Source organism: Balaenoptera physalus (assembly GCF_965194825.1).
Source record: "Balaenoptera physalus genome assembly, chromosome: X".
Taxonomy (NCBI): Eukaryota; Metazoa; Chordata; class Mammalia; order Artiodactyla; family Balaenopteridae; genus Balaenoptera; species Balaenoptera physalus.
In genome coordinates, this window is record NC_138903.1 from 87,642,435 (window position 1) to 87,714,523 (window position 72,089).

The following is a 72,089-nucleotide window of genomic DNA, read 5'->3' on the forward strand; positions in this document are numbered from 1 at the left end:
CAAATGAATTGATGGACATTTTAAGGCTGGTTTCAAGAATGGAGAATGGAAATAGGATGCTCATAAAATTCTTATCTAAGTATATTATAGGAATTGTTAGAAAAGTACTTTCTAAATGAAAGTAATAAAACAATTATTTATAAAGCTAGGCATTTGGGCTATAGCAGAGACAAGCAAGCAAAGAACATTCAACAAATTCTGGTTATGGAAGCAAATGTATCAAGATCTATAATGTACATTTTATATAACTTATAAAACTGGTGTTTGCTCAGAGATGCCCTACCTGAGCAAATACTAAACAAACATCAAAACTTTTGACCAGGAAATTCTATTACTAGGTATCCATTCTACAGAAATATTTACACATGCACTCAAAAGATGCATGTGTAAAGATGTTCATTGCCACATTGACTGTCATAGCAAAAATATAGAAACCACCTGAATGTTTGTTAACAAAGAAATATTTAAATATAGCTGCTATGGTCCGAATGTTTGTGTCCCCTCAAAATTCATATGTTGAAATTCTAACCCCCAAGGTGATGATATTAGAAGGTGGGACTTTGGGAGATGATAAGATCATGAGGATAAGCCCTCATGAGTGGGATTACTGCCCTTATAAAATAGACCTCAGAGAGTTAGCTTGCCCCCCTTCCACCATGTGAGGATACAGTGAAAAGACAGCCATCTATGAACCAGAAGCAAGTCCTCACAAGATTCATTTTCATGAATCTGCCAGGCATCCTTATCTTGGACTCCACAGCCTCCAGAACTGTGAGAAATAAATTTCTGTTATTTATAAACTACTCAGTTTATGGTATTTTGTTATAGCAGCTCAAATGGACTAAGACAATGGTATACCTCATAGCTGTTTACAAAAATAAAGTACCGGCATGGAAAGATTGTTAACATATTATGTAATTATGAAATCAAGTGACAGTACAATATATTTAGTTTGGTGCCATTTATATAAAACACCACTAAGTTATATATTTGTATATGTATGTAATATCAGGTAACATCTATGGAGCACTTTTGAGGGGAAGATTAGCATATAGTACAGTAGTTAAGAATGTGAACTTTATAGAATAGTGGTTACCAGGGATGGGTAGATGGGGGAAATTGGGACACATTGGTCAAAGGGTGCGAAGTTGCACTTATGGAGGATGAGTAAGTCTAAGGGATCCAACATACTGCATGACTGTGGTTAATAATATGGTATTCAATACTGGAAATTTCCTAAGAGAGTACATTTCAAGTGTTCTTATCACAAAACAAAAGAATAGTATCTATGTGAGATGTTAATTTGCTTGACTGTAATAATCATTTCACTACGTATATAAAATTATTATGTTGTACTCCTTAAATATACAGATTTTTTTTTTATTTAAAAAGAATGTGAACTCTGGAGCCAGACTTCCTGGGCTTCACAAAATAGTCCTTCCATTTACTAGCACTATCACCTTGGGCAAGTTATTTAACCTCTTTGTGCCTTAGTTTCTTCACCTAAAAAAGGGAGACAATAACTGTGATGGTTAAATAGATTAATGCTTGAAAAGTGCTTGGCACATAGTAAGTGCTAAATAAATGTTAGTTATTGTTTTATGGACTATACATGTTAAGTGACTTCTATGCATTTATCTTCATAGCATAGCTACTCCGTGAAGTTAATATTAGTATTATCCTCATTTTGCAGAGGAGGACATTGAAAGAGAAAGGTGAACCAGCTTTTCTAAGGTCACATAGTTGGTAAACCTTGGAGGTCATATTTGAACCCAATATCTGATTCCAATAGTTGTGCTTTTAACCATTACTCTATACTTCTTCTCCACACACACACACACATGCACACATAAATCTAGAAAAATATCTAATAGTTGTTAAATTTGGATGAGCAGTGGAGTAATAATACTGAAAGGGGACCACTATTTTCTACTCAATATACTTCTATAGCCTTGTGAGAGATATTCAAATTTTACATGTGTAACTTAAATAATAATTAATAATAAAGAATCAAAGCATTATAGTAAATAAATGTAAATGTATTTAACATAGTTGACTTGGGATACAAATTTAACAACTTCTGTTTATTAAAAGACACCATCAAAAGAGTGAAACGGCAAGGCACAGAATGGTAGAAGATATTTGCAATACATAAAGCTAACAAAGACTAGTAGCCAGAAAATACAAAGAAATCCTACAAAGCAGTAAGAATGAGATAGAAAAATAGGAAAATCAACAAAATATTTGAAGTGAAACTTTAGAAAGAAAAAATACAAATGGCTAATAAACATAAGGAAATGCTTTTGAACTCATTAATATTCATGGTATGCGAATTAAAACCACAATGAGATATACATTGAGAACATCAGTGACTAAAGTTTTATGTTTTGTTTTCTAGAATGTCTTTATTAGCTAATACAAGAATTACAGCCTTTAAAACTTGTTTTTTGGAAAGCAAAGTGGCAGTGCTTTAAAATTGAGGATGCTTGCAGCTGCTCTGTACTCTTATTGAGTCATTACCTATTTGATGAGTGCACACCAGCGGTCTAGGGTATTCAAACCTACTTAACTGAAGAAGGGATCACTGAGCAGGTCAGTGAGCTGTCCCCCAATTAAGGCAATGGATATTTATTTATTTAATAAGTTTTTTCCTTTGCCGCAAATTCAGTTAAAAGCTTTCACTCCTCTGCCATAAGTTTTGATTGAGGATCCTAAAAATGCACTGAATGACATATTTTATGTGAGCACCAGTGCATAATAATTCAGGTAAATGTACACAGAATTGTTCATCATTTCCTGGATAAAAAGTAGATCATCATTACTCCACAGTAATAATTTATACTCTGGTTGAAGGACACTAAGATCCAGATAGTTTTGGTCAGCTTATGACTTCTGTCTGACCATTAAATTGCACTTCAAAGTCTCCTCATTCCCATTGACAGAATGTGTGAGAAGAGTCTACCTTCACGCTTGCATAACCTTTGCCATCAAAGCACTTTACCAGCTTTTATTCTATCAGTTCATCTATTTCTGACACTTGCCATGTCTTTCTCTGTAGTGAGAGCGTAGCTTATAACTAATGTCCCTGAAATCCCCTGAGTACAGAATGCCTGATAATAAAAAGGAAATTCTGATATTTCATAGCTCCCTGACACAATAACTACCAGAAAGCTCAAGCTAGAAGAAATGCTGAGTGCTAAGACCCTTTCAGGCTGAAGATTTTATTGCTAAGAGCCACAGGTGAATATCAAGAGCCATAAGTTCTGTGCCTAGCTCCCACTCCTACTAGATTTCACATCATGGACAGGTCACCAAAACTCTGATATTCCATTTCTTAACTGGTAAAATCAAAGTAATATTAAGAGGTTTGATGCTAGCCTGGATTTGCCAATATGAAAATCACAGATTGGACTGGATTAGACTAGAAATTATAGGAAAGACTAGATGTGTTTAAAATTATTTTAAAATTTATTGTTAGTTTAAGTTTGTTGAAAGAAATATTTTGCCTAGCTGGAAAGGGACTATTACATTGCAAAAAGTTCTATAGAAGAAAAAGGGAAGATTTCAGAGCTTTATAAGGAGAAACACACATTCCACTTTATACAATAAGATACTAAGTTAGATTCTCTAGAATCTCAGTTCTGCCTCTGCAACTAGGAAGTTTTTGGCCTCTGGCAAGTTATTCAGCTTCTAACTGAAAAGATCATTTTAGATGATTATTAACCTCCTTTTCATTGTTACTCAAAATCTCAAATATTTTAATTTAAAAGTATTATAATATTGCCTCCAATCGGCACATAGTCTCTTTGATTAACTCATGTAGTTTTTTTTTTAAGAGGATGGTGTCTGGTAATAGTCACATTTTGAAGATCTGTGCTGAATCTCACATATCTATTAGGACTCACAGAAGCAAACAGCTGATCTCGATTGGAATCACTATTATTTTAGGAATCATTATTCAGATAAAACAGCTTTAAAAATGCAAACACTTTTACCATGCTAAGAAGAGATTCAGAAGATGAGTAGAAAGAAGGTTTATTTGGATACTTTATTTGAGATCTGTAACCCCGTAAGTAAAATAAAAGGCTAAGGGATTGAGAATAGAAGAAGCTATGTTTTGGCCATGGGCTACCAGCTTGAATGTAGCCAAGATGAATAGTGACACAGAGCTATTACCATCTGTTAGGTGTTTTGTGGCCTATGAACAATGAGTTAGCAGTCTCATTTCGAACCCAGATGGTTTGAAAGCCCACCTTGCAAACAATGTTAATGTGGTTGGCACAAAATGACACCCTTTGTGGCAGAAGCAATCTCAAGGATCAAGTGTATGCATATGCAACTTTTTGGTTTCCTTCTGTAAGACTTTCCTACAGACTCAGGCAAAATGCCACAAAGAGACCTGATCCAGTACTTCTCATGTTTAGGGCACACAATTAAGGACTTCGTTGAATTTCTAGAAGTGTTCATCAGCAATATTTTTTCTGACTAGAACAATATTTCTGAAGGAAACCAAAAGTGAATGGAGTAGAAGTCAAGAGAAATAGCAGTAACAAAAAGGATGTCCACAGTGGAAGGATTTAATTAGCTGATCAGATACAACTCACATCTTGGTAACTGCAATGAGGTTATGCCTTACTATAAGCAACACAAAAAAATCCCTTTAATATTGCAAAAGACTAATTTTTTACTAAATTATATTTTAAATGATGAGATAAGCTAATACCTTACACTAAATTTAGGTTGATTCCTTTTGTAAAGGTAGCAGCTTTGAAAGGTGAATAGTCACCCCCTGTTTTTTTCTTTTGTTATTCATATTTTTTATGCATAAAGCAAGGTACATAGGCAACAAATATTGTAATATAAAAAATGAATTTAATGTGTTCACATTTGCATTTGTTTGCATTTGAATTTGTTAGTAAATTCTTAATTATCATTACTGAGCCTGATTGTTGCCCAATCCCTTTAGATCTCCTATACCAACTTTCAGTGAGGTAATAAGAGGGTTAGAGGCCAGAGTCAAAAAAAAAAAAAAAAGTGGATTAGAAGATAATAGAGGAGTAATATTTTTTTGTTTAAAAATTTAAGGGGACTAAGGAGAAGATGGCAGAAGGGTAAGACGTGGAGATCACCTTCCTCCCCACAGATACATCAGAAATACATCTACACGTGGAACTGCTCCTATAGAACACCCACTGAACGCTGGCAGAAGACCTCAGACCTCCCAAAAGGCAAGAAACTCCCCATGTACCTAGGTAGGGCAAAATAAAAAAGAAATAACAGAGACAAAAGAATAGGGATGGAACCTGCACCAATGGGAGGGAGCCGTGAAGGAGGAAAGGTTTCCACATACTAGGAAACACCTTCGCGGGCAGAGACTGCGGGTGGCGGAGGGGGAAAACTTCGGAGCCATGGAGGAGAATGCAGCAACAGGGGTGCAGAGGGCAAAGCGGAGAGATTTCCGCACAGAGGATCAGTGCCGACCAGCACTCAGCAGCCCGAGAGGCTTGTCTGCTCACCCACCGGGACGGGCAGGGGCTGGGATCTGAGGCTTGGGCTTCGCAGGTCGGAACCCAGGGAGAGGACTGGGGTTGGCGGCATGAACACAGACTGAAGGGGGCTAGTGCGCCACGGCTAGCTGGGAGGGAGTCTGGGAAAAAGTCTGGACCTGCCGAAGAGGCAAGAGACTTTTCCTTCCCTCTTTGTTTCCCGGGGCATGAGGAGAGGGGATTAAGAGAGCCGCTTAAAGGAGCTCCAGAGATGGGCGCAAGCCATGGCGATCAGCACGGACCCCAGAGACTGGCATGAGATGCTAAGGCTGCTGCTGCAGCCACCAAGAAGCCTGTGTGCGAACACAGGTCACTATCCACACTGCCCCTACCGGGAGCTTGTGCAGCCTGCCACTGCCAGGGTCCCGTGATCCAGGGACAACTTCCCCAGGAGAATGCACGGCGCGCCTCAGGCTGGTGCAACGTCACACCAGCCTCTGCCACCGCAGGCTCGCCCCGCACTAAGTACCCCTCTCTACCCCCTATCCTGAGTGAGCCAGAGCCCCTGATTCAGCTCCTCCTTTAACCCCGTCCTGTCTAGGAGAAGAACAGACGCCCTCAGGTGACCTACACGCAGAGGCGGGTCCAAATCCAAAGCTGAACCCGGGGAGCTGTGCGAACAAAGAAGAGAAAGGGAAATTACTCCCAGCAGCATCAGGAGCAGGGGATTAAAGCTCCACAATCAATTTGATGTACCCTGCATCTGTGGAATACCTGAATAGACAACAAATCATCCCAAATTGAGGAGGTGGACTTTGGGAGCAAGATATATTATTTTTTTTCCCTTTTTCCTCTTTTGTGAGTGTGTATGTGTATGATTCTGTGTGAGATTTTCTTTGTATAGCTTTGCTCTCACCATTTGTCCTAGGGTTCTGTCCGTCCGTCTTTTTCTATTTTTTTTTTTTTTTTACTTTTTAAAATTTTTTTCTTAATAATTATTTTTTATTTTTTATTTTAATAACTTTATTTTATTTGATCTTACTTTATTTTATTTAATTTTATCCTCTTTCTTTTTTCTTTCTATTTTTTCTCCCTTTTATTCAGAGCCGTGTGGATGAAAGGCTCTTGGTGCTCCAGCCAGGCATCAGGGCTGTGCCTCTGAGGTGGGAGAGCCAACTTCAGGATACTGGTCCACAAGACACCTCCCAGCTAAACGTAATATCAAACGTTGACAATCTCCCAGAGATCTCCATCCCAACACCAAAACCCAGCTTCAGTCAACGATGAGCAAGCTACAGTGCTGGACAACCTATGCCAAACAACTAGCAAGACAAGAACCCAGCCCCATCCATTAGCAGAGAGGCTGCCTAAAATCATGATAAGGCCACAGACACCCCAAAACACACCACCAGTCGTGGACCTGCCCACCAGAAAGACAAAATCCAACCTCATCCACCAGAACACAGGCACTAGTCCCCTCCACCAGGAAGCCTACACAACCCACTGAACCAACCTTAGCCACTGGGGACAGATACCAAAAACAACGGGAACTATGAACCTGCAGCCTGTGAAAAGGAGACCCCAAACACAGTAAGATAAGCAAAATGAGGTGACAGAAAAACACACAGCAGATGAAGGAGCAGGGTCAAAACACACCAGACCTAACAAATGAAGAGGAAATAGGTAGTCTACCTGAAAAAGAATTCAGAATAATGATAGTAAGGATGATCCAAAATCTTGGAAGTAGAATAGACAAAATGCAAGAAACATTTAACAAGGACCTAGAAGAACTAAAGAGGAAACAAGCAATGATTAACAACACAATAAATGAAATTAAAACTACTCTAGAAGAAATCAATAGCAGAATAACTGAGGCAGAAGAACAGATAAGTGATCTGGAAAATAAAATAGTGGAAATAAGTACTGCAGAGCAGAATAAAGAAAAAAGAATGGAAAGAACTGAGGACAGTCTCAGAGACCTCTGGGACAACATTAAACACACCAACATTCGAATTATAGGGGTCCCAGAAGAAGAAGAGAAAAAGAAAGGGAATGGGAAAATATTTGAACAGATTATAGTTGAAAACTTCCCTAATATGGGAAAGGAAATAATCAAATCCAGGAAGCACAGAGAGTCCCATACAGGCTAAATCTAAAGAGAAACACGCCAAGACACATATTAATCAAACTATCAAAAAGTAAATACAAAGAAAACATATAAAAGCAGCAAGGGAAAAACAACAAATAACACACAAGGGAATCCCCGTAAGGTTAACAGCTGATCATTCAGCAGAAACTCTGCAAACCAGAAGGGAGTGGCAGGACATATTTAAAGTGATGAAGGAGAAAAACCTACAACCAAGATTACTCTACACAGCAAGGATCTCATTCAGATTTGATGGAGAAATTAAAACCTTTACAGACAAGCAAAAGCTGAGAGAGTTCAGCACCACCAAACCAGCTTTACAACAAATGCTAAAGGAACTTCTCTAGGCAAGAAACACAAGAGAAGGAAAAGACCTACAATAAGAAACCCAAAACAATTAAGAAAATGGGAATAGGAACATACATATCAACAATTACCTTAAATGTAAATGGATTAAATGTTCCCACCAAAAGGCACAGACTGGCTGAATGGATACAAAAACAAGACACATATATATGCTGCCTACAAGAGACCCACTTCAGACCTAGGGACACATACAGACTGAAAGTGAGGGGATGGAAAAAGATATTCCATGCAAATGGAAATCAAATGAAAGCTGGAATAGCAATTCTCACATCAGACAAAATAGACTTTAAAACAGATACTATTACAAGAGACAAAGAAAGACACTACATAATAATCAAGGGATTGATCCAAGAAGAAGATATAACAATTGTAAATATTTATGCACCCAAAATAGGAGCACCTCAATACATAAGGCAAATACTAACAGCCATGAAAGGGGAAATCGACAGTAACACAATCATAGTAGGGGACTTTAACACCCCACTTTCACCAATGGACAGATCATCCAAAATGAAAATAAATAAGGAAACACAAGCTTTAAATGATACATTAAACAAGATAGACTTAATTGATACTTATAGGACATTCTATCCAAAAACAACAGAATACATATTGTTGTCAAGTGCTCATGGAACATTCTCCAGGATAGAGCATATCTTGGGTCACAAATCAGGCCTTGGTAAATTTAAGAAGATTGAAATCGTATCAAATATCTTTTCTTCTGACCACAACACTATGAGACTTGATATCAATTACGGGAAAAGATCTGTAAAAAGTAAAAACACATGGAGGCTAAACAATACACTACTTAATAACCAAGTGATCACTGAAGAGGTGAAGGAGGAAATAAAAAAATACCTAGAAACAAATGACAAAAGAGACACAACGACCCAAAACCTATGGGATACAACAAAAGCAGTTCTAAGAGGGAAGATTATAGCGATACAATCCTACCTTGAGAAACAGGAAACAGCTCAAATAAACAACCTAACCTTGCACCTAAAGCAATTAGAGAAAGAAGAACAAAAAAACCCCAAAGTTAGCAGAAGGAAAGAAATCATAAAGATCAGATCAGAAATAAATGAAAAAGAAATGAAGGAAATGATTGCAAAGATCAATAAAAGTAAAAGCTGGTTTCTTGAAAAGATAAAGAAAATTGATAAACCATTAGGCAGACTCATCAAGACAAAAAGGGAGAAGACTCAAATCAGTAGAATTAGAAATGAAAAAGGAGAAGTAACAACTGACACTGCAGAAATACAAACGATCATGAGAGATTACTACAAGCAACTCTATGCCAATAAAATTGACAAACTGGAAGAAATGGACAAATTCTTAGAAATGCACAACCTGCTGAGACTGAACCAGGATGAAATAGAAAATATGAACAGACAAATCACAAGCACTGAAATTGAAACTGTGATTAAAAATCTTCCAACAAATAAAAGCCCAGGACCACATGTCTTCAGAGGTGAATTCTATCAAACATTTAGAGAAGAGCTAACACCAATCCTTCTCAAACTCTTCCAAAAAATTGCAGAAGAAACACCCCCAAATTCATTCTATGAGGCCACCTTCACCCTGATACCAAAACCAGACAAAGATGTCACAAAGAAAGAAAACTACAGGCCAATATCACTGATAAACATAGATGCAAAAATCCTCAACAAAATACTAGCAAACACAATCCAATGGCATATTAAAAGGATCATACACCATGATCAAGTGGGGTTTATTCCAGGAATGCAAGGATTCTTTAATATACGCAAATCAATCAATGTGATACACCATATTAACAAATTTAAGGAGAAAAACCATATGATCATCTCAATAGATGCAGAGAAAGCTTTCGACAAAATTCAACATGCAGTTATGATAAAAACCCTGCAGAAAGTAGGCATAGATGGAACTTTCCTCAACATAATAAAGGCCATATATGACAAACCCACAGCCAACATCGTCCTCAATGGTGAAAAACTGAAACAATTTCCACTAAGATCAGGAAGAAGACAAGGTTGCCCACTCTCACCACTATTATTCAACATAGTTTTGGAAGTTTTAGCCACAGCAATCAGAGAAGAAAAAGAAATAAAAGAAATCCAAATCGGAAAAGAAGTAGTATAGCAGTCACTGTTTCCAGATGACATGATACTATACATAGAGAATCCAAAAGATGCTACCAGAAAACTACTAGAGCTAATCAATGAATTTGGTAAAGTAGCAGGATACAAAATTAATGCACAGAAATCTCTGGCATTCCTATACTCTAATGATGAAAAACCTGAAAGTGAAATTAAGAAAACCCTCCCATTTACCACTGCAACAAAAAGAATAAAATATGTAGGAATAAACCTACCTAAGGAGACAAAAGACCTGTATGCAGAAAATTATAAGACACTGATGAAAGAAATTAAAGATGATACAAATAGATGGAGAGATATACCATGTTCTTGGATTGGAAGAATCAACATTGTGAAAATGGTTCTACTACCCAAAGCAATCTACAGATTTAATACAATCCCTATCAAACTACCAGTGGCATTTTTCACAGAACCAGAACAAAAAATTTCACAATTTATTTGGGAACACAAAAGACCCTGAATAGCCAAAGCAATCATGAGAATGAAAAATGGAGATGGAGGATTCATGCTCCCCAACTTCAGACTATAGTACAAATCTACAGTAATCAAGACAGTATGGTACTGGCACAAAAACAGAAATATAGATCAATGGAACAGGATAGAAAGCCCAGAGATAAACCCACACACATATGGTCACCTTATCTTTCATAAAGGAGGCAAGAATACATAGTGGAGAAAAGACAGCCTCTTCAATAAGTGGTGCTGTGAAAAATGGACAGGTACATGTAAAAGTTTGAAATTAGAACACTCTCTAACACCATACACAAAAATAAACTCAAACTGGATTAAAGACCTTAATGTAAGGCCAGACACTATCAAACTCTTAGAGGGAAACCTAGGCAGAACACTCTATGACATAAATCACAGCAAGATCCTTTTTGACCCACCTCCAGGAGAAATGGAAATAAAAACAAATATAAACAAATGGGACCTAATGAAACTTAAAAGGTTTTGTACAGCAAAGGAAACCATAAACAAGACGAAAAGACAACCCTCAGAATGGGAGAAAATATTTGCAAATGAATCAACTGACAAAGGATTAATCTCCAAAATTTACAAGCAGCTCCTGCAACTCAATAACAGAAAAAACAAACAACCCAATCCAAAATGGGCAGAAGACCTAAATAGACATTTCTCCAAAGAAGATGTACAGATTGCCAACAAACACATGAAAGAATCCTCAACATCATTAATCATTAGAGAAATGCAAATCAAAACTGCAATGAGATATCATCTCATACTGGTCAGAATGGCCATCATCAAAATTCTAGAAACAATAAATGCTGGAGAGGGTGTGGAGAAAAGGGAACACTCTTTCACTGTTGGTGGGAATGTAGATTGATAGAGCCACTATGGAGAACTGTATGGAAGTTCCTTAAAAACTAAAAATAGAACTACCATACGACCCAGCAATCCCACTACTGGGCATATACCCTGAGAAAACCATAATTCAAAAAGAGTCATGTACCAAAATGTTCATTGCAGCTCTATTTACAAAAGCCAGGACATGGAAGCAACCTAAGTGTCCATCAACAGATGAATCGATAAAGAAGACGTGCCACATATATACAATGGAATATTACTCAGCCATAAAAAGAAATGAAATTGAGTTATTTGTAGTGAGGTCGATGGACCTAGAGTCTGTCATACATAGTGAAGTAAGTCAGAAAGAGAAAAACAAATACTGTATGCTAACACATATATATGGAATCTAAAAAAAAAAAAAAAAAAAAGTTCATGAAGAACCTAGGGGTAAGACGGGAATAAAGACACAGACCTACTACAGAATGGACTTGAGGATATGGGGAGCGGGAAGTGTAAGCTGTGACAAGGTGAGAGAGTGGCATTGACATATATACACTACCAAACGTAAAATAGATAGCTAGTGGGAAGCAGCCGCATAGCACAGGGATATTAGCTTAGTGGTTTGTGACCACCTAGAGGGGTGGGATAGGGAGGTTGCGAGGGAGGGAGACACAAGAGGGAAGAGATATGGGAACATATGTATATGTATAACTGATTCACTTTGTTATAAAGCAGAAACTAACACATCATTGTAAAACAATTATACTCCAATAAAGATATTAAAAATAAATAAATAAATAATAAATAAATAAATAAATAAATAAAAATTTAAAAAGGCTTTCCATATCAACCAACAATTGCCCCCCCCCATTTTCCAGATTGATGGAAAGACAAACAAGGAAAAAGTAAGAAGATTGCCATTTGATTAACAGGATTCTCAACAAAGATCAGGGAAAGAAGAAAAAAGAAAAGCACCAAATTTCTTCCTTTCTCATGTCCATTTGAAACATCAAGATTTATTATATGATGAGGAAGATAATCCAAATGCCACATATATTTTAAACTACATTAATTTTCATATTGAAATTCTTACCTAATTCTGAACATTGGTTTATATTGAACCATGGGACAAAAATACAAAAGAAAAGTAAATAATATTTTGGTAGTTAATTTACAGAATATTCGTTTATAGACTACTTTTGTTTCTTATATTAAAGTTCACCATCATACCTTATTCTTGAGTTTTAGAGACAAGCATGGTAAATATTATCAAGTGATTACCTAAAATTTGTAGTATCTTTTTATAAGTTGTATTGTGTCATGTTTCATATAATTTGGTTTTCACTGAATGTCCTTTTATACTATAATTTCCTTTTAAAAAATAAGCATATCATTTTGAAAAAAGAAAAATAAAAGCTTTAAACTTCTAAATTGTATCAAAACCAAAATGTGAGGAACCTGCATGAAGGGAAGAAAAAACTCTACAAGAGAACATTAATAGAAGGTTAGAATATGTGTAGAGACACACCATTCTTTGATGAGAAGACAACAACATTTTGTTGTAAATTCTCCCAAGATTGATTTTAATATGTAAAACAATCTTAATGAGATTAAATCTTGTTTTCCAGTGCTTTACAAAGTTATTTTATTTAAATATTTATTTTAAGAATCTTATATGTTTATATAACCTTATATAAATGAGATAGAATTATAACATATGACATGTATGCTTCTTTAGAGTAGAAGTCTACCACTTCTTTTTTGCTTTTGTTGCTTGGCATTTAGCTTACCTCTCCTTGTTCTCTCCTCTTCTCACTCTGTCTAAATGATATCCTCCATAAATCATATTAAGAACCTATTATGCTATGCATAATTCCATATTTTTCATACTTATATACACAAATACAAATGTACACACATATGGAGTGGTTTGGACATGGTTTTACAAAAATATTATACCATACATACTTTCTGCATCTTTACTTTTTCATTAAACTATATGTCATGGCAATCTCTCCAAGTAAACAGTTATAGCTGTAATTTATTATTTTTAATGGCCACATAAGTTTCCATGGTGTTGACAGACTCTAAGTAATTATATTCAGTCATTTTTTTTTCTTGGTAGATGTTCAATTTGTTTTCGATTTCATTGCACTACAAATAATGCTCTAATAAAGGCTCCATGACATATATCCTTATTGCTGCTTCTGTTTCTAAGGGATAGAACTCTAAAGTGGAATTACTTTGTTAAAGTTAAGATGAATTTTAATTTTAATAGATGTCAACATATCACCTTTTCAAACATTTGTAAAAACTAATAATCTTCTTTTAAACTTTGAGAGTACCTTTATGCCCATATCCATGCTGGTAATGTGTTATTGCACTTTATTTTATTTTATTGTCTGATGGATGGGTAAAAAAATAAATCTCCTTGTGACTTTAACTTGCATTCTCCTGACTGCTAGTAAGTTTGAACAACTTTGTGTGATTATTGACCATTTGGATTTCATATTCTGTGAATTGCTTATTCCTATTTTTTGCCCATTTTCCTGATATTTTTATTTTTATTGTCAGTTTATAAAGTGTTTGAAGTGTAGCTCTTTATCTGCTTGTATTGCAAATGCAAGCTTTTCACTCTAATCTAATATTCCTTTATTAACTTCATATATGTGTTTTTGTACTAATATTTTCAGTTACATGTAGCTAAACATATCTAGATTTTATTTTGTAGATTTTGGGTTTCCTCTACCCCCAGATTATGTGAGTAGGCAAGTAGATTCAGCTCTAAGCTCTACTGTTTTACACTTAAGCCTTAAATAATTCTGGGATTTTTTTTTATATGATGTAAGATAGTCAACAAACATTTTTTTTCTTTTCAAAAGAAATTAAACAGTTGTGTCAGAATCATTTATTAATTGAGCTGTCTTTTTTCAATAAATTTGAAAGGCCACTTTTTCATATATTAAATTTTCTGGGTAGTGGGAATTATTTCTGTGTTCCACTGATGTTTTTGTGTATTTCTGTATCAATACTACATTTATTTTATTAAGGTAGCTTTATATAGCATTCTGATAATTGCTAAAGAAAGTCCTTTCTCACATTTCTTCATTTTCATGCTTTTTAAATAGCTATTCTTAAGTATGTATGCTTAAGTTTTAAGATAATTTATCTAGTTATAGAAAACTCTACTAGGACTTTAATCAGAATTACATTCAATTTATACATTAAAATTTTTGAGATGTAATATTTTGATAATATTAAATATTCCAATCCAAAATGATCATATTCTGGGAATTCCCTGGTAGTCCAGTGGTTAGGACTCTAGGCTTCCACTTCAGGGGTCATGGGTTCAATCTCTGGTTGGGGAACTAAGATCCTGCAAGCTGCATGGCCAAAAAAAAAAAGATTGTATTTCTTTCAAATTTTGTTTTTATGTTATTTAATACAATTTTATTGAAATAAAATTCATACCATATAAAACTCATTTTTACTATTTTAAAGCTCACAATTCAGTGTTTTTCAGTATATTTGCACTATTGTACAAACGTCACCTCTATCTAATTCCAGAACATGTTATCACTCCAAAATGGGATGCCATACCGCTCAATTCCCTCCTCCCTCCATCCCTGACAACCACTAAATTGTTTCCTGTCTCAATGGATTTACCTATTCTGGGCATTTCATATAAAATGGAATCATATATTATGTGACCTTTTGTGTCTGGCTTCTTTTAGTTAGGACAATGTTTTCAAGGTCCATGCACGTGTAACTTATGTCAGTAATTTATTCCTTTTTATGGCTGAATAATATTTTATTGTACGGATATAGTACATTTTGTTTATACATTTATTAGTTGATGGAGATTTGGGTTGTTTCCACACCTTAGCTATTTTGAATAATGTGTCTATGAAAATTTGTGTACAAGTTGTTTTGTGAGCCTGTGTTTTCAATTTTCTTGAGTGGAATTGCTGGGTTATGTGGTAACACTATGTTTAACTTTTTGAGGAACCACCCAAAGGTTTTCTACAGTGACTGCCCTATTTCACATACCCACTGACAATGTATGAGGGTTCCACTATCTCTACATACTTGCTAGCATTTGTTATTTTCCTTCTTTTTTCATTATTATAGCTATCCTAGTGGGTGTGAAATGGTATCTTGTGGTTTTGATTCACATTTCCCTAATGACTAATTATGTTAAGCATCTTTTAATGTGATTATTGATCACTTGTAAGTCTTTTTGGAGAAATGTCTGTTTAAATCCTTTGCCTATTTTAAAGTTGGATTATTGGTCTTTATATTGTTGAGTTGTGTTATTTATATATTCTGGGCACTAGACAATTATCAGATATGTAACTTGCAAATATTTTCTCCTATTCTGTGGGCTGTCTTCTCATTTGCTTGATAGTATCCTTTGGTGAATGAAAGTTTTTAATTTTAATGATGCACAGCTTACCTACTTTTGTTTCTTTCGTTGCTTTTTTTTTGGTATAGTACCTAAGGAATCACTGACTAATCCAAGGAAACAGATTTACTCCTAAATTTTCTTCAAAGAGTTTTATAATTTTAGCTCTTAGATTTAGGTCTTTGATCCATTCTGACTTAAGTTTTTGTATATGGTAAGAGACACAGGTCCACCTTCACGGTTTTGCATGTAGATGTCCAGTTGGTCTAACAACTTTTGTAGATATCCAGTTGGTCTAACAACTATTCTTTCCCCATTGAATGATTTTGACATCCTTGTTGAAAATTAATTGACCCCAGATGTATGGGTTTATTTCTGGACTCTGAATTCTATATGTCTGTCCTTATGCCAGTACCACACTGTTTTGATTATTGCAGCTTTGCAAAAAGTTTTGAAATTAGGAAGCCGAGTCCTCCAACTTTGTTTTCTTCTTCAAAATTGTTCTGGTTATTCTATGTCCCTTGTATTTCTAACATTATTCCATATTTAATCTAAAAAAAGGAATAAAAATAGATAATTCTGAGAGAAAAAGTAATCAATGAAAACTTGCTATGTAAGATATTGAAACTATTACATAACTACAGTAATTTAAGTAATGTCGTGCTGGTTCCAGAGCACATCAGAAAGTTCAAAAGCAAATTTATGCATAACCAAACTTAGTATATGATAATGGTAGCATTTCAAATTAATGGCCAAATGAATTATTATTTAATTATTGGGAAAATTGACAAGCCATTTAAAAACTTGAAGCTCAATATATACTTCATTCCTTAAATTAAAAAAAAAATCCTACATGAATTAGAAACTAAATGTAAACATTATACTCTATAAATACAAGAAGAAAATATAGGAAAATATGGTAAAATTTTGGAAGACTTTTCCAAGCAAGTGACAAAATATGGAATTAATAAAGACACAATTATTTGAATGCATTGTAATTTAAATCTTCAGTAAAAAAATGAGCAAATATAAAATAAAATCACAACTTTGAAAAATTAGTTGCAGCATATAGGATACAGGATTGGTGGCATGAATATGTAAACAACTTTTATAACCTAATAAGTAAAATAGAACACCTCAATAGAATAATATATTAATTATATATAAAGGCAATTCACAAAATCAGAATACAAATGTTTTTGTTTGTATTTAAAACATTTAAAAATATTTAGTCTTACTAATACTCAAACACATAATAATGCAAAAATATGATATTAGTTTTAGTTCTGACCATTTTGGTAAAGGCAAAAAATAATGAATTATAATAATATATTGTTAGCAGACCTTCAAGATGGCAGAGGGGTAAGACATGGAGATCACCTTCCTCCCCATAAATAAGTCAAAAATGCATCTACATTTGGAACAATTCCTACAGAACACCTACTGAATGCTGGCAGAAGACCTCAGAATTCCAAAAAGGCTAATAAATCCCCATATACCTGGGTAGGGCAAAAGAAAAAAGAAAAAAAGAGACAAAGGAATAGGGACAGGACCTGCACCTCTGGGAGGGAGCTGTGAAGGAGGAAAGGTTTCCACACACTAGGAAGCCCCTTCACTGGTGGGGACAAGGCATGGGGAGCTTCAGAGCCACAGAGGAGAGCACAGCAACAGGGGTTCAGAGGGCAAAGCAGAGAGATCCCTACACAGAAGATAGATGCCTACCAGCACTCACCAGCCTGAGATGCTTGTCTGCTCACCCGCCAGGGCAGGTGGGGGCTGGGAGCTGAGGCTCGGGCTTTGGAGTTCAGACCCCAGGGAGAGGACAGGGGTTGGCTGAATGAACACAGCCTGAAGGGGGCTAGTGCATCACAACCAGTGGGGAGGGAGTCCGGGAAAAAGTCTGGAACTGCCAGAAAGGCAGGAGACCATTGTTTCAGGGTGTGTGAGGAGAGGGGCTTCCTGATCCATGTGCCCACAGACAGCAGAGCACCACCTAAGCAAGCTCCAGAGATGGGCGTGAGCCACAGCTATCATCTCGTATCCCAGAGGCAAGCATGGACTGCTACCACTGCCACCATTGCTACCAAGGGTCCTGTGTGCAAATGCAGGTCACTACCCACACCCTCCTGGGAGCCTGTGTAGCATGCCACTGCCAGGGGCATGTGATCCAAGGCCAAATTCCCTGGGAGAGCACATGACATGCCTGAGGCTGTTGCAACCACATGCTGGCCTCTGCCACTGCAGGCACTCACCACAGACCAATTATGACTACTGTACTCCTCCCTATCCCTGGCCTGAGTGAACAAGAGAGCCCTAAACAGCCTCTGCTTTAACTCCCTCCTGTCTGGGTGGGGAACAGACGCCTGAGGGTGGCCTACCCACAGAGGTGGAGCCAAAACCACAGCTGAACCTCAGGAGCTGTGCGAAAAAAGAAGAGAAAGGGAAATCTCTCCGTGCAGCCTCAGGAGAAGCAGATTAAATGCCCACAATCAGCTTGGTAAACCCTGAATTTGTGGAATACATGAATACACAACAAGTGTTCCCAAAACTGAGGCGGTGGACTTTGGGGCAACTGTGGACTTTGGGTTTGCTTCCTACATTTGATTTCTTTTTGATTTTATGTTTATCTTAGTTTAGTTTTTAGTGTTTGTTTTCATATGTGGGTTTCTTTATTGGTATAGTTGCTCTCTTCCTTTTTTTTTTCTCTCTTTTTGTGAGTGTGTGTGTATGTTTCCTTGTATGATTTTGTCTGTTTAGTTTCACTTTTACCATTTGTCTTGGGGTTATGTCTGTTTGGTTTTTTTTCTTTTCTTTTTGTGAGTCTATGTGTGTATGTTTTTTGGGTGCTTTTGTCCTTTTAGTTTTGCTTTTACCACTTGTTTTGGGGTTCTGCCTGTTTGTTTGTGTTTGCTTGTTTGTTTTTTGTTTCTTTTTTTTTTCTTCCTTTTCTTCCATGCCATGCAGCAGGCAGGGTATTGCTGCTCTGGCCGGGTGTTGGGCCTGAGCCTCATGGTGGGAAAGCTTGGAGCTCCAGAGACAGGCACAAGCCACGGCTATCAGCATGGACACCAGAGACGGGCATGAAGCACTAAGGCTGCTGCTGCAGCCACCAAGAAACCAGTGTGCAAGGACAGGTCACTATCCACACCTCCCCTCCCGGGAGCCACTGCAGCCCACCACTGCCAGGGTCCTGTGATCCAGGGACAACTTCCCCAGGAGAACACAAGGCATGCCTCAGGCTTTTGCAACGTCATGCCAGCCTCTGCCACTGCAGACTCACCCTGCATTCCATACCCCATCCTACCCACTGGCCTGAGTGAGCCAGAGCCATCTAATCAGTGGCTCCTTTAAACCATCCTGTCTGGGCAAAGAACAGACAACAGAGGGTGACCTACACACAGAGGTAGGGCCAAACCCAAAGCTGAACCCCAGGAGCTGTGCAAACAAAGAAGAGAAAGGGAAATCTCTCCCAGCAGCCTCAGGAGCAGCGGATTAAATCTCCACAATCAACTTGATGTACCTGCATCTGTGGAATACCTGAATAGACAATAAGTAATCCCAAAATTGAGGTCATGGACTTTGGGAGCAAATGTAGACTTTGGGTTTGCTATATGCAACAGGCTAGTTTCTGATTTTTATGTTTATCTTAGTATAGGTTTTAGGGCTTGTTATCATTGGTGGATTTGTTTATTGGTTTGGCTGCTCTCTTCTTTTTTTTAATTACTTTTTATTTTAATAACTTTATTTTATTTTATTATTCATTTTTCTTTCTTTTTTTTTCACCATTTTCTTCTTAGCCATGTGCTGATAGGGTCTTGGTACTCTGGCCAGCTGTCAGGCTGGAGCCTCTGAGGTGGGAGAGCCAAATTCAGGACATTAGACCACAAGAGATCTCCTGGCCCCACATAATATCAATCTGCAAGAGCTCTTCCAGAGATCTCCATCTCAATGCTAAGACCCAGATCCACTCAACGACCAGCAAGTTCCTGTGCTGAACACCCCATGCCAAACAACTAGCAAGACAAGAACACAACCCCAACGATTAGCAGAGAGGCTGCCTAAAATCATAATAAGTTCACAAACACCCCAAAACACACCACCGGACATGGTCCTGCACACCAAAAAGACAGAATACAGCCTCATCCACCAGAACACAGGCGCCAGTCTCCTCCACAAGGAAGCTGACACAACTCACTGAACCAGACTTACCCACTGGGAGCAGACACCAAAAACAACGGGAACTACAAACTTGCAGCATACAAAATGGAGAGCCCCAACACAGTAAGTTTAGCAAAATGAGAAGACAGAGAAATATTCAGCAGATGAAGGGGCAGTGTAAAAACCCACTAGACCAAACAAAGGAAGAAGAAATATACAGTCTATCTGTAAAATAATTCAGAGTAATGATAGCAAAGATGATACAATATCTGGGAAATACAATGCATAAAATACAAATAACGTTTAACAAGGAACTAGAAGAACTAAAGAACAAACAAACAATGGTGAACAACACAATAAATGAAAGTAAAAATACTCTAGAAGGAATCAATAGAAGAATAACTGAGGCAGAAGAATGGATAAGTGACCTGGAATACAGAATAGTGGAAATAACTATCACAGAGCAGGATAAAGAAAAAAAGAATGAAAAGAACTGAGGACAGTCTCAGAAATATCTGGAACAACATTAAATGCAACGACCTTAAAATTATAGGGGTCCCAGAAGAAGGAAAGAAAGGGAAAGGGTCTGAGAAAATATTTTAAGAGATTAGAGTTGAAAAATTCCCTAATATGGGAAAGGAAATAGTCAATCAAGTCCAAGAAGAGCAGAGAGTCCACACAGGATAAACCCAAGAAGAAACACGCCGAGACACATATTAATCAAACTATTAAAAATTAAATACAAAGAAAAAATATTAAAAGCATCAAGGGAAAAGCAACAAATAATATACAAGGCAATACCCATAAGGTTAACAGCTGATCTTTCAGCAGAGACTCACAAGTCAGAAAGGAGTGGTAGTACATAATTAAAGTGATGAAAGGGAAAAAGCTACAACCAAGATTACTCTGCCCAGCAAGGATCTCATTAAGATTCGATGGAGAAATTAAAATCTTTACAGACAAGCAAAAGTTAAGAGAATTCAGAATCACCAAACTTGCTTTACAACAAATGCTAAGGAACTTATTTAGGCAGGAAACACAAGACAAGGAAAACACGTACAAAAACAAACCCCCCAAAATTAAGAAAATGATAATAGGAACATACATATTGATAACTACCTTAAATGTAAATGGATTAAACACTCCAACTGAAAAACATAGAATGACTGAATGGATACAAAAACAAGACCCATATATATGATGTCTACAATAGACCCACTTCAGACTGAAGGACACATACAGACTGAAAGTGAGGGGATGGAAAAAGATATTCCATGCAAATGGAAATCAGAAGAAAGCTGGAGTAGTGATACTCATATCAGACAAAATTAGACTTTAAAATAAAGACTATTACAAGAGACAAAGAAGGACACTACATAATGATCAAGGGATCAATCCAGGAAGAAGATATAACAATTGTAAATATTTATACACCCAACATAGGAGCACCTCAATACATAAGGCAAATGCTAACAGCCATAAAAGGGGAAATTGACAGTAACAAAATAATAGTAGGGGACTTTAACACCCCACTTACACCAATGGACAGATCATCCAAAATGAAAATAAATAAGGAAACACAACCTTTAAATGACACATTATATCACATGGACTTAATTGATATTTATAGGATATTCTATCCAAAAACAACAGGATGCACTTTCTTCTCAATTGCACATGGAATATTCTCCAGGATAGATCATATCTTGGGTCACAAATCATTCCTTGTTAAATTTTAGAAAATTGAAATTGTATCAAGTATCTTTTCCGATGATAACACTATGAGACTAGATGTCAATTACAGGAAAAAATCTGTAAAAAATAAAAGCACATGGAGGCTAAACAATACGCTACTAAGTAACCAAGAGATCACTGAAGAAATCAAAGAGGACATAAAAAAATACCTAGAAACAAATGACAATGAAAACACGATGACCCCAAACCTATGGGATGCAGCAAAAGCAGTTCTAAAAGGGAAATTTATAGCAATACAATCCTACGTCAAGAAAGAAGAAAAATCTCAAATAAACAATCTAAACTTACACCTAAAGCAATTAGAGAAAAAAGAACAACAACAACAACAAAAACCCCCAAAAACCCAAAGTTAGCAGAAGGAAAGAAACCATGAAGATCAAGTCAGAAAGAAATGATAGCAAAGATCATTAAAATTAAAAGCTGGCTCTTTGAGAAGACAAACATAATTGATAAACCATTAGCCAGACTCATCAGGAAAAAGAGAGAGAAGATTCAAATCAATAGATTTAGAAATGATGAAGGAGAAATAACAACTGACACTGCAGAAATACAAAGGATCATGAGAGACTCCTAAAGCAACTATATGCCAATAAAATGGACAACCTGGAAGAAATGGATGAATTCTTAGAAAAGTGCAACCTTACAAGGCTGAACCAGGAAGAAATAGAAAATATGAACAGACTAATCACAAGCACTGAAATTGAAAATGTGATTAAAAATCGTCCATCAGACAAAAGCCCAGGACTAGATGGCTTTACAGGTGAATTCTATGAAACATTTAGAGAAGAGCTAACACCTACCATTCACAAACTCTTCCAAAATGTAGCAGAGTGACGAATACTTCCAAACTCATTCTATGAGGCCACCATCACCCTGATACCAAAACTAGAAAAAATGTCACAAAAAAAGAAAACTACAGGCCAATATCACTGATGAATATAGATGCAAAAATCCTCAGCAAAATACTAGGAAACAGAATACAACAGCACATTAAAAAGATTGTACACCATAATCAAGTAGGGTTTATTCAAAGAATGCAAGGATTCTTCAGTATACGCAAATCAATCAATGTGATAAACCATATTAACAAATTGAAGGAGAAAAACCATATGACCATCTCAATAGATGCAGAAAACTTTTGAAAAAAATTCAACACCCATTTATGATAAAAACTCTCCAAAATGTGGGCATAGAGGGAATCTACCTCAATATAATAAAGCGCATATATGACAAACCCACAGCCAACATCATTCTCAATGGTGAAAAACTGAAAAAATTTCCTCTAATATCAGGAACAAGACAAAGTTGCCCACTCTCACCACTATTATTCCACATAGTTTTGGAAGTTTTAGCCATGGCAATCGGAGAAGAAAAATAAATAAAAAAGAATCCAAATCAAAACAGAAGAAATAAAACTGTCACTGTTTGCAGTTGGCATGATAGTAAACATAGACAATCCTAAAGATGCCACCAGAAAACTGCTAGAGCTGATCAAAGAATTTGTATAGTAGCAGGATACAAAATTAATGCAGGGAAGTTGCTTGCATTCCTATATACTAACAACGAAAAATCTGAAATGTAAATTAAGGAAACACTCCCATTTACCATTGTAACAAAAAGAATAAAATACCTAGCAATAAACCTACCTAAGGAGACAAAAGTCCTGTTTTCAGAAAATTATAAGACACTGATTAAAGTAAACAAAGATGATACAAACAGATAGAGAGGTATACCATGTTCTTGGATTGGAAGAATCAACATTGTGAAAATGACTCTACTACCCAAAGCAATCTACAGATTCAATGATCCCTATCAAATTACCAATGGTATTTTTCACAGAACTAGAAAAAAAACTTTACAGTTTGTATGGAAACACAAAAGTCCCCGAATAACCAGAGCAATCTTGAGAAAGAAAAATGGAGCTGGAGGATTCAGGCTCCCTGACTTCAGACTATCCTACAAAGCTACAGTAATCAAGACAGTAGGGTACTGGCACAAAAACAAAAATATAGATCAATGGAACAGGATAGAAAGCTCAGAGATAAACCCACACACATATGCTCACCTTATCTTTGATAAAGGAGGCAAGAATATACAGTGGAGAAAGGACAGCCTCTTCAATAAGTGGTGTTGGGAAAACTGGACAACTACATGTAAAAGAATGAATTTAGAACACTCCCTAATACCATACAGAAAATTAAACTCAAAATGGATTAAAGACCTAAATGTAAGGCCAGATTCTATAACAGTCTTAGAAGAAAACATAGGCAGAACACTCTATGACATACATCACAGCAAGGTGCTTTTTGATCCACCTCCTAGAGTAATGGAAATACAAACAAAAATAAACAAATTGGACCTAATTAAACTTAAAAGCTTTTGCACAGCAAAGGAAACCATAAACAAAACAAAAAGACAACCCTCAGTATGGGAGAAAATATTTGCAAACAAAGCAACTGACAAGGAGTAATCTCCAAAATATATAAGCAAGTGATGCAGCTCAATGTAAAAAAAACAATCAACTGAATCAAAAAAATGGGTGGAAGATCTATATAGACTTTTCTCCAAGAAGATAGACAGATTGCCAACAGACAGATGAAAGGTTGCTCCACGTCACTAATCATCAGAGAAATGTAAATCAAAACTACAATGAGGTATCATCTAACACCAGTCAGAATGACCATCATCAAAATATCTACAAACAATTAAATGATAGAGAAAGTGTGGATTAAATGGAACTCTCTTGCACTGTTGATGGAAATGTAAATTGATATAGCCACTATGGAGATCAGTATGGAGTTTCCTTAAAAAACTAAAAAGAGAACTACCATATGACCCAGCAATCCCACTACTGGGTATACACCCCGAGAAAAACATAATTCAAAAAGTGCCATGTACCACAATGTTCATTGCCGCACTATTTACAATAGCCAGGACATGGAAGGAACCTAAGTGTCCATCAACAGATTAATAGAAAAAGAAGATGTGGCACATATATACAATGGAATATTATTTAGCCCTATAAAGAAACGAAATTGAATCATTTGTAGGGAGGTGGATCAACCTAGTCTGTCATACAGAGTGAATTAAGTCTGAAAGAGAAAAATAAATACTATATGCTAACACATATATATGGAATCTAAAAACAAGTGGTTCTGATGAACCTAGTGGTAGGATTGGAATAAGGACGCAGACATGGAGAATGGACTTGAGGTCACAGGGGAGGGAGAAAGAGAAGCTGAGACAAAGTGAGAGAGTAGCATTGACATATATACACTATCATAACTTTTACACTACCAAATGTAGAATAGATAGCTAGTGGGAAGCAGCTGCATAGCACCGGGAAATCAGTTCGGTGTTTTGTGACCACTTAGAGGGCTGTGACAGGGAGGGTGGGAGTGAGGCTCAAGCGGGAGGGAATATGGGGATATGTGTATACATGTTGCTGATTCACTTTTTTATACAACAGAAACTAAGACAACACAGTAAAGCAATTATATTCCAATATAGATGTATAAATAAATAAATAAATAAAAATAGGAAGAAAACTTTTACTCTTTGGAAAAAAAAATAATATATTGTTAGATGAAACGTAAATTGAAGTTACCCAAGACAATTTTTCAATATGTATTAAAATAAAAAATATGTAATTCTAGTAAATTATCATCCTATTTTGTAACGAGCCTTTCATACAAATAAGCACTACCATAGTAGTAAGGAGATAAGTGGTTTTGAAATTTATTATTTTATGTAATGGTGGAGAAGCATCATAAGGGCAGAGTGAAAAGTTGGTTTTGGAATCCAGTCAGCTATAAACTAGAATACTGGTCCTGCTGGTTATGAGTACAGTGACCTTGTCAAATCTCTCTGAACTTTAATTACTTTAGTGTTAAGACAAAAATACCAATACATACCTTGCAAAATTAACAAAATTTGGTGAGGTAATGACTTTAGCATTCTCTGCTGGGTTGAATAGTGTTCTTCCAAAATTCAAAATTCATATCCACTTGGAATCTGTGAATGAATATGACCTTATTTGGAAATAGTACCTTTACAGATGTAATCAATTTAAGATGAGGTCATACTGGATTATGGTGGGCTCTATAGCCAATATGACAACACCCTATAAGAAGAGAGAAATTTGGACAGAGTCCCAGACACACAGGCTAGAAGGCCTTGTGAAGCCAGAGTTAGAGATTGGAGTGATGCATCTGCAAAGCAAGGAACGTCAAGGGTTTTCAGTAACAACTAGAAGGTAGAAGAAGGAAGGAATCTTCTCTACAACCTTCAAAGGGACCATGACCCTGCTGACACCTTGATTTCAGAATTCTGGCCTCTAGAATTCTGAGAAAATAAATTTCTCTTTTAAGCCACGAAGTTTGCAGTACTTTATTATGGCAGCCCTAGGAAACCCAGGCATGCATTTAGTAAAGTACTTTGCAAAGTAAGAGCTCATTAGAGGGAAATTTTATTTTTATTGGCTGGTGACAAGCTTCTTTCTTATACACTATTTTACTTTATGGTTTATGCTCCCTGTGATGTAGGTAGTTTTATTATTTCCAGTTTTCAAAAAAGCAGCTTAGAATCAAAGAGGTTAAGTATTTTGCCACAGATCACAAAATTAAGAAGTAACTGACATTTATTTCATATTTACTTGACTAAAAATACTCAATTTTTAAAGCATCACTTGACATTCTTGTTTTAAATTCCACCTCAAATGCTGACAGATAATTAGCCAAGCTTGTCTGTGCTAAGTTTTGAACTGCCAATTGGGAAATCCTAGAATTACCATGTGCTTTTAGGTCTCTGTGCAATACTTAAGAAAAATATAGGAAATTCTGGATACTTACAGCAATTTTCATTGACCAGGACTAAAGAGCCTGATAGAAAAGTCTGGTAAATGGTAATAGTTCAAGCAATTGCACCTAAGATCAAATCTATCAGTACATGGTATGGCTAATCACACTTGTACTGATGTGTTTTATGTGAGCAAATCTTTCCATTAGAAGAAAATAAGCTAGGCTAAGAGGGCAAATTCATATCACTACTTTACAGAGTAAAGAAAAAGGATGAAGCAATAGCTTTTAAAGTTGTTAGGTTATTGTTTCAATTCTCTAAGATACTACATCTTAAAAGGCCACAAAGGAAAAAATTTGAACCAAGCATTCAAAGTCCATAAAATGTTTCCTGAAAACGAACCTAGATTTTTTTCCAAGTTATGAATCATGTTATATAACCAGTAAACATATTGCTAATCTTCATGACTCATTCTGAAATAACCATACATTTCCACTAGTGATAAAATACCATTAAATTCCAAGTTCTCAGGAGCATTTATTTCTAAAGTTGCATTGGAGGCCATATTAAGTAAAGGAAGAAGGCAAACTCTAGAAGGCAACCCCAGACTCCTTTGCTATGTATGACTTCACTCTACTTGACCAACCTAGAAAGGGAAGCAGTATTTTCTATTCAGTCAAAGCCCAATTCAGAGTGTCCTTACCTCCATAACTTCTTTTCCAATGACTCTAGCCCATATTAATGCCCCTCTTCTCTTCTCAGACAACCAATAGAGCTTGTCCTTTGGTTAATGCACTTTTTTCCCTAACATCATTGTGCACTTACTATGTGCCAGAAATTGTGAAAGACACATAGCTCACATTATCTCATTTATTGCTCACAAAAGCTGTGAGGCAGGGATTTGAGTAGATGTCCTGCCTAAGGATGAAAGTCCAAATCATGCTGAACTTTACCTTTTGTCATGCCTCTAGGGACACTAAGTGCTATTACTATTATCCAGAAACTCAGACAAATAAGTCTCATCTCATCAACAGCTTCTAAAGGGCTAAAAAGAATTACATTTTCAACAATCTTCACAGTACTTTACACAGTTAGTTCTAGGCCGCAAATAAGTTCTCCACAAATACGTGTTGATTGGTAGATGTTAAGTTGGGAAAAGAAGCATGCTGTGTGGAAATAATATTCTACTGGAAGTCAAGAGACATATGTCACACAGATGTGATCTTGATGAAACAATCTCCCTGAGCTTCATTTTACTTTACGTAATATGAACGGATCCGATTAGAAGATCTCTGACATTCTCTCTCACTCTGACACTAAATGTCGACCAAAAGATCCAAGGAACTGTTACTTAGAAAGGAAAGCGTTACCACCCACAATCAAAGTAGGCTGGAGAAATATTTTAAGAGCATTTTGAATTATTACTTCATAGGATACTGCATCTGCCATAGCTGAAGAGAAGCCTCAGTACCCGACAGAAATAAAGCAACATCTTTTGGGTGAGAGCGATGCATAGATTTGATTTTTCTAAAGCTGGTGCTGAAATAGACTCCTAATAAGTCTTCCTGCCTCCCCTCCAGTATTTTCTCCACAATATAATCAAAGTTGTCTTTCTACAATTACAAACAAATCACTTCACCTGATTAAAAGTCTTCAATGACTTCCATGTGCTCTTTGAAAAAAGATCAAATCTTCAAAATGGTCTCTAACTTCAACTTTCACCACTGTCTGCTTCAAAATCTTTATTCTAGGCTTCCAGCCATACTCAACTTTTTTTCAGATACCTAAATGAGCCACAAGTACACTCCTCTGTTGGCCTTTGAACAGACACACCAAATAAAAATGCTGAGGATATTTTACATGTGAAAAAGCAACTAAATGTTCATAGCAGCATTACTCTAAATAATCAAAAAGTGAAAACAATACAAATATCTACCAACTAATGGATGGATAAACAAAAGGTAATTCAGTTGTCCTTTGGTATCCCCAGGGAATTGGTTCCTGGACTTGCCTTGGACCCCAAAATCCCCAGATGCTGAAGTCCCATAGTAGGTCTTCCGTATCAGTGGACTCAACCAACTGTGGATCATAAACATAGTACAGGATCTGTGGTTGGTTGACTCCATGGATGCCACTCCCATTGATATGAAGGGCCACCTGTATTGAAAAAAATCTGCCTGTAAGTGGACCCACACAGTTCAAACCCATAATGTTCAAAGTTCAACTGTATATCTATGCAATGGAATAGTACTCAGTCATAAAAAGGAATGAAGTACTGATACATGGCACAACATAGATGAACCTTGCAAACATTATGCTACAGGAAGAGAACCAGACACAAAAGACCACATATTGCATGATTGCATTTATATGAAATGTCCAGAATAGGTAAATCCATAGAGACAGAATGTAGATTAGTAGTTGCCAAGGTCTAGAGGGAGAGAGAGTGGAGAGTGACTGCTAATGAGTATACCATTTCTTTTTGGGGAGGTGAAAATGTTCTAAAATTAGATTTTAGTTATAGTTGCACAACTTAATACTAAAAAGTATTTATATTGTACACTTGAAGTAGATAAAGTATATGATGTTTGAATTATATTTCAAGAAAAGTGTTAAAAATGCAATTAAGGATGCTTTGAAAGTCATTATAGAAGTGGCAGAGAGGTAGAGTAGTCCAGTGCAAATAAATAATTGAACTTGGATTGGAGTGTGGCACCTCAGCTTGGTGGTTGTGTGAGCTTGGGTAAACCAATTCTCAGCCTTTACCTGTAAAACAGGGGATAATACAACCTGTACTAGTGTGAGGATTAAATGGGATAGAGTAGGTAAAAATGCTTTGTAAATGGCAAAATGCTCTTCAAACGTAAGGTCTAGTAAGATAATACATTATATAATTATTATTGCAATATATGGTACATATGCGAAGTCCAGTATTTAACACCTGTATTTTTATTCTTAGTCCCACAAGCCCCCTTGATAACAATCAGAAGAATTAACTTCAGATGAAGAACAATGCTCTTAATTATCCCCTTTTAATTTTAGATAATATAAAATTATTCTATTATATTGGTTGATATTTAGACAAGTGAGTTTTGTTCATGAGTCTCTGAACACCACATTTTCATCTTACGCTAATACTCTAAGAAGGCAATTTTGTTCAGAAAATCCAAAGATGATAACTCTAAGGAAAAGATTTGAAAGCCAGGTTCTACAATATGACATTAAGAAGGCAGGGAAGAGAGGAGGAAGGATGTGTATTTCTTTATAAATCTTTGCTAAGAATCTTGGGGTGGGGAGAGAGAAGCAAACATCTGCAGTGGTAAATCACTTGAACAGTAAGCATGGGGAAACATTTGCACAACATACAACATATACTGTGCTGCAGAAATGGAGAGAGAATAATGCAGGGAAGATCTGCATGCACAAATATATGTGGCATAGGGAAACAAGTAAAAATATATATTGACTATTTTCATCTTCAAAATTAATTAGCAAATATATTTTAATACTAGGCTGTAAGGGTCATTATCACTAGAACACAGTGACCTCAAATGGCATCTATCGCTCTAGCATAAGTCAACACCCCCACCCAAACTTATGAGGTGCTCATTGTAAGTAGAGCAGAATTGAAATGGAGGATGTTGTCCCTGCTTTTGAGGACTAATTTGAGGACTAATTTGGCTAATTTAGAAAGAGTCTATATCTAGAAAGGACATATTGACATATACAACACCATAGAAATAAATGTGAATATGACACCAAGAACACAGAAGAGTAAGAAAAATTTACAAAAATGGAATAACCTGGATGGAGTGGGGTTACTCAAGAAAGGTCAGAGGTCATTAGCTACATTAGCTGCCCTTGAGCCAAATCCAACCAAAAGTTCTCTTTGGTTTGGTTTGTGTGCACTCACGTGCACACACACACACACACAAACACAAATTATATTACATGTTTAAAAATTGAGAAAGTTACCATAAGAATTTAGATACCCGGTTTCTTCTGAAAAAGTAGATAATCAAAAAAACTGGGTCTACTTTCCTGCGTGGCAATAGTCAGCTTGACCTAAGTCACAGCTGTGTACTTTAGAGGCAGCCTGTGTTCTGTCCACCACATTCCCCTCCACTCCAAATTACATCTCTAGTGCATTGGTTAGGAAGATTGCTGTAAAGGCAAATCAGAGCAGAAGCTCTCAAATACTAGGTATGCAAGGAACATTTGTATGCTGTGTTTGTATGTTGTATGTATGTATGGAACCATTGAGTATGTATGTATGTATGTGCACACATGTATGAAACACCTGGCCTCAGTGTATGTTACATAAGAAACATTTGAGGTGTTGATTACAAATACCATTTCCTGGAATATACCACAGAACTACAGTTTCTGAGGCCAGGTGACTGGAATATGCTTTTTTTTTTTTAACTAGCATCATAAATATTTCTTAGATACACATAAATTTGCAAATCACTGTTCTTGGTCATCTCCACTCAAATTCACTTTACTTACTGGTGGAAGATTAATCTTAATCTACATGTTGCTTTCTGCTAAAAAATCTTTAATGATTTCCTCTTATCTACTGAATAAAGTTCAAACTAGTCAGTCTGGCATACAAAGCCTGCTATGATATATTCCAAGGCACTTTTTCATTATCTTCTGACTACATATATCTTTCATTCTTTTCAGGTTGAACTACCTCTTCCTCATAAATGTCTCATACCTCTCTAACCTCTAGGCCTTGGCAGAGGCTTAACCTTATATGTGGAAATGTCTTTTTTCTATCTGCCTATTAACTGATACCGAGGTAGATACCTAACTTAAGTTGGGGCAATCATAATTTTTCCCCAGTGTTTCTCCCTAAGAGGTTGTAAAACTCAAGAGCTCATGACATTTATGTGTTCAGATATGTGGGGCAGAAAAGCAGAGAAAGACCTGGAATGGACCTTAGGTATCTACATTTTTGACAAGCAATTTGGTGGGTGATTCTGAAGCAAAGGAAATACTTTCAGAACCACTGGTATAGGAAATAAACATTGATCTGGAATCAGAAGACCGGTTTCTAAACTTGAGCCCACCATTAACTTACTGGGTGACAGCATAAATCGGCAAAGATTTCTGAGCTTCAGATTTGTGCATCTGTAAGATGTAGGAGTGGTGCAATGAACACGATTATCAAAAAATGGAATGATTGGGAATGCATACTTCTCTTCTGGTTGAACGTTGCTTTGCTATTTCTCCAACAGACTGTTTCTAACCTGTACAGTGTGATGCTGTGAATTTGTCCCAAACATAGTTCCATGATTGGTGACCACAAAGAAACCTACTCTGTAGAATAGGACTTGAACCAGATGACGTAAAGGTTTTCTTTCCCTCATTGACTTCAGAGAAGGAGTTGTGAGAAAAACAAAAAGAAAAGAAAACAAAACAACAAAAAAAACGGAGATGCTAAGTGTGTGCTGAAAGTGAACTGTCCACCGAAGCTGAAGCTGAAATCATACAGAGATGGACAAAGGGAATTTATTACAGGGTTACAGAGAAGCATTTGTTATGGGGTCTGATTTAAATCTTTGGCTGTAGCAATTTTATTATGAACTTTATGTCTAAAAGCAATAACAGTGCAATAAATGAAATCTTCTGTATGTGTCTGATATTTTTATCAGTAGCTAATATACCATTCCTACAATACTTCCTAACATCTAACATGACGCTTGGAAGATTGTCCCTGGATAGAAATTTTCTAATTCTAGAAATGAACTTCTTGACTCACTTGTTCTTCATGGTAATATGACTAAAAAGTCCTGTACACAAGATTGTGTTTAATTTGGAAAAGTATCTTATTCAAACCTATGGTAAATACTAAGGATGATATGGAACATTTGTTAAACTACTAAAAGATCCAAGAACACTTCCTTGGTTCCAAGAAGTTTATATATACATATATTAATAAATATATATACATATATATAAATAAATATATACACATATATATGTATACATATATTGCCACCAGTCTTCAAAATTCCAAATGATTAGATAATTCAATTCAATGAGAAAAAAAACAGTTATACTTACTTTGGGTACATTATAAAACAAATCATCAATTTGCTCATGGCAGCTGTAGACAGCCACAGTTTTTCAACTATAAATAAATAAAACATCTCAGCTTTATATACCATTACATGATGGTCTGAAGAAGATTCTGAACAAGTTGCATATTAAGTGTTGGGTGGAAAAGAACAACTGCCTTGTTTCTCAAAAGGAGTATTAAGTTTCCAGTAAAATTCAAGTATTTTCAAAAGATTTATCTCCCTCTTTCACATTGAGAGAAAATGCATAAAATATGTTATGTCATATGTTGGAATAAATTCATTAGATACTCAAGTAGATAATGAAGTATTTGAAATTTTGGAGAAGGTGAAGAATCATGAAAATAACCATCTTCCTAGGTATTACCTACCACTCCTATTACCTTCTTTCTCTTTTGTTGACTTTATAACCATTTTGAAAATACACAAAAAGATAGAAAACATAGACATTAAGAGTGAGAACCTGCACAACCTGAACTGGTCATATACAGGTTACATAAATAGAGAAATTTTTCTAATGTAGATTTAAACTGACAAGTGATTAATTGAAGGAAGGTAGCTACCAAAAGTAAGTTTCCTTTAAATGCCAAAACAAGTTGCGTCTTGTTATTTGAAAAGTGCCAAAAATATTGACTGACCTGAAACATTGATTAAAAGCTGATTGCTTCGAGCAAATAATTCTGAAAGTTTCTCCTGTGTGGCTCTGCTAACTTTGGAAAAAACTTTGGCTTACCTGAAAGGTTGTAAATTCTTTAAATAAACATGCCATTATTTTTCAGAATTGTTATTTTCAACGTTTTTGTTTTGATTCAGGCAATCAGATCTCTTAATTTGAGCTTTTGAACATGCATCTTATTATGTGAACACTTATAAAAGTGTAAAATTGAATTGCTATATCTTGAAAGTAAATATTTTAGATCTATTAATTAAACTTATTGTTAGTAAATGTATAATTCTTTTCTTACAGTAATCTAAACACGACAAAATGTTTCTTTTGGGGGGGTTCTGGACACATTACACTTTTCAATGTAGATTAGGATTTATTTACACCAAAATAGACTTTATAATTCAACTTCTACTTGCTGAGGTAATTATATACTACGATATTAATGAATGCTAATTAGAATTAAGCCCAGAATCCTCTGACATATTGAATTTATTTAAATATTTACATTATAGCCTGTCTCACAGGCTATAGTTTTCACACAAATGATTTGATTCTTTTTATGAAGTATGGGATAAATCACACTAATTGTATATACATATAAAATACATTTCTTCATGAGAATATAAAGACGAAACTAGTATTTAGATTATTTAAAATTCCATTATAAAATTTTATATAGAGCCAATCTTACAGAAGAGCATACATTATTTTCATAATTGATGCATACTCTATCTTTATTTTTTGGTTGTTAACAACTTAATTTAGATATAATTCACAAACCACATAATTCACCAATTTAAAGAGGCTGGGGGGTGGAGGAAAAGAGGAAAAAAAGTAAAGTGTATAATTCAATGGGTTATGGAGTATTTTGAGCTGTAAAACTATAACTACAGTCATAGAACATTTTCATCATCCTCCCCCCAAAACCCCTCTACAAATTTAGCCATTAACACTCAATCCTCCCCCTCCCTTCTGTCCTAAGAAACCACTAATCTATATTTTGTCTTTATAGCTATGCCTTTATGGATATTTGATATAAATGGAATCATATGCAATGTGGTCTTTTGTGACCGGCTTCTTTCATATAGCATAATGTTTCCAAAGTTCATCCATGTTGTGGCATGTATCAGGGCATCATTTATTTTTTAGCCAAATAATATTCCATTGTAAGGATATACCACATTTTATTTATCCATTCATCAATTGATGGACATTTGGGCTATTTACATTTTTGGATTATTATGAATAATGCTGTTATGAATATCCATGTACAAGTATTTGTATGGATATATAATTTCAATCCTCTTGTTATATCATTAAGAGTGGAATTGCTGGGTCATATGGAAAATTTATGTTTAACTTTTGAGGAACTGCCAGACTCTTTTCCATAGTAGCTGCCGATTTTACATTCCCACCAGCAGTGTATGATGGTTCAAATTTTTCCACATCTGTGTCAATATTAATTTTAAATTTTTTGATTAAAGACATCCTAGACATCCTAGTGGGTGTGAAGTGAGTATCTCATGCTTTTGCTTTGCATTTCCTTACTAATGATATTAAACATTTCATCATGTGTTTGTTGGCCATTTTCATAAATTCTTTGGAGAAATGACTTTTCAGTTTTTTTGCCCATTTTATAATTATTTGTCTTTATATTGTTGAGTTGTAAGAGTTTTTTTCATATTCCAGATATAAATTTCTTATTATATATCATTTGCAAATATTTTCTCCAATTATGTGGTCTGTCTTTTTACTTTCTTGATGGTATCTTTTGAAGCACAGAAGTTTTAAAATTTGATGAAGTCCAGTTTATCTATTTTTTCTTTTGTTGCTTATGCTTTATGTGTCATATTTAAGAAACCATTGCCTAATCCAAGGTCATGAAGATTTACATGTATTTTTTTAAGAGTTTTATTTATTGTATCAATTCTGGATACTGGCATCCCTGAACCATTTCTGGGCTTTTTATTGTTGTTTGCTTGACTGGACTCTTTTAATAAAGTCTATTTCCCTTGCAGTGTAAAGCCTTTTATGTTGCATCTCAGAGTGTGTAGCCTTTGGGTATGTGCACAGCCACTCTGGAATGATAGTGTTTTTAACAGTCATTTAGCCAAGTATCATTAGCATAGCATTTTAGCAGTCTTTTCTTTGAGTCTCCCTTTCCCGGACACATCCAGTTGTTAGACAGATTCCACTAATTGCTGGCACATTGTTCTATTGGTTTGATCATGCTCTAGATCCTAATTGTTCCACAGTTTGATCCAATTAAATTGGGGCCCCTTCACAGGGATAGTTTTTGAGGCAGGTATTTGAGGTTTTTTCTCATATCAGGAGGTGTCTTAGCTATCACTTTTCATAGTTTTCTCTGGTAAAGCAGCTGGCCTGTGATTTTGCTGCTTGTCTCATGGAGCTACCAGTCTCTTTTTATTTGCTTATCACCAAAATCTTCATCGTTTTCAAGAGGGCCCTTAGGCTTGAACTCCTCCACACTTCGTTTCAAATGAAGTCAGTTCATCTGTGGAATGCTTCAGAGCTCTCTGTTCTTACAAACTCTCTCTACCCCTGGGAAAAAGATCTCTGGACCACTACTGGGGATGCTAGACACAGTGATAGCCTCTGGCCTTCTCCGCTTTCTTCTCACAGTATTTAACTTCTGCCCTATGAGTGAGCTGGTTAGGATTCCAGGATCAGGATACCAGGATTCTCTGTCTCCAGCCATTGGAGTGGAGCCTCTACCATATGAATGGAGACTTGGTGGAGGAAGAGATATCCAACCTCTCCACCACACTCACCTAGAATTTAATTTTTGCAATGAGTAGCTTGGGGAGGGAGGAATGAGAAATGCTAGCAGCCTGCTCTTCCCAGATGATACTATGGCCCTTGACTGAAAGCTGGGGGGAGGTGTCCTGTGTTCTTGGCTACATCCACAAGGAATGGAGTTGGAGTTTCTAGGCAGGAGTGAGGGATGGAATGGGTAATGGTTTAAATGTTAAAAGACTTTTGCTGTTTTTACCAAGTTTTAGTATATTTTCTTGATTTTTTTTCATTTGCTATATGCCCTTAGGTCAATTTATAGAGACTTAAAAGAAAACATATATATATTGATATAGATATAGAATAGATATAGGTATATAGATCTATATATATATTGAGAGGTATAAATTATGTATAGATATGTATTTATATATATGTATATTTATCTATCTATCTATCTAATCTGTACCTCTATCTATATATCTATCTATCTAGCTTGTTTCACTGGGTAGCAGGTTATGGAGCTCTTCATGCTGCCATTCCAAAAGTGGAATTATTTATCTTTAAAGAAACAAACTTTTCTTCTTTTTCTTTTTTATTTAAACAATGATTTTATGCTTTTATGCTTGATTACAACAGACACATTTATGCAACCAGGGAAGAGGTTGTGGATGACTCATATTTCCAACTGGGGGGAAGACTCCTTTGGTCTTGTAATATCAAGCCAACTGGTGAATATGGCTGTTAATCAGAATCAGACAGGATTTAGCATCTTTATTCTTTCTGTTCCTCTCAAGATGCTTTCAAACAGCAACAGCTTTCTTAATTAAATAATAGAGATCCTCAGGAAGATCAGGAGCAAGTCCTTGGGACTGAAGAATTCTCAAGATTTTATTGCCTGTCACAAAACGTACTTGTGCAACACCATGTGAGTCTCTCAGGATCACACCGTTTTGTAAGGGAGTCAGGCCCTTCTTGGCCAGTTTGTAGATCTATTCTTTCACATTGTCAGATGTCAGCTTCAGCCAGGTGGGGACACTGTGGCAGTAGGGCAGAGCCTTGTGGGACAGGCCCTTCCCTGAAACGTGCATGTGACCCATGGTGGTGGCGGTCTCTAAAGAAACATACTTTTTAATGTTCAACATGAAAGTCATTGTTCATTAGTATTGAATCTCTGCTTCACCAGGCCAATGATTACTTATCTTGTTTTGCCTATAGTTGTATCACCTCTAAAATTTATATTTCTTAGATGATGCTATTATTTTTGAAGGATAAAAAAATCAAGGTTTATGCTTCTTTATGTAACACAAACACACACATATGTTTACAACTACACATTATAGTGGCCTTAATAGATATTGATTAATTATTTATTCTGTGTCTATTAATTCCCTGAAATAGTATCAGACATCATGTTTCTTTTGATGAGTTGCTCTGCCACACTCCAACGAACATAATACTTGCCCCCATGACCATAGGAATCTATAAGTTGAACTAGTCACTGAAGCTGGGTCAAATAGAGCTTTATCTTTGGACAATTTCTTTTCCTGTAACTGAGAGTTCCTTTTTTCTCTAGACCATAAGCTGATATGATATGATATGATATGATATGATATAAAACTGAAGTTGCCTCTGGGCACATCTCCATCCATATAAGGGAAGCTTCCATATGGTATGAGAAAATGAGGTCAACACACAGAAAAGTGGTCACTAAGTGAAGAGAAAGAGAAGAAAAGTGGAGAGACAGAGGGAAAAGGAGATAATTAATAATATTGTTTGAGACTCTGAATATTGTTTCTGAGGCCAGATCTAAGCCTGATCTTCCTATAACTTGTTTGAGTTGGCTTTCTCTCACTTGCAATTGAAAGAGCCTTTATTGATACATCCTATGTATATATACATTATAACTGTAAAGACATAAAAGGTCGTATATATCTATCTTTGTGTATGCACATACACATCAGTACAATGTGTATATTAGGAATTATAACAAATCATGAACATTAAGGACACGACAGAACAAAATTGACAAATTTCTTGAATCTAAATTTTCCTATTGGGTTATACAAGTAATTTCAATGTGTAGAGAAAATCGTTCAAAAATTTTTTTTTTCATGTAGTAGATTCACATAGTCAGTCAGTAGAATTTGTTGAGATTACACTTGTATCAGCATTATATTATACTTAAAATAAAAGAGGATCCTATCACAATGGCTTAATAATATTGTAATTTGTCTCTTACACTAAGATGCTCAGCTTTATGCAGTTCGAGAGTGCCATCAGTGACCTACTTTTTTTTTTTATCATCTTTAACTTCTACCTTTTCTAATGTGTTGGCTTTTGTCCTTATGTTTATTGTCTTATGGTTACAAAATAACTGCTGAGTCTCTAGGCTTCACATCAATGTTCCAGTCAAGAAGGAAGAAGTGCAAAATGGCAAAAAACAAAACAAAAAAACCCCAAAAACTCAAAGGTGAAGAAGCAATGGGAGAGGTAGATTGAGCATTTAGATATAAAGATTTAAGACCTGATATCAAGGTCTTGGATTTAAGAATCACTGGTGTATGGATAGTAATAAATCTATGGGACTGGATAAGGTGATCCATGCAGGGAATGGAGAGTGAAAAGATAAGGCAGGTGATAACAAAGAATTTCAGATAATTTTACCAGTTAAAACTCGGGGTCCAGATGGCCAATAGACATATGCAAAGATGTTCAAAATTATTATTTATTAAGAAAATGGCATTTAAAACACAATGAGATCACAAACATGTGCACACACACACACACACACCAGAATTGGTAAAATTAGAAAGACTAAAAAGACCAAGTGTTAGCAAGGATGTGGAGCAACTTGAGCATTCATACGTTACTGGTAGAAGTGTATAGTGATAAAACCATGTTGGAAAACTGTTTGGAAGAATCTATCAAAGATAAAAATATGTCTATCATACGGCCCACCAGTTCCATTCTTGGGCAAATATCCATAGGAGTGTTTATGTTCACCAAAACACATGTATAGAAAAGAGCCAAGAAATTTTAATACTGTAATGTCCAATAACAGTTGAATATATTGCAGTACATTTATACAATGGAATATTAGTTCAATGAATGAACTAATACTACACACAACATGGATGATTTTTACAGACATAATGATGACTGGCAGAAATAAGACATAAAAGGGTACATATGGTGATAGACAGGAGAACAGTGGATAACTCTTGGAAGACATAGATTGAAAGGGGACATGAGGGAGATTATAGGATTTTAGAAATGTTCTATATTTTATTTTATTTATAAATGTTTTATTTATTTTATAAATGTTCTATCTATCTATCCATCCATCTATCCCTTTATATATCCTCACTTTGTTCCCTGAAAAGTCCTAGAAATAATTACAAACCCAGTAACAATGAATACCCCTAGTGCACTCAGATTGTAGACTTGAAATATAATTTTTTATTCAAGGTAACCAGAACTTTTTGGGAAAAATGACTGATCCCAGGTATGGGGAAGAAAACGTAGAAGGTGAAGCTGGGACATTCTGAGATACCAAATAGAAAGGAAACTATCAATGATTATTAGGGTCATGTCAAAAGGACTTAGAAGATAACTTGGATAGGCCTCACTGGCCAAAGAAAAGACGATTTAAACTTCAGTAAGGATACCTATAGCAAAGATTGAAATCTATGAAGTGTGTTTAATCTCTTGAGTTTCAAATTATATTAAACAGGAAATACTGATTTTTAATCTACTGAGGATGACAGAATTGATTCATTCTCTTGAAAACTGGGTAAATAAGTGGAGGGACTCATGTATTTATACTGATTTTCCTATGTAAACTTTACCAATTGATAACCAAATAGTAGATGAGGGTAAGTATCTCCTTTTAAAATTCTTCCAGTAAAGAAATGAACACAAAATAATTGAATTAGTAAATATCCATTTTTTTTTTACTTCCCAATGAATTAAGAGATTTATGCTTTGTATATCAATCATTGCTAAAATAAAAAAAGAAAGAGAAAAAAACAGACATTACATGACTCCTGATAAAAGAACACAGTATTGCTTATATTCTTGCTGAAGAGTTTGAACATGAGTCTGATCAAGCCTTGGAGCTAGTTGTCAATTTTCAGGAAATAGAGAGGACAGAAGAATATTTTGGACTACATCATGTCTGTTCAATCAATGGAATCCAGACGGTGGGAAAGTCTAAAATTTTAATAGTTCATGTTCTTCAGCAAGTAAATTGTAAGGGAGAGAAAGGAAAGATGAGGGAATATACTGATTGTAAGAGACAAAATATTTCTCATATTTTATCACATATCACGTATTTTTAAAATTAGCATGGCTAAACTGTAATGTCTAAGAATGCAAACTGGGGTGATAAAACCAAGCAAGTAGTAAATTATGATAAAAGTCAGAATGGTGGCCTTTTTGTGAGAGAGGGTAGGGACTGAAATGAAAATAGAGGACATGGAGGGAGCACTTCGGTAACTGAATGAGTTTTATTTCTTGAGCTGGGTGGTAGTTATAGAAGGATGTTTGTTTTATGGTATATATTTGTTTAATGTGATTTTCTTTGTTTCATTTTATTTTAAAGTTAAAAGTCAAAAAATGAACAAAATAATTTAAAAATATTCATAATAAAAATAAACGTGCAATAAATTCATTTTTCAGAGACAAAAACAGAAGTTTTCAACAGCCATTCCACACTAAAAGAAAAATTAAAGGTAGCTCTTTTGGAAAAAGGAAGAATAATATTAAATAGAAAATGAAAACACAGAATGAAATGTTTAACACTGAGAAGGGAATATATGTGAATAAGTATAAATGAATACTTACTTGTATCAATAACAGCAATATTATGAGGAATTTAAAATATATGTGGAAAATAACATAATTGAGGGTGGATATAAATTGATTTAAATGTTCTAAGTTTCTGTAAGTATCAGGGAAGTGGTAAAAATAATACTTTTTAAAGTGTGATAAGTAAGGCATATGACTTGTGATCTTTAGGATAATTATTAGACTAGTAAAATAATAAACAACTATAAAATTAACACAAAGGAAATAAATATAAGCCCAACTATATAGAAATGGCATTAAATAAAAAAATGCAAAATACTCCAAGTAAAAATATTGATTATTAGAATTGATTAAAAAGATAAAATCCAACCATATATTATTTAAAAGATACAAAATTTAAATATAAGGATAAAAAAATTTAAAAGAAAAATAAATGAATATCATACACCATGTAAACACTAACCAAAAGTAATCTGGTGTAGCTATACCAGTACAGTAAGTCCCCTACATATGAACCTTCAAGTTGCAAACTTTCAAACGTATGAACGTGTGTCGGCACATCCAATCATGTAAGTTAGTTCCCATGTCTGGCATACATTGTCACGTGTGTGCATCCTCTACAAGTGGTTGTGCTTTTGTGTACTTTATTATACAGTACCATATAGAGTATAGTGCGGTATCTTTATTTCAAACCCAGGATGTCCAGAAGCAAGTGTTAAAAGCAGCAGTGATGTAGCTGGTACTGCTAAGAAGCACCAGGAATTGGAGGCCCAGAGAAAGGATGAGGAGATATAAGAGGAAGAAGAAGTAACTGAAGAACTGAAGAGATTCACGATGCAGGAAATGGCAAGGGGATTTTCTTTATTTGAGGAGGTATTGTTAGTTTTTGAGGCACAGGACCCATACATAGGATGGTACACAAATGTTGCAGCAGCCGTTCAGAATGCAATCCAGTGCTAACAAATCATCTATGATGAGAAAAAAAGAGCTAAGAGCTACTACCCAGACATTACTGGATCGTTTCTTCAAGAGGGTAGATAGAATTGAATCCAGCAAGGAACCAGAACCTGTGCCATCAACGTCAGGCATGAGTGAAATTGCAACTTGCCCTCCGTCTCCTATTGCTGATGATCCTTCAGCTCCACCATCTCCCACTTACTCTCCCTCCTTCAGTCAGTAACTCTTCTTGCATGTTCACTCAATGCGAGCCCCTGTATGCCAGCTGTTGTACTGTACTACTGTACTTTTCAAGGTATTGTACTATAAGATTAAAAATGTTTTCTTTATTTTTTGTGTTATGTATTATTTGTGTGAAAAATATTATAAACCTATTACAGTACAGTACTATATAGCTGATTGTGTTAGTTGGGTACCTAGCCTAACTTTGTTGGACTTACAAACAAATTGGACTTATGGACACACTCTTATGAACTCATTTGTATGTTGGGGATTTACTGTAATGGACATAGTAAATGTAAGAATAAAAGAATTGCTTAGGGATAAAGAGAGGCATTCATAACGGTAAAAGTGTCAGTATAACAAGAAAATGTCATAACTCTAACTCCTCATTTAGCAAACACCATACCCCAAAGTATATAAAGCAAAATTAACAAAAATAAAAATAGATATAGAAAATCCACAATCATAGTAGTAGTCTTTATCACATATATTTCAACTTAGAATAGCAGGAGAAAGATAATGATATAAAAATTTGAACTACACAATTAATTAATTTGACCTAATTGACATATAGAACACTGTGCCTGACAATGACAGAACTCAGTTCTTTTCATGTGTATAGAAAATATTTATTAACATGGACCACACACTGGTTCATAAAGAAAGTCTCGATATATTTCAAAGTATCAAATCACTCAGATTTTATTTTCTAGCTATAATTGAATTAAGTTAAACCTCAATAAGAAGGCAATAATTATACAAAATCCCATCGTCAGGAAATTGGGCAATTTATTTCTAAATAATCCATGGGTAAAAGCAGAAATCAAGACAGAAGTTATACAATGTTTTGGAAGAAATTATAATAATATGGTATGACAAAAGAAAACGTGAGAGTGGCAGCTAAGTCATGTGCTTAGAGAAAAATTTATTACCCAGAGTGCATTTATTAGAAAAGAAGAAAGACTGAGAATACATGATTTAGGCTTTTATCTCAAGAACCTAGAAAAAAATCAGACATAAGAAAGGAAGAAGGAAGGAAAAAGTAAAGATAAAGTAGGAATTAATGAATTAGAAAGCAGATAAAAAATAGAGAAAAATCAGTGAAATCAAATATTGGTTCTTTAAATGCATTAATAGAAATGATAAATCTCTAGAAATACTATTCAGGAAAATAAAAGGGAGAGAGAACAAGGACATCATTACAGATTTTACAGACATTTCAAGGTAATGAGAGGTTACTAGAACTACTTTATGTAGATGCCATTAACAGTTTGCATGAAATTGAATATTCTTCAGAAAACATAAGCTACCAAAGCTGATAGAGGGTATTGAAAATCTTTATACTGTGCTTTATTTTAAAGAGTGTGGCTTTGTTGTTAAAAGTTTCCATATGCACCTGCACATACACACGTGCACACACACATTTAGGCTCACATGGCTTTACTAATGAATTCTTCCAAATATTTAGGAAATAAAGAGCACCAATTTTGTACAAACACTTCCAGAAAACACAAGAAGGAGCACTTCCTCAATGTGTTGGTTAAGGACAGTATAACCTCAATTCTATATTCTAACATGAGCATGGAAGGAAAGGAAAATTACAGATCAGTCTTCTCATTTACATAGATGTCAAAATAAGATATTAGCAATTGAAATCATTGACATATGAAAAGAATAATACATTATATTCCACTGAACCTTATTGTAGTTATGTAAGAGTGCTTTAGTATTAGAAAATCGGTTATATTAACAGGAAAAAAAAAACGTGGACAATTCGTTTGATCATCTTTGACAAATGCAAACAAAACATTTGATAAAATTCAACAACATGATAAAATTCCAAGTAAATTAAGAATAGAAGGAAAAGAGGCTCCTTCAAGATGGCAGAGGAGTAAGACGTGGAGATCACCTTCCGCCCAACAAATACATCCAAACTACATCTAAAAGTGGAACAACTGCTACAGAACACCTACTGAACGCTGGCAGAAGACCTCAGACTTCCCAAAAGGGTCTTGGTACTCTGGCCGGGTGTCAGGCCTGACGCTCTGAGGTGGGAGAGCGGAGTTCAGGACATTGGTCCACCAGAGACCTCCTGGACCCATGTAATATCAATTGGCGAGAGCTCTCCCAGAGTTTTCCATCTCAACACTAACACCCAACTTCACTCAACAACCAGCAAGCTACAGGGCTGGACATCCCATGCCAAACAACTAGCAAGACAGGAACACAACCTCACCCATTAACAGAGAGGCTGCCTAAAATCATAAAAAGGTCATGGAGACCACAAAACACACCACCCGAGGCGTTCCTTCCCACCAGAAAGACAAGATACAGCCTCATCCACCAGAACACAGGCACCAGTCCCCTCCACCAGAAAGCCTACACAACCCACTGAACCATCCTTACCCACTAGGAACAGACACCAAAAACAACAGGAACTATGAACCTGCAGACTGCAAAATGGAGACACCAACACAGTAAGTTAAGCAAAATGAGAAGGCAGAGAAATACACAGCAGATGAAGGAGCAAGGTAAAAACACACCAGACCAAACATATGAAGAGGAAATAGGCAGTCTACCTGAAAAAGAATTCAGAGCAATGATAGTAAAGATGATCTAAAGTCTTGGAAATAGAATGGAGAAAATAAAAGAAACGTTTAACAAGGACCTAGAAGAACTAAAGAGCAAACAAACCATGATGAACAACACAATAAATGATATTAACAATTCTCTAGAAGGAATCAGTAGTAGAATAACTGAGGCAGAAGAACAGATAAGTGATCTGGAAGACAAAACAGTGGAAATAACAACCACAGAGCAGAATAAAGAAAAAAGAATGAAAAGAATTGAGGAAAGTCTCAGAGACCACTGGGACAATATCAAACGCACCAACATTTGAACTATAGGGGTCCCAGAAGAAGAAAAGAAAAAAAAAAGGGTTTGAGAAAATATTTGAAGAGATTATAGATGAAAACTTCCCTAAGTTGGGAAAGGAAATAGTCATTCAAGTCCAGGAAGCACAGAGAGTCCCATACAGGATAAATCCAAGGAGAAACACACCAAGACACATGTTAATCAAACTATCAAAAATTAAATGCAAACAAAAAATATTAAAAGCAGCAAGGGAAAAACAACAAATAACACACAAAAGAATCCCCATAAAGTTAACAGCTGATCTTTCAGCAGAAACTGTTCAAGCCAGAGGGAGTGGCAGGACATATTTAAAGTGATGAAAGGGAAAAACCTACAACCAAGATTATGCTACCCAGCAAGGGTCTCACTCAGATTCGAGAGAGAAATTAAAAACTTTACAGATAAGCAAAAGCTAAGAGAATTCAGCACCACCAAACCAGCTCTAAAGAAAATGCTAAAGGAACTTCACTAGCCAGGAAACACAAGAGAAGGAAAAGGTCTACAAAAACAAACCCAAAACAATTAAGAAAATGGTAATAGGAGCATACATGTTGATAACTACATTAAGTGTAAATGGATTAAATGCTCCAACCAAAAGACATAGACTGGCTGAATGGATACAAAAACAAGACCTGTATATATGCTATCTACAGGAGACCCACTTCAGACCTAGGGACACATACAGACTGAAAGTGAGGGGATGGAAAAAGATGTTCCATGGAAATGGAAATCAAAGGAAAGCTGGAGCAGCAATTCTCATACCAGAAAAAATAGACTTTAAAATAAAGACTATTACAAGAGACAAAGAAGGACACTACATAATGATCAAGGGATCAATCCAAGAAGAATATATAGCAATTGTAAATATTTATGCACCCAACATAGGAGCACCTCAATACATAAGGCAAATGCTAACAGCCATAAACGGGGAAATTGACAGTAACACAATCATAGTAGGGGACTTTAACACCCCACTTTCACGAATGGACACATCATCCAAAATGAAAATAAAACAGGAAACACAAGCTTTCAATGATACATTAAACAAGATGGAAATAATTGATATTTTTAGGACATTCCATCCAAAAACAACAGAATACACTTTCTTCTCAAGTGCTCATGGAACATTCTCTAGGATAGATCATATCTTGGGTCACAAATGAAGCCTTGATAAATTTAAGAAAATTGAAATCATATCAAGTATCTTTTCCATCCACAATGCTATGAGACTAGATATAAGTTACAGGGAAAAAATCTGTAAAAAATACAAACACATGGAAGCTAAACAATACACTACTTAATAACCAAGAGATCACTGCAGAAATCAAAGAGGAAATCAAGAAATACCTAGAAACAAATGACAATGAAAACACGACGACCCCAAACCTATGGGATGCAGCAAAAGCAGTACTAAGAGAGAACTTTATAGCAATACAATCCTACCTCAAAAAACAAGAAACATCTCAAATAAACAACCTAACCTTACACCTAAAGCAATTAGAGATAGAAGAAAGAAAAATACCAGAAAGTTAGAAAAAGAGAGAAATCATAAGATCAGAACATAAATAAATGAAAAAGAATTGAAGGAAACGATAGCAAAGATCAATAAAAGTAAAAGCTGATTCTTTGAAAGATAAAGAAAATTGATAAACCAATAGCCAGCCTCATCGAGAAAAAAAGGGAGAATACTCAAATCAGTAGAATTAGAAATGAATAAGGAGAAGTAACAACTGAAACTACAGAAATACAAAGGATCATGAGAGATTACTACGAGCAACTATATGCCAATAAAATGGACAACCTGGAAGAAATGGATGGATTCTTAGAAAAACACAACTTTCCGAGACTGAGCCAGGAAGAAATAGAAAATATAAACAGACCAATCACAAGCACTGAAACTGAACCTGTGATTAGAAAACTTCCAACAAACAAAAGCCCAGGACCAGATGAATTCACAGGCAAATTCTATCAAACATTTAGAGAAGAGCTAACACCTATCCTTCTCAAACTCTTCCAAAATACAGTAAAGAGAGGAACACTCTGTAACACATTCTACAAGGCCACCATCACCCTGATACCAAAAACAGACAAAATGTCACAAAGAAAGGAAACTGCAGGCCAATATCACTGATGAACATAGATGCAAAAATCCTCAACATAGATGCAAAAATCCTCAACAAAATACTAGCAAACAGAATCCAACAGCACATTAAAAGGGTCATACACCATGAGCAAGTGGGGTTTATCTGAGGAATGCAAGGATTCTTCAATATATGCAAATCAATTAATGTGATACACCATATTAACAAATTGAAGGAGAAAAACCATATGATCATCTCAATAGGTGCAGGTAAAGCTTTTGACAAAATTCAACACCCATTTATTATAAAAACCCTCCAGAAAGCAGGCATCAAGGGAACTTACCTCAAAATAATAAAGGCCATATATGACAAACCCACAGCCAATATCGTCCTCAATGGTGAAAAATTGAAACCATTTCCTCTAAGATCAGGAACAAGACAAGGTTTTCCACTCTCACCACTATTATTCAACATAGTTTTGGAAGTTTTAGCCACAGCAATCAGAGACGAAAAAGAAATAAAAGGAATCCAAATCAAAAAAGAATAAGTAAATCTGTCACTGTTTGCAGATGACATGATACTATGCATAGAGAATCCTAAAGATGCTAACAGAAAATTACTAAAGCTAGTCAATGAATTTGGTAAATTAGCAGGATACAAAATTAATGCACAGAGATCTCTTGCATTCCTATACACTAATGATGAAAAATCTGAAAGTGAAATTAAGGAAATAATCCCGTTTACCATTGCAACATAAAGAATAAAATATCTAGGAATAAACCTACCTAGGGAGACAAAAGACCTGTATGAAAATTATAAGACACTGATGAAAGAAAGTAAAGATGATATAAACAGATGGAGAGATATACCATATTCTTGGATTGGAAGAATCAACATTGTGAAAATGACTATACTACCCAAAGGAGTCTACAGATTCAATGCAATCCCTATCAAACTACCCCTGGCATTTTCCCCAGAAATAGAACAAACAATTTCACAATTAGTATGGAAACACAAAAGACCCCAAATAGCAAAAGCAATCTTGCGAAAAAATAATGGAGCTGGAGGAATCAGGCTCCCTGACTTGAGATTATGCTATAAAGCTACAGTAAACAAGACAGTATGGTACTGGCACAAAAATATAAATATAGATCAATGAAACAGGATTGAAAGCCCAGAGATAAACCCATGCACATATGGTCACCTTATTTTTGATTAAGGAGGCAAGAACATACAATGTAGAAAAGACAGCCTCTTCAATAGGTGGTGCTGGGAAAACTGGACAACTACATGTAAAAGAATGAATTTAGAACACTCCTATACACAAAAATAAACTCAAAATGCATTAAAGACTTAAATGCAAGGCCAGACACTATAAAACTCTTAGAGGAAAACATAGGCATAACACTCTGTGACATAAATCACAGCAAAATCCTTTTTGATCCCCCTCTAAGAGAAATGGAAATAAAAACAAATATAAACAAGTGGGATGTAATGAAACTTCAAAGCTTTTGCACAGCAAAGGAAACCATAAACAAGACGAAAAGACAGCCATCAGAATGGGAGAAAATATTTGCAAATGAAGCAACTGACAAAGGATTAATCTCCAAAATATACAAGCAACTCATGCAGCTCAATATCAAAAAAACAAACAACCCAATCCAAAAATGGGCAGAAGACCTAAATAGGCATTTCCCCAAAGAAGATATACAGGTTGCCAACAAACACATGAAAGGATGCTCAACATCACTAATCATTAGAGAAATGCAAACCAAAGCCACAATGAGGTATCACCTCACACCAGTCAGAATGACCATCATCAAAAAATATACAAACAGTAAATGCTGGAGAGGGTGTGGAGAGAAGGGAACCCTCTTGCACTGTTGGTGAGAATGTAAATTGATACAGCCACTATGGAGAACAGTATGGAGGTCCCTCAGAAAACTAAAAAGAGAACTACCATACGACCCAGGAAAATGACTACTGTGCATATAACCTGGTAAAACCATAATTCAAAACGAGTCATGTACCACAATATTCATTGCAGCTCTATTTACAATAACCAGGACATGGAAGCAACCTACGTGTCCATCAACAGATGAATGGATAAAGAAGACGTGGCACATATATACAATGGAATATTACTCAGCCATAAAAAGAAACGAAATTGAGTTACTTGTAACGAGTTGCATGGACCTAGAGACTGTCATACAGAGCGAAGTAAGTCAGAAAGAGTAAAACAATACCGTATGCTAACACATATATATGGAATCTAAAAAAAAAAAAAAAAAGGTTCTGAAGAACCTAGGGGCAGAACAGGAATAAAGACACAGACATAGCGAATGGACTTGAGGACCCGGGGTGAGGGGGAAGGTAAGCTGGGACAAAGCGACAGAGTGACATGGACATATATACACTATGAAATGTAAAATAGATAGCTAGTGGGAAGCATGCGCATAGCACAGGGAGATCAGCTTGGTGCTTTCTGTCCACCTAGACAGGTGGTATAGGGAGGGTGGGAGGGAGACGCCAGAGGGAGGATATATGTGGATGTATGTATATGTATAGCTGATTCACTTTGTTATACAGCAGAAACTAGCACACCATTGTAAAACAATTATACTCCAATAAAGATGTTAAAAAATATATATAAAAAAAAGAATAAAAGGAAACTTTCTTAATGTGATAAAGACATGTTTTAGTTAGCTACTGCTGCCATAGCAAATTACCACAATTTTAGCAGCTTAAAGCAACACAAATTCATTATCTCACATGTTCTGTGATCATAAATTTGGGTGGACTTGGCTGAAATTAAGGCATTGTCATGGCTGTACTCCTTACTGGAGGCTCTGGGAAATAATCTGCTTTCGACCTTATTCGGGTTTTTTGGAGAATTCACTTGTGCAATAGTAATAAACTTTTTCCTTGCAAACTATCATCTGGAGGCTATCCTTACCTCCTAGAGACCTCTGTCTAGTCCCTGTAAATGGCCCCAGTATAATGGTGTGGTAAACCCTTCTCATGATTTTACTCTCTCTGAGTTCCTCTGCAACATATTTCCTGCTTCCTCTTCCACCTTATTTTTCTAACTCTAGGCAGAGAAAGTACGCTGCTATTAAGGGCTCATGTGATTATATTTGGTCAACCTGGATAATCTCCCTATTTAAGACCTGTAGTCTTAATTACATCTGCAAAATCCCTTTGCCATATAATCCAATATATTCACAAATTTAAGAGATAGGGCACAGATATCTTTGGGGGAACATACTGCTCACCATAAGGCATCTATTGATACAAAAACTTTATAGTGCATAAGATACTCAATCAGGAAATATTGGAAACTTTTCTACTGAACTCAGGAATGAAACAAAACTGGCCACTATCACCAATTTTATTCAATACTGTGCTATAGGAGCCAATCTAAGGAGGAAAGAAAAATAAAAGGTGTAAGGTTTGGAAAGCAAATAATAAAACTCTAATTACTTGTAGATGACATAATCATGTACCTAGAAAATTCAAAACTGACTATGTACCAGCATCATACAAATTGAAACACAATTCTTAAAAAAGTAGCATCCAACTATGCTTGTGTGAATGTAAAATGGTGCAAGCATTGTGGAAAGCAGTTTGATGGTTCCTCAAAAAATTAAACATAGAATTACTTTATGATCCAGCAATTCCACTCTTAGATATATACCCCAAAGAATTGAAGGGAAGAACTCAGATAATTTTATGCCAATATTCAGAGCAGAATAATTCACAATAATCAAAATGTATGTAGAAAAAAATGCAAGTGTCTATCAGAAGATAAATGGATAAAAAAAGGATGGTGGATACACACAATGGAATATTATTCTGTCATAAAAGGGAATGGAATTCTGATATATGCTACAACGTGAATAAACCGGAAGGCATTATGCTAATTGACACAAAAGGACATATATTGTATAAATCCACTAATATGAGTTATATACAATAATCAAATTCATAGAGACAGAAGGTAGAATAGCAGTTACCAGGTGCTGGTGAGAGGGGCTCATGGGGAGTTATTGTTTAGTGGGTGCAGAATTTTGCAAGACGAAAAAGTTCAGGAGACTGGTTGCACAAGTAGTGAGAATATTCTTAATACTACTGAACTGTATACTTAAAAATGGTTAAGATGTTGAGCTTTATGTTATGTGCATTTTACCACAATTAAAATCTTAAAAAAATTAAAAAAAATTGCACCCCAAGGCATAAAAATCATATATCTAGGACTTCCTCAAATGAAAGATGTACAAGACCTCTATACTGAAATCTAAAAACGTATTATGGAGAGAAATTTTAAAACATTTAGAGAAATATATCACATTAGATTGGAAAATTCTATACTGTAAATGTGTCAATTCTTCCAAATTTTTCTAAAAATTCAATGAAATTGCAATAAATATATTAGCAATATTTTTGAGGAAATGATTATCCTGATTCCAAAACTCAAGTGGAAATGCAAAGGACTAAGAACAGCCAAGGATATCGTGAAGAAGAAAGCAAATCTTGAGGGCAAGAACTATCAGATATCAAGATGTATTATAAGAAAAATAGAAATTGAGACAGTGTGATACTGGCACAAACTGACTAATGGATCAGAGAAAAGAACCAAGAAACAGACTCACACGTACACAGTAACTTACTTATGACAAAGATGATACTGTAGTGCAATGAAGAAAGACGTATCATTTTAGTAAATTGTGCTTAGTGAATTGGATATACGTATAAAAACACATTTATCTAGGACTACACTAATGATTCTCAAAGTATGGTCCATGGACCCTGGGACTTCCCAAAATCATTTCAGACAATCTTTGAGGTAAAAACTATTTTCATAACAATATTAAGACATTCTTTACCTTTTTCACTGTGTTGGCATTTGCAATGTTGGTACAAAAAGAAGTGAGAGGTAAAACCCATGGTATCTTAGTACCAATCAAGTCAGTGGCAGTAAACTATACTAGCATTCATTGTATTATTTACCATGATGCACTCACAGTAAAAACAAAAACCAGTTTCACTTAAGAATGATCTTGATGAAACATTAAAAATTATTACTTTTATTAAATCTCAACCTTTAGTATATATTTTTAAAATATATTGTTTGATGAAAAGGAAAGTATATAATAAAGTACTTCTGCTGTGTACTGAAGAATGATGGTTGTCTCAAAAAAAAAACAAAAAACAAACAAAAAAAAACACTTGTGTGATTGAGTTGCCAGCTAAACTAACCACTTTTTACATGGAACACAATATTTACTTGAAAGAATGATTGTCAAACTGTGGTTATTAACACTTTATTATTTGGTGGACATATTCCTGAAAATGGGTGAAGTCAGCCTGTCACTTGAAGATAAAAAACTCATAGTATTTATTGTGTATATAAAATTTGATTTTCTAGTGAAAACTGGAGTTATGGATAACTTGTATCCACCACCATAAAACTGATATCTTCCAAATACTTAAATATTTTTGAGATGAGATCTAGGGTGGTATTAACAAATGTGAATTTTAATATTATAATAGCAAAATGTGTCAACATTATAAAGATCTGCATAAATTAATGAATAAATATTTTCCAAATAATCAACATATGATGTTACAAAATCATGCATAGGTTTTTTTCAAATTCTTTTCCCATTTAGATTGTTACATAATATTGAGCAGAAAGAATAGATACATGTATGTGTATAACTGAATCACTTTGCTGTACACCTGAAATTAACACAACATTGTTAAACAACCATACTCCAATATAAAATAAAAGGTTAAAAAAACTAATTATATAATTATAAATGCAGTTGTTCACACTGTCTTTTTAGATTTGTTAGGTTGTAGGCTGAACTACTATAATAAAGAGACTCCAAATTTCAATACAAAACAAAACAACAAAATCATGCATTGGTCAAAGATCCATTCAACATGCAAAATACATCAATTACTTTTAAAGTAACAGTACAGTCAATTAAATCTCAATTTAAAACAAAAAAAAGTAACTGTACAAAAAGTTCATTGATATTTTTTAAGATTGTATATTACAGCTAACCTTTAAGAAACTACCACTTGTCAAGTGTAGTATAAAGAATGCCCACAATTATCTTAAAAAATCAATATAATACTTTTTCTTTTTCCAACTACAATCTGTGTGAGATTAAATTTTCTTCAGAAACTTCAACCAAAACAACACAGCATAACAGATTGGAGAATCCAGCTGCTTTCTATTGTTATGTATTGAAAAGTTTTGTAAAAGTGTAAGAAACAATTTTACTCTTCTCACTAAATAGGCTCTTTTTTTGAAAACTATAATTATTTTTCATTAGATACATTAATGACATTAACATGTAATTTTATAATATAAATCAAATTATTAAATAAATATTCCTAAATTCTCTCATTATTATTTTCTATTATGGTAAGTATAATAGATATAGCCCATGTAAACAAAAGCTGTTTGCAACCTTCACTAAGTTTGAAGACTATAAATGATTTCTGAGTCTAAAACATATGAGAATCACTGCCATACAACAAAATCTGTTCCTAAAGACTTAATATATAATTATGAATGATAAAATCATAGCTCTTATAGAGGAAATCACAGAACATCGTCCTGACATTAGAAGAAGCAAATATTTCTTAACATACAAAAAGTACTAACTATAAAATTAAAAATGGCAAATTGGACTATATTAAAACTAAGAACTTCTCTTCATCTAACGAAACCATTAAGAAAGAAAGAAAAAAAAAACCTCATTCACAGTGTGGGAAATGATATTCATAGCATATACATGTGACAAAGGACCCATACTCAAATATATGAAACATTATTACGATTTAATGAGAAAAAAGACTGACAATAGACAAATGGGCAAAAGCTTTGAACAGATACTTTACAAAGTCATCAATCTGCTGGAGCTGGATCTTTTACAGGCTCTTAACTCAAATTAACACTTTTGGTTTTATCTTGATAGTCACGATTTTTCAAAGTATGGTTCAAGTCCCATTTGCATCAATATAACCTGGTAGACTTATGAAAAAAGAAAAATTTTGATTCCCACTCTATAGGTATGGTGTCCAAAGCACTGAGAATGCCATAATTGTTTTTTTTTTTTTTTTTTTTTTTTTTGTCTTTCATGTTATTATTATATATTCCAATTGCTTTTGTTCATCTGGAGCCCTGGAAGGATGTTGCTATTTTTGTGTTTTTGATGTCAACATAATCTGGGAGTTATGGTTGAATTTTTTTCAATTATGTCCCAAAAAATGTAGGATGAAAATTCACAATAAATTTTCTCTAGGACAAAAAAGGAAAGTGAGTGATAGTTGTTGCAAATAAGTATCCAAAATGCAATTTGGATACCATATATAGACCAGTTCTAGTCATTGCTGACCATATTAGACCAGTTCTAGTCATTGTTGATCTAACATGGACCAGTTCTAACGATGAGCTGAAGTGAAATCTGTGAGAGGTAAGAGTATGTGGGGTGAGTGTATAGACTATAAGTTCCCATAGTGTGGTCTCTGGACCAGTAGCAGACACACCACCCAAAATCTTGTTAGAAATGCAAATTCTCTGGTCCCACCTGACTGACTGAATAAGAAATTCTGAGGGTGGGCCCAGAAATCTGTTTTAACAAGTCCTCTAGTTGATTCTAACATATGCTAAAGTTTGAGAACTACTGGTAAAAACAATTATTTTGAGAAATTTAGTTGTGAAGGGAAGATATCTAAGCATATTTAAATACCAATGAAAAAAGTCTGTATGGAAGAAGTGGTTGAAAATATAGTAACAAAAAGGAAATTCCTTGCTGTGCTGTTTTTGAACAGCTATGAGATGATGGAATTCAATCACACTTCAAAGGAAAGGGTTATTTATGCATTTTAATAAAAAGGAAAGGTAAAAATGAAGGGTTCAGATAATAATAGCTAGTATTTATTGAATCGTTATTAGATGCTAGATACCATTCTTACATATTCATAAGGAAAAATTCTTGTAATATTGTAACAATCTTATATTAGATTATTATTAACCCTATCTTACTGGTGAGGAGACAGAATGGGAGAGAGGTTTTATAGCTTTCCCAAAATTATACAGCTAGTAAGTGATAATGCTAGGCTTCAGACACAAGAGGTCTAGCTTCTGAGCTTATGTTCCTAATATAGCATTATTCTATGCTACATCTTAGATTCAGGTAGGCTTTTAAATGTGATGTATGGAAGTTGAGAGAATTCCTATTAGACGGCTTGTATTTTCCCTGGGAAAAAAACTGCTGAAAGTGAGTGAGGAGAAGGAGAGGTCAGATAGTGGAAGTCAATGGGACTAATTTAGAAATAACCATTGTAGTTTATGGGAGGGCCACCTGAGGGGAAAAAATACATTATTAAAATGACCAGAGTGGTTGGAAGCTGATTCGAGGTTTGGTGATCATTAATTCAGAATCCTACTAAAATCCTTGTGCTATTGTTTCATCTGTCAGCAATCAGCCTCTGTGTAGGTGCAGAGATAGTGGATATTTGGTTTTATAGAGGTTTGGGATTTTTGACGGAGAGTTATGAAGAGAAGACAGGGGAGCAGGATGTTTTCTGGGTTGTCACTAGGCATATTGAAATAATAGGCAATGCTATGTTAACTAGGTTTACCAAAATGCAAGTTAAAATGAAATTATTTATATTGTCAAGAAAGTTAGAAAAGAAAAAAAAAATGCACATATTCTTAGAGCTATTTTTAAGACTCTGTTCCCTGTCAAGTCTTTAGCCATATGTATGAATATTTTACAGTATTTAAGCATACTGTGCCTTCAATTTTGTGCTGTTTCTTCACTTAGAAAATATTTCTTTCATTTGCTACAGTTTTTTATTTATTGCCTTAATAGATGTTTTACACATTTGATGTAGCATAGTTACTTATTGCTTCCCCTATGTGGAACCATTATTGTTGTCTCCAGTATTCTAATACAAACATATATAAATCTTTGTATAGGGATTTTTGTCTTCTTTTTTGAATACATTTCTTAGAACAATTCCTTGAGACAAGATTATCAGAAGATAGGATATGAGTGATTTTGTGTCTCTTGAAATGTTGAAAATTTCAAATTGCTATCCAGAATAATTGTCCTAATTTAACTCACCACCAGAAAAGTGTGCATATGCCACTTTCTCTACATAGTTTCCCATTATCAGGCTTTTACATAATATTAATTAAAAAAATTTAATAGTCGAATAACACTTTGCTTTTATTGTAATGATTACTACTCTTATTACCAGTCAAATGAAAAAATGTCCATATTTTTGTTTGCCTTTTATATTTCCTTTTGGTTGAAATGTCTTTTCAAATCTTTAGCCTGTGTCCAGTATGTCTATTATGATCTTGGTGGTGTTCTTATTTGAAAAAACTCAATAAAAAGTATGTAGTAAAATCCTTCTTCTCAGATATCATAAATATAGTAGATTCTTACAAAATAAAGCATAAATTCCCAGTAGCTCTGAATGTCCATATTATTGCTTCAGTGCATGTTCAAATGTATAGCTTTGGAGATATTCACATATTAACATGATATTCACACATGGCAGCTGAGGAAGATTTTGCAATATTAACTAATTGACGTAATTCTCAAATTTGTAATTGTGTAAATATAAATAACAAATTAAATGTATTAGTCGATATACATTGACTAGTAGAATAGTGAATAGTTTTACTTACAAAAAGAGGTAATAAAATTTACTTAATTTGCAAAAGCTATAAAATTTCAGCTTTATTCATATACATTTGATTTAAATTTTTACTATTCATTAAATATAATTTGTTGTCATTTAAGTATAATAAATATTGTGAATTTTTACATGAAAAATAATTTGTTGCAACTATATATGAAAACTACATTTAAATTTTTATCTTATACATTTACTTCTTATTTATATTTTGATAAAATATATTCAAAATTTGTACACTATGAATACAATACCATTTTATTTTTTAATTCTTTAGATCATGTGTGTCAACAGCCAACAAATTATGTGAAAACTTAATTACAATGTAGTGATTATACTGAAATAAAGAAAAACAAATATTATGAAATAAAATATAATTTATGTATTAGGTATATATTACTAATCCAAACATTAGCTGACCCAACATCACAATAACGATAAATGTGGTCAGCTTTGATATTTTGCCCACTTTCAGTCACACATTTTACTCTACGCATTTAAAAATTTTGTCATTATGATGATGTATTTGTTAGATTGATTTATAAATTATAAATATATTTATACATAAGATATGTGGGCCTTTATTTATACTCTTGCTCCAGGCCCCACAAGTGTTAGAGGTGGGTCCATATATAAGAGTTATTTCATAAAGTTATTAAATATACAAATGAAGAGTCACACTTTGAGCAAAGTTATGTATACTTATCACAGAAGTAAAATGTTCACCCTCTTGAGTTCTAAGTATTTGTATCAAAGTCTTTGCTCTATTACAGAGTGATCTCTTCTAGTGAAAAAAATGTCTGCGTACATGCATATAGAAATTTAAAGCCTTCGTAAAATAAATTAACTGCAAACCAAAACACAAACCCAGAATATTTTTAAGGCATTTTCTTTCATATTTATATTGCTCTAACACTTTCAAACAGAATCTGAGAGACTTTATAATTGTCAAACCTTGAGCTACTCTTCTATAATTGTTGGAATACATGTAAGAATCAGTTTTCTTTTTTTTTAGATGCAGTCATCACCTCTGGAAAAATGGAATGTATAATATTTAAAGCAGTGGTTGAAAATCTCACTATGAAAGAAACCAAAGTGCACTGATGAGGGAAATCATATGTCATAAAGAATGCAACTGCTTGAACTAAATCCCAATGTGTGTTCCAAAGTTACAATGTTTAATCAATTTTAATGAACAGTCAGCAACTGTGTTTTTATTAACATGTAGCACAGTCTCATATACTTCAGTTACCATGACATTTCTTAGCATTTACACTTCTGGTTTTATATACAATATATTCCAAATAAATCACCAATGCTAAATAACTTTGCACTCTAAGCAGCCTTGGTCATTTTAAAATGGAAAACATAAAAGATACTGGTTTTGGCTTGTTAATTTTTTGTTTTCAGGATTTTAAGGGAAAAGATGTATCAGCAGTTCCAGCAATTTGTCTTTACTACCTATTTTTTTAGGGAATTAGCAATGCTGAATAGGGAAATCACTAACGTAGTAAATGATTCTCCTTTTTTTGGTACATTTACTGTGGTCTAGTCAACAGTGTGATCATAGACTCTCCACATTTTTCTATTTCAACCTGAAGAATTAATGACAGAAAATAAGGTTGTATGATGATGAGCAGATCCAGGTTTTTGAGACCTGAAGCTTACATAATTTGGGGGGATCATCTTTAAGAAAAAATTGTCAATTACAATTAAATACATAAATTAAGCACAAAAGTTAATAGTTACTCAGAATGATAAAATAGCTTGTAATAAATTACACATTACAGAAAATACATCAAATATAAATATGACAAAATTCAGAAAAAAGAATCAGAACATTTTTATTAACTATCTCACACACTTACGTAATACTTTTAACTTGTGCTTTTTGGCTGCATAATCAGTGATCTGCACATAGGAAAATAATTTTGCAATAATTTCTATACAGAGAATAAGGAGATTAATCAGTATCATAATATAGTTAGTTCCTGTTTTAGAAGTTTTGATAATCTCAAAAAGTTCCTTTCAGTTTTGTAACTCATTATTGACAATGCCATATAAACTTTAGGATTGTTGTCAAATTTAGGAAACCTTTGTCAAATATTTTTCATATGTCAGTTGTAAGATTTCAAGGGCTTTTCAAGTTTTCCTGTTCAGCGACAACTTTGAAGTAATCTTAGAATTGACAGCACTGATTATCCAGTTTGTCACCAATGACTTTGTTTTACTGGTGGATTTTGAGGTTTTCGTTACTTTTATCAATATCAGAAATTCACAGCAAATCAGCAAGAAATTTAAATATCTTTTCAATGTGATCATGATTCATTCCTTTTTAATTGAATTATCAAAAAAGCCAAGAAGATATTAATAATTAACTTCATGATATTCAAGTAATTTCTATTATGTCATCACTCTATTTTCTTGTTTTTTAAATTGAATTCTCTTTAGTACATAAATTTTAAGATGATAAAAGGTATCCTTTATAGATGTCTAAATCAAGAGTCTATAGTTTCTCATGTGTTTTGTTGAAACATTTCAAATCTTCTTTAGACGTTGCAGTTAAAATGGCATATTCCAAATTCAACTCCCCTTCAGTTATATCCCCCAAATGCACAGCCACTCCAGTACCACCTGATGGAAGGGGACATGTGAAGGAAAGTTGGAGTGGAAAAAGACAGTCATCATAACAGAACGTGGTTAAAATATCTTATGTGTTGAAATTCTGCCTATACCTAAATCCATGTGAATACATTAAGGCACATCCAGGGTAAATTAGCTTCATGGTAAATCAAACTCTGGGTCTGACAAAAAAATGTTTCTTTAAATGATGAATAGGGATTTACTCTCATGCTGTCAGATGTCTTACATTAATGCTAACAATCTTGTCCTCACATTCCTTGAATTGTGATTTTTTTTCATGATTTCATAGGATCTAAGATCTTACTATTAGAAGGGACATCAAGATATGGTTTAGGTGTTTATATATAGACATATAAGTTATTATTATGCCAACTTTATTGACAAGGCAATGAGGCTCAGGGATTTTATAGGATTTAGTCAAGTTCTCTTCCCTGCCAACAACCCCCGGAACACATCACTGTGAGTTAAGAATTAGAAATCAAGACTGGGACCTATTAAATTACCTTATGCCAAGGGCATTTCAAACAGGAATCAAGAGCAGAGGAGCTACCGCAGCATGAATTCGAGTGAATATTTCCATTTTTGTTTATAAAATAAAAAATATTCTTGGAGAATATTAATAAGATAAAAAAGCAAAAGGAAGAAAATAAAATTTACTCCAAATCCCAGCTACCAGAAATAATCATTATTGGCATGTTATATAGCTTTCCAACATTTGAGCTATTTGCAAGTTTTTATTTTTGTAAACAATATTGCAGCTGACATCCTTGTATAAAGTTTGTTACACATTCATAATTATTTCCTAAGAATAAATCCTTAGATAAATTTCTGAGACCTGATACAAATTGCTAAATTGTTTCCAAGAAAGACCTCAATTTACATCCACCCACCTATTAATTAAGGGTTTCTATATCTCCACGATGTAATGTGAAATATTTACATCAGAAGGAATTGATAATGTTTCAGAAATATGGGCAAACAAGATGGAAATGAACTTTTCAGAATACTTAGCACACAGGTACATATTATTCTAATACTCTGTACATCCAAGAAACTCTTTTTTTTAACATCTTTATTGGAGTATAATTGCTTTAAAATGGTGTGTTAGTTTCTGCTTTATAGCAAAGTGAATCAGCTATACGTATAAATATATCCCCATATCTCCTCCCTCTTGCCTCTCCCTCCCACCCTGCACATCCCACCTCTCTAGGTAGTCACAAAGCACCGAGCTGGTCTCCCTGTGCTATGCAGCTGCTTCCCACTAGCTATCTATTTTACAGTTGATAGTATATATACGTCCATGCCACTCTCTCACTTCGTCTCACCTTACCCTTCCACCTCCCCGTGTCCTCAAGTCCATTCTCTATGACTGCGTCTTTATTCCTGTCCTGCCCCTAGGTACTTCAAAACCATTTTTTTTTCTTTTTTTTAGATTCCATATATATGTGTTAGCATACGGTATTTGTTTTTCTCTTTCTGACTTACTTCACTCTGTGTGACAGACTCTAAGTCCATCCACCTCAGTACAAATAACTCAATTTCGTTTCTTTTTATGGCTGAGTAATATCCCATTGTATATATGTGCCACATCTTTTTTATCCATTCATCTGTCAATGGACACTTAGGTTGCTTCCATGTCCTGGCTATTGTAAATAGAACTGCAATGAACACTGTGGTACATGACTCTTTTTGAATTATGGTTTTCTCAGGATATATGCCCAGTAGTGGTATTGCTGGGTCATATGGCAGTTCTATTATTAGATTTTTAAGGAACCTCCATACTGTTCTCCACAGTGGCTGTATCAATTTACATTCCCACCAACAGTGCAAGAGGGTTGCCTTTTCTCCACACCGTCTCCAGAATTTATTGTTTGTAGATTTTTTGATGATGGCCATTCTGACCGGTGTGAGGTGACACTTCATTGTAGTTTTGATCTGCATTTCTCTAATGATTAGTGATGTTGAACATCCTTTCATGTGTTTGTTGGCAATCTGTATATCTTCTTGGAGAAATGTATAATTAGGTCTTCTGCCCATTTTTCGATTGGGTTGTTTGATTTTTTGTTATTCAGCTGCATGAGTTGCTTGTATATTTTGGAGATTAATCCTTTGTCAGTTGCTTCATTTGCAAATATTTTCTCCCATTCTGGAGGTTGTCTTTTCATCTTGTTTATGGCTCCCTTTGCTGTGCAAAAGCTTTTAAGTTTCATTACATCCCATTTGTTTATATTTGTTTTTGTTTCCATTTCTCTAAGAGGGGGGTCAAAATGGATCTTGTGGTGATTTATGTGAGAGTCTTCTGCCTATGTTTTCCTCTAAGAGTTTTGTAGTGTCTGGTGTTACATTTAGGTCTTTAATCCATTTTGAGTTTATTTTTGTATATGGTGTTAGGGAATGTTCTAATATCATTCTTTTACCTGTAGCTGTCCAGTTCTCACAACACCACTTATTGAAGAGGCTCTCTTTTCTCCATTGTATATTCTTGCCTCCTTTATCAAAGATAAGGTGACCATATGTGCGTGGATTTTTCTCTGGGCTTTCTATCCTGTTCCATTGATCTATATTTCTGTTTTGTGCCAGTACCATACTATCTTGATTACTGTAGCTTTGTAGTATACTCTGAAGTCTGGGAGCCTGATTCCTCCAGATCGGTTTTTCTTTCTCGAGATTCTTTTGGCTATTTGGGATCTTTTGTGTTTCCACACAGATTGTGAAATTTTTTGTTCTGGTTCGGTGAAAAATGCCATTGGTAAGGATTGCATTGTATCTGTAGATTGCTTTGTGTCATATAGTCATTTTCACAATGTTGATTCTTCCAATCCAAGAACATGGTATATCTCTCCATCTGTTTGTATCATCTTTAATTTCTTTCATCAGTGTCTAGTAGTTTTCTGCATATGGGTCTTTTGTCTCCTTAGGTAGGTTTACTCCTACATATTTTATTCTTTTTGTTGCAATGGTAAATGGGAGTGTTTTCTTAATTTCACTTTCAGATTTTTCATCATTAGTGTATAGGAATGCAAGACATTTCTGTGCATTAATTTTGTATCCTGCTACTTTACCAAATTCATTGATTAGCTCTAGTAGTTTTCTGGTAGCATCTTTAGGATTCTCTATGTATAGTATCATGTCATCTGCAAACAGTGACAGCTTTACTTCTTTTCCAATTTGGATGCCTTTTATTTCTTTTTTTTCTCTGATTGCTGCGGCTAAAACTTCCAAAACTATGTTGAATAATAGTGGTGAGAGTGGGTAACCTTGTCTTGTTCCTGATCTTAGTGGAAATGGTTTCAGTTTTTCACGATTGAGGACAATGTTGGCTGTGGGTCTGTCATATGTGGCCTTTATTATGTTGAGGAAAGTTCCTTCTATGCCTACTTTCTGCAGGGCTTTTATCATATATGGGTGTTGAATTTTGTCAAAAGCTTTCTCTGCAACTATTGAGATGATCATATGGTTTTTCTCCTTCAATTTGTTAATATGGTTTATCACATTGTTTTGTGTATATTGAAGAATCCTTGCATTCCTGGGATTTACCCCACTTGGTCATGGTTTATGATCCTTATAATGTGCTTTTGGATTCTGTTTGTTAGTATTTTGTTGAGGATTTTTGCATCTATGATCATCAGTGATATTGATCTGTAGTTTTCTTTCTTTGTGACATCTTTGTCTGGTTTTGGTATCAGGATGATGGTGGCCTTGTAGAATGAGTTTGGGAGTGCTTCACCCTCTGTTATATTTTGGAACAGTTTGAGAAGGATAGGTGTTAGCTCTTCTCTAAATGTTTGATAGAATTCACCTGTGAAGCCATTTGGTCCTGGGCTTTTGTTTGTTGGAAGGTTTTTAACCACAGTCTCAATTTAAGTGCTTGTGATTTGTCTGTTTATATTTTCTGCTTCCTCCTGGTTCATTCTCGGAAGGTTGTGCTTTTCTAAGAATCCATCCATTTCTTCCAGGTTGTCCATTTTATTGGCATATAGTTGCTTGTAGTAATCTCTCATGATCCTTTGTATTTCTGCAGTGTCAGTCTTTATGTCTCCTTTTTCATTTTTAAATCTATTGATTTGAGTCTTCTCCCTTTTATTCTTGATGAGTCTGGCTAATGGTTTATCAATTTTGCTTATCTTCTCAAAGAACCAACTTTTAGTTTTATTGATCTTTGCTATCACTTCCTTCGTGTCTTTTTCATTTATTTCTGATCTGATCTTTATGATTTCTTTCCTTCTGCTAACTTTGTGGTTTTCTGTTCTTCTTTCTCTGATTGCTTTAGGTGTAAGCCTAGATTGTTTATTTGAGATGTTTCTTGTTTCTTGATGTAGGATTGTATTGCTACAAACTTCCCTCTTACAACTGCTTTTCCTGCCTCCCATAGGTTTGGCATCGTCGTGTTTTCACTGTCATTTTTTTCTAGGTATTTTTTGATTTCCTCTTTGATTTATTCTGTGATCTCTTGGTTATTAAGTATTGCATTGTTTAGCCTCCATGTGTTTGTATTTTTTACAGATTTTTTCCTGTAATTGATATCTATTCTCATAGCATTTTTGTCGGAAACGATACTTGATATGATTTCAATTTTCTTAAATTTACCAAGGCTTGATTTGTGACCCAAGATATGCTCTATCCTGGAGAATGTTCCATGAGCACTTGAGAGGAAAGTGTATTCTGTTGTTTTTGGATGGAACATCTTATAAATATCCATTGAGTCCATCTTGTTTAATGTGTCATTTAAAGCTTGTGTTTCCTTATTTATTTTCATTTTGGATGATCTGTCCATTGGTGAAAATGGGGTGTTAAAGTCCCTTACTATGGCTGTGTTACTGTCGATTTCCCCTTTTATGGCTGTTAGCATTTTCCTTATGTATTGAGGTGCTCATATGTTGGGTGCATAAAGATTTACACCCTTCTTGGATTGATCTCTTGATCATTATGTAGTGTCCTTTGTTGTCTCTCTTTTTTTTTTTTTTAATTACAGTGCTTTAAATTTATTTATTTATTTATTTATTCCTGGTTGTGTTGGGTCTTCGTTTCTGTGTGAGGGATTTCTTTAGTTGCGGCAAGCAGGGGCCACTCTTCATTGCGGTGCATGGACCTCTCACTATCACGGCCTCTCTTGTTGCGGAGCATAGGTTCCAGACGTGCAGGCTCAGTAGTTGTGGCTCACAGGCCCAGTTGCTCCGCGGCATGTGGGATCTTCACAGACCAGGGCTCGAACCCGTGTCCCCTGCATTGGCAGGTGGACTCTCAACCACTGCACCACCAGGGAAGCCCTGTTGTCTCTTGTAATAGTCTTTATTTTAAAGTCTATTTGTCTGATATGAGAATTGCTCCTTCAGCTTTCTTCTGATTTCCATTTGCATGGAATATCTTTTTCCATCCTCTCACTTTCAGTTTGTATGTGTCCCTAGGTCTGAAGTGGGTCTCTTGTAGACAGCATATATACGGGTCTTGTTTTTGTATCCATTAAGCCAGTCTATGTCTTTTGGTTGGAGCATTTAATCCATTTACATTTAAGGTATTTATTGATATGTATGTTCCTATTACCATTTTCTTAATTGTTTTGGGTTTGTTTTTGTAGGTCCTTTCTTCTCTTGTGTTTAGAGAATCTCCTTTAGCATTTATTGTAAAACAAGTTTGGTGGTGATGAATTCTCTTAGCTTTTACTTGTCTGTAAAGGTTTCAATTTGTTTGTCGAATCCGAATGAGATCCTTGCTGGGTAGAGTATTCTTGGTTGTAAGTTTTTCCCTTTCATCACTGTAAATATGTCTTTCCACTCCCTTCTGGCTTGCAGAGTTTCTGCTGAAAGATCAGCTGTTAACCTTTTGGGGATTCCCTTGTATGTTATTTGTTATTTTGTCCTTGCTGCTCTTATTATTTTTTCTTTGTATTTAGTTTTTGGTAGTTTGATTAATATGTGTCTTGTCGCGTTTCTCCTTGGGTTTTTCCTGTATGGGACTCTCTGAACTTCCTGGAATTTATTGACTATTCCCTTTCCTATGTTAGGGATGTTTTCAACTATAATCTCTTCAAATATTTTCTCAGTCCCTCTCTTTTTCTCTTCTTCTGGGAACCTTAGAATTCGAATGTTGGTGCACTTAATGTTGTCCTAGAGGTCTGTGAAACTGTACTCCATGCTTTTCATTCTTTTTTCTTTATTCTGCTCTGTGGTAATTATTTCCACTGTTTTATCTTCCATGTCACTTATCCGTTCTTCTGCCTCAGTTATTCTGCTATTGATTCCTTCTAGAGAATTTTAAATTTCATTTATTGTGTTGTTCATCATTGTTTGTTTGCTCCTTAGTTCTTCTAGGTCCCTGTTAAACCTTTCTTGTATTTTCTCTATTCTATTTCCAAGATTTTGGATCATCTTTACTATCATTATTCTGAATTCCTTTTCCGATAGACTGCCTGTTTCCTCTTCATTTGTTAGGTCTGGTGGGTTTTTGCTTTGCTCCTTCACCTGCTGTGTGTCTCTCTGTCTTCTCATTTTGCTTAACTTACTGTTTTTGGGGTCTCCTTTTCTCTGGCTGCAGGTTCGTAGTTCCCATTGTTTTTGATGTCTTCCTCCAGTGGTTAAGGTTGGTTCAGTGAGTTGTGTAGGCTTTCTGGTGGAGGGGATTTTTGCCTGTGTTCTGGTGGATGAGACTGGATCTTGTCTTTCTGGTGGGCAGGACCACATTCGGTGGTGTGTTTTGGGGTGTCTGTGATCTTATTATGATTTTAGGCAGCCTCTCTGCTAACAGTAGGGTTGTGTTCCTGTTTTGCTAGTTGTTTGGCGTAGGGTGTCTAGCACGGTAGCTTGCTGGTCATTGAGTGGAGCCGTGTCTTAGTGTTGAGATGGATATCTCTGCGTGAGCTTTCATCATTTGATATTACATGTAGCTGGGTGGTCTCTGGTTGACCAATGTCCTGAACTCACACTCCCACCTCAGAGGCACAGGCCTGACACCCAGCCAGAGCACCAAGACCCTGTCAGCCACATGGCTGAGAAGAAAAGACAGAAAAATAGAAGGAAAGAAAGAAAAAAATAAAATAACATAAAATAAAATAGTTATTAAAAATTAAAATTTAAGAAGTAATAAGAAAAAAGAAATAAGAAAGAAAGAAGAGAGCAACCAAACCCAAAAAAAATCCACCGATGATAACAAGCACTAAAAACTATACTAAAAATAAAAAAGGACAGACAGAACCCTAGGACAAATGGTAAAAGCAAAGCTATACAAAGAAATCACACAAAGAAGCATGCACATACACTCACAAAAAGAGAAGAAGGAAAACAATATATATATATATATATATATATATATATATATATATATATATATATATATAAAGGAAGAGAGCAACCAAATCAATAAACATATCTACCAATGATAATAAACACTGAATACTAAACTAAGATAAACATAAACCCAGAAACAAATTAGATGCAGAAAGCAAACCCCAAGTCTACAGTTGCTCCCAATGTCTACCACATCAATTTTGGGATGATTCATTGTCTATTCAGGTATTCCAGAGATGCAGGATACATCAGGTTGATTGTTGATATTTAATCCCCTGCTCCTGAGGCTTCTGGGAGAAATTTCCCTGTCTCTCCTTTGTTTGCACAGGTCCTAGGGTTCAACTTTTGATTTGGTCCTGCCTCTACGTGTGGGTGGCCTGAGGGTGTCTGTTCTTTGCTCAGACAGTATGGGGTTAAAGTAGCAGCTGATTAAGGGGATCTGGCTTGCTCAGGCCGAGGGGAGGGAAGGGTACGGCATGTGGGGCAAGCCTGTGGTGGCAGAGGCCAGCATGACATTGCAACAGCCTGAGGAGTGCCGTGTGTTCACCCTGGCGATGGTGGGCTGCACAGTCTCCTGGGAGGGGAGGTGTGGAGAGTGACCTGTACTTGCACACAAGCTTCTTGGTGGCTGCAGCAGCAGCCTTAGCATTTCATGCCCGTCTCTGGTGTCCACACAGATAACAATGGCTCTTGCCCATCTCTGGAGTTCATTTTGGTGGTGCTCTGAATCCCCTCTCCTCGTGCACCTTGAAGCAATGGTCTCTTGCCTCTAAGGAAGTTCCAGACTTTTTCCCGGACTCCCTCCCAGCTAGCTGTGGCACACTAGCCCCCTTTGGGCTGTGTTCACACAGCCAACCCCAGTCTTCTCCCTCTGATCTGACCTCTGAAGCCCGAGCCTCAGCTCCCAGCCCCAACCCGCCCCGGCGGGTGAGCAGACAAGCCTCTCAGGCTGGTGAATGCTGGTCAGCACTGATCCTCTGTGAGGGAATCTCTCCGCTTTACCCTCTGCATCCCTGTTGCTGTGCTCTCCTCCATGGCTCCAAAGCTTCCCCACCCCCCATCTCTGCCAGTGAAGGGGCTTCCTACTGTGTGGAAACTTTTCCTCCTTCTATACTCCCTCCCAGAGGTTCAGGTCCTCTCCCTATTCTTTTGTCTCTGTTTTTCTTTTTTTCTTTCACCCTACCCAAGTACGTGAGCATTTTGTTTCCTTTTGGGAATTCTGAGGCCTTCTGCCAGGGTTCAGTAGGTGTTCTGTAGGAGTTGTTCCACAAGTAGATGTATTTTTGATGTATTTGTGGGGAGGAAGGTGATCTCCACATCTTACTCCTCTGCCATCTTGAAGGTCCCTCCCAAGAAACTCTTTTGAATAACTTTCTTGTTATGCTTGGATTTTACAGATTAAATCATTAAATTAAAATCCATGGGAAAAACAGATAATGAGAGTAGAGTTCTAGGATGTATTAGAAAACTGTTGCAGTGATATTTATTTAGGATAATATATCAGGTAACATTATTGTATAGTTATGGTGTTTAAATGTCAGATGGTCGAAAAAAGTATAGCCCTAAAAATCTGGGCTCAGTATGGAAAGAATAAGGATGTACAATTCTGGGTGAATAGGTTGGACTCCAGCTAAACGCTACAGTTATTTCTTGAATATGAAATACCTCTCTTTTGTCTATTGTGTAAGAACAATTATTTTAAAATTATCTAAAATTCTGGTGAGGTTTATAATGATTATAAGGCAAAGAATGACATATAGCAATGTAAGCCATTTGTACTAATATAATATTAAAATAAACTTCAAATAGAACAAATTTATATATAAATCTAAATTTTTAGAACTTATACATGAGGAGGATTTTTTTTTTGTAAATTAATTACCACATGCAGAGATCCTTTCAGAGTAATAATTTCACCAAGAGAGAAGGAATAGAAAGAGGTGGCCTTTTCTATTGCTTAAAGAATTTACCAAACCGTTCAAAAGAGCTAATAGTCTTTAAAGTACTAACCCCTTTTAACAGGGCAGAAACACTTAATCAACATATTATTATACTACATCCATAGGGATTTAATAACTAAATTCACTATGAATTCCTTTAGAATAAAAATCTATAAAGTACTGTGAGGCCTGACACTGGGCCAACAGATTTTAACTTAAAAAATTGTGGTTTAAAAAAAACAATTTAGTTGGGATAGATATATAACTACAGATTACACTTTCTAAGAAAATCTGTATTTAAAAGACCAGGATCCCCGTGGGGTACATTTTCCTATCACTCTGCTCTAACCTCTAAGGAATTTTGTTTCTAGGGCTGCAGTTTTAATTACATACAATAAAACTGAGTCCAGTTAAAAGAATATCACGATGAAGATAAAAAGCTGGGCAAAATCTCTGAAGTGGTATTTATAAAATATAAGCACACTCCAAATAAACAACACCAAAAAATTCAAATAAATATGTCACAAAGCCTATTATTTCACTTTTGATACAAATTTAAGACATCGCAGTAACATAATGATAATGAAGTCTAAATTATAGAATACTTCAAAATAACGTATATTTTTAAATTAAGGTAAGTGAACAGTGAAAACCTTGTGAATCAAATATAAAACATAGTTAAAAACAGCTGTGAGGGGAAACAAATAACTCAGATACCTTAAGGAATTTATGGTATAGTTAAGAGGAGCAATTTTCCTGTAAGAATATTCTAAATGCAAATCTAATTTATCAGGCAGTGCAAAAGAATAGAATATTTCCATAAATACTACAGGGATATAAATAATAAGAATAATCAGAATGGGTATGCTAGTATCTGTAGATTTTAGTTAATATTTTCCACAAATACTGAAGTGTTTTTGAAAGAGGTTGTGTTGAATCTGTTGATGGGTATTTGTTGACTGAGAAGGACTCAAATTATTCTAAGAGCAAACTAGTTCAATATCAAAGAGCTGTTCTAAAATGCTTATCGAATGTTAAATTATTGAAGCCTCACAACAATTTATTTAGTGGGTACTATTGTTAAACGCATTTTTCAGAAGAATAAGACAGAGGCAAGAGGGTTTAAGTATTTTACCCATGTCCACACAGCTGGCAAATGATAGACCCAGCATTTCAACAAGTTTGACTGCTTTGAAGATAGAAGTAAGATCTTTAGGGAGGTGAGAGCAGATGTGATCTATTTTCTGAGTATGTCTGCTTGGGAAAATAAAAGTGCATTTCCTTTAAAAGTACAGGGATCAAGGTATATATGTGTAAATTAATTATTAACTATCTAGATACTATTAAGTACAACAACCTGCCCAGTCTCAGCTAAGTCAGCAGTAAACGATCATTGAGGACACAGTAGGAATGACAGACAGATTAGGGTTAGGGACAGGCATAACTCCAGTAGAGTTAAATGATAATAATTAAAGTACAGTTTGCTAGGCATTTTTCAGGTTTTATCTCTTTTAATCTTTGCAACAATTCAAAGCGTAGATATATTGGTTTGGAATTTTTTGGTTGTAAATAACTGAAACAGACTTTAACTAGGTTAACAAAGAAAAGGAATATTTACTGTTTGGAACCAGGAGTAGTTCATGACACCCAAAGGCTTGAGTAGAAAGGCCTTGGAAAAGAATTGGAATGAGGAAATTGGAAGCTGTCAGGAAACCAGGGAGTACTTTCCCTCCATTTCTTGCCTCTGATTTTTTTTTCCTGAGGGTCTGCTTTATCTCTCTCACTCTTTAGCATAGTTCTCTGTTACACAGTCCCCATGGCAGAAGTGGCACTCCACAGGTCTTAAGTTCATAAACCTCATTTCTAACTCCAAAGATGGGAGGAGATAGAGAAAGAAGCTGATTGGTTCAATCTGGGCTGGATTTGGGTAAATCAAATATGACTGGGAATGGTCATTTAACACAAATATGGCTATTGGCAGTCCATTTCTGTGAACCAGGGTTTCCATTAAGGGAATCACTATGAGCTTAGGTATACATAGTAGGTATTATATTTATCTTACAGGTTTAAGAGTCTCAATAGGGTAAGTAACTCCTCCGACGTCTCAACCAAATCAGAAACGAGCTTTGGACCCAGGTCCTTATGCTCACAAAGCTGTCTTTTCACCATTCTATAATCTCTTCCTAAAGCAAGAAGCATTGTTATACAGAAAAGCTGAGAACTACATAGATTTACAGTTAGCTAAAACTAAGGGTTTAGCTGTAAATGCAAAATAGAATGCATTGAGATGGCATGATGCTTCAGGATCAAAACAGATCACAACAGAATCAGTAGATAAAATTTATTGAAAAGAAGTCAGAAACAGGTAAATGACTTGATCACATATATGCTAGTGCCCAAGCCAGAACTAAATGTAGCTGCGAACAGGCTTTGCGGCTTTTATGCCTAGTTTTTAAGGCAGTGCCTATGAGATGTCAATAGTCCTGGTCTATTAAGACATTCATTCAGTGAACACTTATTGAAGATTGAGAATCTACTCCGGCAGGTAATGTATCCTGGGGATATAGCAGTGGACAAGACAAAGAAAATCTCTGGACTCAAGGAACTTACATTTTAGGTGGAGGAGACAACTGAAAAAACAAATAAATAGTATGTCAGGTGGTGATGAGTGCTAGGGAGGAAAATTTAGCAGGGTAAAGGGATAGAGAGTAAAGAGGGTCTATAATTTTAGTTAGGGTGGAGGGCGGTTAAGGAAGTCCTCTTTAAAGAAGTCAAATTTAAGCATAAAGTAAATGATTTGAGATAGGAAGTCATACAGATATCTGGGATAGACATGCGCTGGCCCTCCATTTGAATGCCTGCTTCATTGGTGGTCGGACATTGTGTAAATTGAGGAATGCCAATTCTGAATAACGCTTGAATCTTGGGGAATCTCCTTTTATTAGAATATCCTCGTGGTAGATTGATTGCAAAAATGGCTCAAATCTTCACTTCTCTTGGTATCTATGCCCTTAGCAATGTGATTTTACAGTTCTTCCCCTCAATAGTTAAAGCTTATTTCCCCACTCCTTAAATCTGAGCTAGACTTGCTCCTTAATTTGTCCAACAGAATGTGGCCAATGATGGGCCTGTTTTGAGTCTAGGCCTCAAGAGGCCTCACACACTTGTATTTTTTTTTTAAAGGGTTCCTGCCTCCTCCATGAGAACAAACTTAGGCTATTCTGCTGGAGGACATGAGACCATGTGGAGCAGAGCATTTTCAGCCTGGTGGCCCCAGATGAGGACTCACTCATGTGAGAGAGCCAAGACCAGCAAAGTTGCCCAGCTGACCTGCAGATCTCTGAGCGAGCCTTGTTAAGCTCAGCCAACACATTGACTTATGAGCAGCATTATAATATATGGTTATTGGTTAGGCCATTGAAAATGGAATGGTTTGATATGCA

The 72,089-nt window shown here is 35.3% G+C and overlaps 1 pseudogene across 1 annotated transcript; it reads right to left on the bottom strand.

Annotated features, from left to right (window-relative positions):
* Positions 1–14,389: 14,389 nt before the first annotated feature.
* LOC309653244 (small ribosomal subunit protein uS15 pseudogene) lies at positions 14,390–49,548 on the bottom strand (annotated as a pseudogene). The gene has a single exon. The product of its transcript is annotated as a small ribosomal subunit protein uS15 pseudogene (transcript).
* Positions 49,549–72,089: the final 22,541 nt, after the last annotated feature.